General features: G+C 38.7%; 2 protein-coding genes across 3 annotated transcripts in view; one reads left to right on the forward strand and one right to left on the reverse strand.

The window, feature by feature from the left end:
- Positions 1-20,522: 20,522 nt before the first annotated feature.
- PRRC1 (proline rich coiled-coil 1) lies at positions 20,523-47,647 on the reverse strand. 2 transcript variants are annotated; one of them, XM_006081071.3, is made up of 9 exons: positions 47,507-47,647; positions 41,574-41,735; positions 40,756-41,145; positions 38,183-38,343; positions 35,349-35,451; positions 32,021-32,184; positions 29,653-29,756; positions 28,108-28,210; positions 20,523-23,504 (listed from the first exon to the last, which is right to left on the reverse strand). In XM_006081071.3, exons 2-9 carry the CDS (start codon positions 41,713-41,715, stop codon positions 23,295-23,297), a joined length of 1,377 nt encoding a protein of 458 aa, XP_006081133.1. In that variant the 5' UTR covers positions 41,716-41,735; positions 47,507-47,647; the 3' UTR covers positions 20,523-23,294. The 2 variants fall into 2 exon arrangements, with proteins under 2 accessions (XP_006081133.1, XP_023619794.1); XM_023764026.1 differs by having other exon boundaries at positions 41,574-41,738; positions 47,509-47,635.
- A 2,080-nt stretch (positions 47,648-49,727) lies between these two features.
- BBS5 (Bardet-Biedl syndrome 5) overlaps positions 49,728-72,089 on the forward strand; it is a 39,960-nt gene continuing 17,598 nt past the window's right edge. Inside the window, 2 exon segments of the mRNA XM_023754759.1 lie at positions 49,728-49,886; positions 50,831-50,926. Of these exon segments, the coding sequence (XP_023610527.1) occupies positions 49,728-49,886; positions 50,831-50,926 (255 nt within the window).

The raw sequence follows: 72,089 nt of genomic DNA on the forward strand, positions 1-72,089 counted from the left end.
ATGTTGCAGAAGAGACTTAAGAATCTAATTAGTTATGTTTGTTAGAAACGTTGGGAATTTTATTCCACCCGCTGTTTTCTTGTGAAATAAAGTAGTGATAAGGATTAAAGTTAGGGGAAGACTTTTAAGCTATTACATCAGGTCCTAATATATGACAGAGTGTTGGGATTTATCCTGGACATACCAGCTCTGCAAAGGCAGAAGGAAACTCATCTTTATACTCTTTGGGGAAAAGACTGGATGAAACAGCCCAGTAACAGGAAGATAAAAGAGAATAATAGGTCATCTAAGAAGTGACAGACACAGTCAGCTGCCTCTGCACTGGGTGCTGGGGTGGGTTAGTTCATGTGAGCACTGTAAGAACTGTTTCTCGCCCTGGCCCGTGTTTCTCAGTGGTTAGAATGTCGGTCCAGCACCAAAGTCTTGGGTTTGATTCCCGGTCAAGGGCACAAACCTGGGTTGCAGGTTTGATCCCAGCCCCGTCAGGGCACATGGGAGGCAACCAATCTCTCCCTCTTCCCTTCTCCCCCCTCTCCCCCTTTCCCCTTCTCACCCTCTCCCCGTCTCCTTCTCTCCTTCTTTCCCTCCCTGTCTCTACCCCTTAACTCCCAACCCATCTCCCCCTTCCGCTCTCTTAAAAATTCATGGAAAAAATATCCTTGGGTGAGGATTAACAAAAAAAAGAACTGTTTCTCAGTTTGTTACATAGCATTGTGGGTCTCATGGGCACAAGCCTTGTTGGCTTTCAAAGCCATAGTTTGGGGAGCTCTTCTCTCATCATGGGTCTTAAAAGTTGGGGTGCCAGAAATGGGGTTCCAGTTTTTCATTTCTCAGGAAGAAGCTTGAGGTTGTAAATTCTCTCCCAATTTTGGGTCACGGCACAGGGGATGAGATTTAATGTGAGATTGTCTCAGCCTCTCCTACCAGCCTCAATGTGGGGTTTTGTGGGGTTTTCATTTGCCCATTTATAGGTGTCATTCAGCTAGCTTTTGCTTTGTCTCCCAGGGGAAATTGCTCCAATGTAGCTGTACTTTGGTGTGTCTCTGAGAGGTCAGTTCAGGATCTATGTCAACATCTTTTTTTTTTTTTTAGTTTTATTTTATTGTTTAAAGCAGTGGTTCTCAACCTTCCTAATGCCGCAACCTTTAATACAGTTCCTCATTTTGTGGTGACCCCCAACCATAAAATTACTTTCGTTGCTACTTCATAACTGTAATTTTGCTAGTGTTATGAATCGTAATATAAATATCTGATATGCTATATGTGTTTTCCAATGGTCGCAACCCACAGGTTGAGAACCACTGGTTTAAAGTATTACAGATAGTAGTACATATGTCTCCCTTTTCCCCCATTGACCTCCCCCCAGCCACCCCCACCCCCTGGCACATGCCCTCACCCCCCCCCCTAGTGTCTGTGTCCATTGGTTATGCTTATATGCATGCATACAAGTCCTTTGGTTGATCTCTTACCCCCACCTCCCACCCCGCCCCTGCCTTCCCACTGAAGTTTGACAGTCTGAACTAGAACATTTTTTTCAATTATAGTTGACATATAATATTGTATTAGTTTCAGGTATCCAACATACTGATTAGACATTGATATAACTCATGAAGTGATCACCCAGATAAGCCTAGCACCACTGGTACCATGCATAGTTATTACAGTATTACTGGCTATATTCCCTCTGTGGTGTTTTACATCCCTATGACTGTTTTTATAACTGGAAATTTGTACTTCTTAATTCCTTCAACTTTTTTCCCAGCCCCCAATGCCCCTCCCATATGGAAGCCATCAGTTTGTTCTTTTTATCAATGAGTGTGTTTGTTTTGCTTGTTTTTTTATTTTTCAGATTCCACGTATAAGTGAAATCATATGGTATTTATCTTTCTCTGTCTGACTTTTTTCATTTAGCATAATACCCTCTAGGTTCATCTATGTTGTTGCAAATGTCAAGATTTCATTCTTTTATATGGCTAATATTTCATTGGATATATGTACCACTCCTTTATCCATTCATCTAGTGAGGGACACTTAGGTTGCTTCCATATATTGGCTATTGCAAATAATGCTGCAGTGACCATAGGGATGCATATATCTTATGGAATTCGTGTTTTGGATTTCTGCGGATAAAAACTCAGAAGTGGAATTTCTAGATATATGGTAGTTATATTTTTAATTTTGGGGGAAACCATACTTACTGTTTTCAATAGTGGCTGCACCAATAGTGCACAAGGGTTCCCTTTTCTTCACATCCTTGATAACACTTGTTTGTTGTTGACTTATTGATGGTAGTCATTTTGACAGATGTGAGGTAATATCTCATTGTGGTTTTAATTTACATTTCCCTGTTGATTACTGATGTTGAGCATCTTTTCATCTGCCTGTTGGTCACCTCTTTGGAAAATGTCTGTTCTCTGGCCATTTTTTAATTATATTATTTGGTTTTTTAGTGTTAAGTTGTATGAGTTTCTTTTTAAAAATCTTTTTGTATGAGTTTCTTATATATTTCTTATTTTAAACTCTTATCAAATGTATCACTGGTGAATATTTTCTCCCATTTAGTAAGTTGTTATTTCATTGGGTTGATAGTTTCCTTTGCTGTGCAGAAACTTTTTAGTTTGATGGAGTCCAATTTATAATGTTTCTTTTGCTTCCCTTGCTAGAGGAGACATCCAAAAAAAGTATTGCTAAGAGTGATATCAAAGTTTATTGCCTGTTTTCTTTTCTAGGATTTTTATAGTTTCAGGTATTACATTTAAATCTTTAACCCATTTTAAGTTTATTTTTCTATATAGTGTAAGAAAATGATCCAGTTTTATTCTTTTGCATGTCTGTCCAGTTTTTTTCAACACCATTTATTGAAGAGAATGTCTTTACCTCAATGTATATTCTTGCCTCCTTTGTCATAGATTAATTGACCATATAAGCATGGATCGCTTTTCTTTTCTTTTTTTCTTTTTCTGGGCTCTCTTTCTGTTCCATTGATCTATGTGTCTGTTTTTATGCCAGTACCTTGCTGTTTTGATTACTGTAACCTTATAGTATTGTTTGATATCAGGTAGCATAATGCCTCCATCTATATTGTTCTTTCTTAAGATGCCTTGGCTCTTCAGGGTCTTTTGCGGTTTCATATACTTTTTTTGGATTATTCATTCCAGTCTTGTGAAAATGCCATTGATATTTTGATAGGGATTGCATTTCATCTGTAGATTGTTTTGAGTACTATGGGCATTTGAATGATGTTAATTCTTCCTATCCAAGAGCATGGTATATCCTTCCATTTATTTGTACCTTCTTCAATTACTTTTTTCAGTGCCTTATAGTTTTCTGAGTATAGGTCATTTACCTACTTGGTTACATTTAATCCTAGGTAATTTATTATTTTTTGATGCAATTTAAAATTGGATTTTAAAAATTTTCTCTTTCTGATAGTTCATTACTGGTGTATGAAAATGCAACCAATTTCTGAATATTAATTTTGTATCTTGCTTTGCTGAATTCATTTATTAGGTCTAATTTTTTGGTGGAATCTTTAAGGTTCTCTGTATATATCATGTCATCAGCAAATCATGACAGTTTTATTTCTTCCTTTCCAATTCATATGCCTTTTATTTTCTTGTATGATTGATGTGGTTAGGACTTCCAATACTATGTTGATTAAGTGATGAAAGTGAACATCCTTGTCTTGTTCCTGACATTAAAGAAAAAGTTTTCAGCTTTTCACCATTGAATATGATATTAGCTGTGTGTTTGTCATATATGGTCTTTATTATGTTGAGGTATGTTACCTCTATCCCCACTTTGCTGAGAATTTTTATCATAAATGGATGCTAATATTGTCATATGCTTTTTCTGCATCCATTTATATGAGTACATGATTTTTATCCTTCATCTTGTTTGTGTTGTGCCACATTCATTGATTTGTGGATATTAACCAACCTTGTATCCAGGGAATAAATCTCACTTGATCATGGTGTATGATCTTTTTAATGTATTACTTGATTCAGTTTGCTAATATTTTATTGAGGATTTTTGCATATTCATCAAGGACATCGGCCTGTAATTTTCTTTTTTATAGTGTCTTTGTCTGGTTTTGGTATCAGGGTAATTCTTGTAAAGTGAGTGGGAGCTTTCCTCTTACATTTTTTCGGAATAGTTTGGGAAGGATAGATATTAATGAATTTTCTTTGAATATTTGGTAACATTCACCTGTGAAGCTGTCTGGTCCAGGGCTTGTTTGTTGGGAGTTGTTGTGTTTTTTTATTAATGACTCAATTTCAGTTATCAGTCTGTTCAGATTTTTTGTTGTTTTTTTCCTGATCCAGCCTTGTAAGATGGTATGTTTCCAGAAATATGTATTTCTTCCAGGTTGTCTAATTGGTTAGCATATAATTATTCACAATATTTTCTTATAATCCTGTTTATTTCTGTGCTGTCTGTTGTCACTTCTCCTTTTACATTTCTGATTTTATTTTGGGGGGCCTTATCTTTTTTTTCTTGGTTGGCTAAAGGTTTATCAGTTTTGTTTACCTTTTCAAAGAGCCAGCTCTTGATTTCATTTATCTTTTGTATTGTTTTTTTTAGACTCTATTTTATATATTTCCACTCTAACCTTTATTATTTTCTTCCTTCTACTCAGCTTGGACTTTTTTTTAGTTCATTTAGGTATAAGGTTGGACTGTTTGAGATTTTTCTTGTTACTTGGGGTAAGCTTACATTGCTACAAATTTTCCTCTTATTACTGTTTTGTCTGTGTCCTATAGATTGTAGATTATTCTATTTTCATTTGTTTCAAGGTATATTGATTTCTTCTTTGATCTCATTTTTAACCTACTAATTGTTTAGTAGCATATTATTTAGCTTCCATGTGTTTGTGTGTTTTTTAATTTTCTTCTAAGCGTAAACATCATCTTCCTACTTTTGCTTTTTACCCTTTTTACTAGCTTTGTTGATTAATCCACTATTTTTACTAAGTGTTTGCCTTTATCACTTAGCATTTTTTCTTTCCTATATTTTCTTATTTATATTTTGGATCTTTTCTACTTAAAGAAGTCCCTTTGACATTTCTTGTAATACTGGTTTAGTGGTGATAAACTTCTTTAGCTTTTTCTTGTCTAGGAACTCTTATCTTTCCTTTGAGTCTAAATGATAGTTTTGCTGGGTAGAGTAATCTTGGCTGTAGGTCTTTGCTTTTCATCACTTTGAATATTTCATGTCAATCTCTTCTGGCCTGCAAAGTTTCTGTTGAGAAATCAACTGACAGTCTTTTGGGAACTCCTTTGTACATAACTAACTGCTTTTCCCTTGTTACTTTTATTATTCTCTCCTTGTCTTTAACCTTTGGCAATTTAATTATGATGTGTCTGGGAGTGGGTCTCTTTGGGTTTTTCTTGTTTGGGACTGTCTGTGCTTCCTGAACTTGTATGCCTATTTCCTTTGCCAGATTAGGGAAGTTTTCAGTCTTTGTTTCTTCAAATTGATTTTCTATCCCTTGTTCTCTCTATTTTCCTTCTTGTGCCCCTATAAAGTGAATGTTGGCATGCTTGACAGTGTCCCAGATGTCCTTTAAACTATCCACATTTTAAAAATTCTTCTGTCTTTTTACTGTTCCAATTGGGTGTTTTCCCTACCTTGTCTTCCAAATCACTATCTGCTGTTGATTCCTCTATAACAGCGGTTCTCAACCTGTGGGTCGCGACCCCTTTGGCGGTCGAACGACCCTTTCACAGGGGTCGCCTAAAACCATCCTGCATATCAGATATTTACATTACAATTCATAACAGTAGCAACATTACAGTTATGAAGTAGCAACGAAAATAATTTTATGGTTGGGTCACAACATGAGAAACTGTATTTAAAGGGCCAGAAGGTTGAAAACCACTGCTCTATAATGTAGTCTTCATATCAGTTATTGCATTCTTTATTTCTGACTGGTTCATTTTATGGTTTCTTTTTTGCAGTTCATACTGAGTTCATTTATTCTTCCCCTAAGTTCATTGAGCATCCTTTAACCAGTGTTTTGAACACTCCATCTGGTAGATTGTTTGTCTCCATTTAGTTTAGTACTTCTCCTGGAGTTTTGTTCTGTTCTTTCATTTGAGAAATGTTTCATTGTCTCTTCATTATGGCTGCTTGTGTTTGTTTCTATGTACAGGGTGTCCCCCAAAAATGTATGTACAATTTGAATAATTATTTATTCCAATGAGTTAAACCTGAAAAGAAAGAAACATTGCAATTAATAATTATTCAAAGCATGTATACATTTTTGGGGGACACCCTATATTAGGTAGATCTGCTACATCTCCAAGTCTTGGCAGAGTGCTCTTATGTGGTAGGTACCCCGTGGGGCCAGTAGCAGTGTACCTGTTCACCTGATCCAAGTGCTCCAGGGGTGTCCCTTGTGGGGGTTGTATGTGCCCTCCTGTTGTAGTTAAGCTTTGATTTCAGGTGGCACATAAGTGGGTGAGGTTAACCCTCAGGATAATTGGCTGTAAGGGCTGGTTAGGACTATAGCTGACATGCTGTTATGCAGGGGCTAACCCATGGGATGGGAGGAGTCACTTTAACAAGGTTCTGGCGCCAGCCAAGTCCACCCTTTTGGGTGCTTTGTTTGGGGAACCGCTTGGGTGGTGCTCTGGTGTGACCTGAAGCAGGTGTTAGCATGGAGCCTCTGAGGCGGGGCTCTACTGCAGGCCAAGGTCAGCCAACACTTATGTCTGGCTCTGGGCCATCTCGTTGGAGCTACAAAGTGATCTATGGTTGGCTGCCACTCGTGCTGGGATTAGAGGTACGTGGGAGAGGCTACACTGTGAACCAAGGCCAGCTGCCAATCGTGCCCGGCTGGGGCCCCTTTAGTGGGCAGCATGATGTGAGCTGAGTCCAGCCATTACTTGTGCTGGACTTGTGGCCACTTAGTTGAAGCTACATTCCAAGCCAACACTGGCTGAAGCTTATGCCGAGTTTGGGGCCACCTGATGGGAGTTACAATGCAAGCTGAGACTGGTAGCCTCTCGTGCCAGGCTTGGGGCCACTTAGCAAGAGGTACAGGGCATGCTGAGGCCAGGTCAGGCCAGTTTAGGGTTTGTGCATTTTTGAGAGATTTTAGGAAAGTCCTCAGCATGGGCCAAGGCGAGCCACATGTATGGAAAAGCCGCTGGAAGTGGCTCAGGCTGTACGTATGAGCTGGGTCAGGTGGCGGCTCAGAGAATCATGAGGGGTGGGGGGCAAACAGTGTTAGCCAGGTTAATGCCCATACCTGCCAGCTGGTTTGGGGAATAAAGGGACAATAAAGGAAAAGTAGTGCCTGCCAGTGCTTTTGACCTTAGAGAGAGTTGCACTGACCCTTGCCCCTCCAGCCCTTGCCCTGAATGTAGTCAATTCAATCCCACCCTGTATCTCCCTGGTGCTTTTCAAGTGGCTGCCTCAATACTGGACCCAGAGCAAGTGAGGTTGTGCATGTCCCTGTGTGTGTAGTCCAGGGGTGGGCAAACTTTTTGACTCGAGGGCCACAATGGGTTCTTAAACTGGACCGGAGGGCCGGAAAAAAAGCATGGATGGAGTGTTTTTGTGAACTAATATAAATTCAAAGTAAACATCATTACATAAAAGGGTACGATCTTTTTTTTTTTTAGTTTGATTCATTTCAAATGGGCCGGATTCGGCCCGCGGGCTGTAGTTTGCCCACGGCTGGTGTAGTCCCTCAGGAGGAATGCTTGGGACTTCAGCATCCCTCTGTCTCAGACACAACTCCCACTGGTTTTCACAGCTAGAAGTTATGTGGACTCCCCCTCTCTCCTGGCGGGGTGGGGGGAGGACCTCCAGAGCTGTCCCTCCCAATTCTTACCACACTGGGTTGGGACCTGTCTGTAGGAATTCTGTTCAGCTAGCCTTCAGGTGATTCTTAATAATGATTGTTCTATGCAGCTGGCCGGTTAGCTCAGTTGGTTAGAGCGTGGTGCTAATAGCTAATGATTGTTCTATAATTTAGTTGTAATTCTGATGTGGTTGTGGGAGGAGGCAAGCAGAGCATTTACTCCACCATCTTCACCAGAAGTCTGGAACCCCATTTTTAAAAATTAAGGTACAGTTGTCTTGTTTTATTAATGTATTAAGAATGAAACATGTTTTTAAATTGTATTATGTTGTAGTTCGGGTTGTTACTGATTTTGTTAGATTTCAAAGTTACATAGGTTTTGAACAATCAGTTCTAACCCTATCTTTTTCTATAACTCTGTTATTTCCAGCACATAATTATACAGAAATCAAAGGTCTTCAGGACTAAGTATATATGTGGTGAATTGTAATAGGAATGCCTGTGTAATCAAAACCATCCTTGAAAAATCCCTTCAGAAGGACCCATAGAGGCGATTGACCTGTCTCCTAGTAAGTCCAAAACAATTCCAGCATTAGGACAGATAATCTTAAGTAGGTGGCTAGTTTAATGGGTTACACTTTATGAAAAATTCTCATATTTAAACATCAGAAGCAGAAACAGTGTGGATACATATTCAAAATTAATAGGCTCATAGGAATATGTATCACTTCATGTATTTCTCATGACAGTCTTATGCCTTTGGTATCACAACTTTTATTTTACTGATGAAGAAAGTGAGGCTCAAATATATGGGAAAAAATGCTTAAAATTACTCTGCTTTCAACTGGTGAGCCCAAGTTTCAAATTCAGAGTTTCTAACCGAGAGCTCTTCCATTCTTTAATAGCTAATTTCAGCTGTTTAATTCTCAGTAGTTCAATATTCAACTTTCAGTAGCTCCCTTTTAGAAGTTTAATAGCTGTCTTGGCCAGTATTGTCTTTATATTAATTTAAACTTCTTCCTACATCATTAAATAAGTGATTTACTATCCTTTTAAAATCAGGCTTACATTTGATATTTTTAATGAGAAGAAATGAGAAGAAATAAAATATCCATTAAACAATCGTGCTGTCTGATACAGAAAGAATTCGGCTTGAGTTCTTTTATTTAAAAAAATTCTTAATTTAAAATTTTTAAATGTGAGTGTTTATAATTGTACCAGGCACTGAGTACATATAGCAACTATGGTGCTAGTGTTCAAAGGGATTATGTTCTAGTGGTATAACATTTTTTAAAATATGTGAAACAGAAGTATTTTAACTTATTTTGCAGGGATACAATAAGAATTTGGAACTATTCATCTAGTAAGGCCTAACACACAGAAACCTTTTGGTTAGTAGTAGTAGTTATTAAATTGATAAATAAATAATACTAATTAAACAGAACCACCACGGGCAGGTGGATTTTGAAATAATGGGCATCATGGTCATGAAGTTTAATCTGTACTCTAAAGAGTGGCTGCCCCAGAGCAAATGCCACCATCACCATCTACAATCAGAGCTACTGAAAGTAGCTTTTTCTCCCCAACTGACAAGTGAAAACCATAGAGGTGTGCAGGCTGAGGAGGTATGACCCGACTGTAATCAAGACCTATTTGCTTTACAGTTCTACTTGTTCTGATACTTTATATTGTAAATGAAGTTACTTGGAATTTCACAGATTTCTACAAAGCTAGAAGCATAAAACAGACTGTTAAATCTCAGAGGGAAGGCAGGGGTGTTGGGTGGGTGGGAAGAGATTAACCAAAGAACTTGTATGCATGTAACCCACGGGCACAGACAATAGTGTGGTGAAGGTCTGGGGTGGGGGGCAGTTGTGGGCTAGAAAGGGTCAATGGGGGAAAAAATGAGACATCTGTAATACTTTAAACAATAAGGGTGTTTTTTATGTATATTTAAAGCAATCATGGCTGAAAACTTTCCCCACCTGGGGAAAGAAATGGAAATCCATGATACCCAAAGGACCCCAAATAGATTGATAATATGTCCCAGGTAGGAATATATCGGGACATATTACCATTAAACTGTGAAATGTTAAGGAATAAGAAATTTTGAAAGCAGCAAGAGAAAAGTTACAAGGGAATCTCCTGAGACTATCGATGTTTTCTACACAGAAATGTTTCAGGCCAGGATAGGATCAGATGATACATTCAAAATATTGAGAGAAAAACTCAACCAAGAATCTATACCCAGCAAAGCCGTTATTCAGAAATGAAGGACAGACTTTCCTGAACAAACAAACGCTGAGGGAGACCTGCCTTGTGAGAAATGCTAAAGAAGTTCTTTGAGTGAAAGTGAATGGATGCTAATTAACATTACAAAAACAAAGTCATCTGAAATTTACTGGTAATATTAAATATGTAGTAAAAATTAGATTCTGTAAATGGTAATGGTGGTGCATAATGCGCTCACAACTCTAGTTTATAAAATGGGAGCTTCCTGTCAAGGTAGTGGAATAGGTAGTTGCATCTTCCCACAACCACATCAAAATTACAACCAAATAACAGGACAACCATCATTCAGAATTACCTGAAATCTAACTGAAGTCCTATAACTAAGGAAAGAAAGTAGTCACATAGAGACTAATAGGAGGGACATGTAATGGGCTGGTTCCACTCCCATGTGTGGTGGTTAACATTGGGAGGGTTATCTCCGTTTCAGAAGACCCCCTGAGGAATGAGGGGTCCCAGTCCCAGGTCCCAAGTCCCCCCACACCCTCCAGACCTGGATTCCAGTGCTGGATAGAGAAGGCCCCATAACTTCTGGTTGTGAAAATCAGCAGGGATTGTGGCTGAGACAGGGGCCTGCTGGTGTCCCAGGCATTCCTTTTAAAAGACCCTTGCACAGACTAATTCAGATTCACTTGCTCTGAGTTTCAGTGCTGGGGCAGCAGCTGGAAAGGTGCCAGGGAGGAACTAAATTGTCTGGCATCAGAGTAAGCCCTGGAGGGGCAGCTTTCTCCCAGACTCAAGTACTGGCAGAGGCCATTGTTCCTTTGCTGAACCCTCCCCTCCCCTCCTCCCCCACCATAGAACTGGCATATGGCACCATATCTGAGTCTCCATTCACCAGGCAACTGTTCACACCGCCCTAGTGATTTCCTGAGACCTTGTCCCATCCAACTTGCAGGCCCACCCAAGCCATTTCCAGGGGCTTTTCAATACAAATGACCTGTCCTAAAATCTCTCAAAGGTTCACAAACCCTAAACAAGCAGCCTCTGGCCTCAGGGAGTCCTGTACCTCTTGCTAAGTGGCCCTAGGCACAGCACTAGTGGCAACCAGCTTCGGTTCACAGCTTGGCCTCCACAAGGAGCATCCATCTGCAGATTGCTTTGTAGCTCATCCTGGGGAGCCCCAAGAAGAGCAGTGGCTGATCTTGCCCTGTATCTCCCTGGAGTCTCCAGTCAGAGTCCTTGGAAACAATAGATGAACGGCTAAAATAGTTATGTACACACTCAAGCCAGTGAGTCACTAACATTTTTATATACGATCAGTGACATATTCATACTTAGCTTATTCATCAGAAGAATCTGGGTATATTTAAAAGTTTTGGTCTAAAGTAGTATAAACCAGAATGGTATTTACTTTTTATATTCAGAATCAATTTTATTCTGTAGGTATCCCTATGAAAAATTTTAATGCATTTTATTAATTTGACCCTTGTACTATTTCTTAAGAATTGAGTATGTCTAATTTAAGATATTTAATTTTGTTGGTAGAGCTAAGGACTAAAACTAGACTAATTATTACACTAAAATTCTGTTAAAATGGCTTAAAATTACTACCTCCTCTATTAAAATTATGACCTCCTCACTATCTTTGTTAATGTGTCCCATAGGACACAACATAGAAATTTTCTGATAACTGTTCTTCAAAGGAAATTGAGTTTGAATGCTGTCAGAAAACAGAGTAAATTTAAAGAAAAGTTTTACAATAATTTTTTTCTTTTTTTCATCTTAATTACATATTTTATATAAAAATATGAAAGATTTAAGTAATACTTGGGCAATTGGAAGAGGCAAGTATCATTAATGCCATAAACACTCACTCTAAATGGTTTTACAGCCACGTACTTACATGTGTCTAATGTTCAAGTCTAGTTGCCCGATAGAATGCACCCTGGTCTGCTAGAAATAGTGCCATGTTACCCAAGGCCAGTTGCACACAAAAATGCTGTGAGAAATGGCATGTTTTACCTGGCACTCGTTAGGTACTCTACTGCACCAATTAGACATGTAAAACTAACTCTGCCAGCTGTTTTTGAAATACCCAAGGACACCAATATGATTGCAGAAAATAGCTTACTGATGTATGTTACATGACTCCCAGGTATCCCTTAGCTTTAGAGCTGATTCCATACGCATATGGTTAGGCCAAGTTATCCTATATAATAAAAGCCTAATATGCTAAGTGTCCAGTCATCCCATTGGCCATTCAACCAATCAAAGCGTAATATGCTAAGGCCGCTCAACCGCTCGCTATGATGTGCACTGACCACCAGGGGACAGATGCTCCGATCGGTAGGTTAGCTTGCTGCTGGGGTCCAGCCGATCGAGACTGAGCAAGACAGGCCGGACACGCCCTGGAGCCCTCCTGCGGCCCCTCCCCGACTGGCTAACCTCCTGCATCCCTCCCTGGCCCCGATCCTGAACTGGTAGGGTCCCTAGGCCTGGCCTGTGCCCTCTCACAATCCGGGTTGAGGGACCCCCCACCCCCGAGTGCATGAATTTCGTGCACTGGGCCTCTAGTAGAATACATAATATTTACTATTTTACTTACTGCCTAAGATGTTTTGCAACTAATAGAGGTTGGAATTATCTGCAGGAGTTACATCCCAAGATCCCCAGTAGATGCCTGAAACCACAGAAAGGCCAAATCCTACATATACTGTTTTTCACTATACATACATACATACATACATACATACTGTTTCACTTAATGGAAGCATTTATTTCTTCTCTTTGGTGTAGCCAAATTGCCAGCATCACCACTTTTGTGTTTGGGGGCCATTAAGTAAAACAAGGGTTACTTGAACACAAGCACTGAGATAGTGTGACAGTCAATTTGATGACTGAGATGGCTATAAAGGGACTAGTGGCGGGGGGGGGGGGGGGGATAGTGTGGAGACACTGAACAAAGGAATAATTCATATCCCAGACGGGACAGGGCAGAACAGCATGGGATTTCATCACTTTACTCAGAATGACGTGCAATTCAAATCTTATGAATTGTTTACTTCTGGAATTTTCCATTTAATACTTTCAGACCACAGTTAACCTCTGGTAATTGAAACCATGGAAAGCAAAGCCGTGGATAAGGGGGAACTTCTGTACTCTACACTGCCCAGTACATTGCTATAAATATTTTCCTCTTTTTTTTTTTCCTGAATGCTGCAGAATCTGTAGGATTTGTGTACTTACTGTTGCAAACATTTTTTCTTGATTGTGAAGTTAGTCAATCTTTAACAAGGAAAAAATAAAGAATCTCTTCACTGTAATACGAAAATAGGATATCTGTTTATTTTGCCACATCATGTTAAAAATTGTTACTGACATATACATACAGAAAACTACACAAATGACAAACGAATTAACGAATCATCTCAACATGTAGATATCATACATTGCTCTGATCAACAAACAGGCCACCCACAAATCACCTGATAGGCCTCCTTGAAATCATAGTCCTTTACCTTCTCCCCAATGGTAGCCTAAATTCTAACACCATAAAGAGTTTTGTCTGTTGTTAAATTTTATGTAAATAGAACCATATAATATGTATTATTTAGTTCCTGACTTTTTTTTCAACATTATACTTGTGAAACTCACTTGTGTTATTTATAGCAATGTATGTTCATTTATCTTGCAGTTGACTGCATCTACCCCAATTTATTCACCTTTCTTCTGTCCCTGAACTATTGGGCTATTTCTCGTGGTTTGTTTTTTATTTGTTTTTACTTTAATTGAATAATGCAGCTGTGGACATTTTTTATAATTATCTTGGTACACATAGTATTTCGGTTGGAAAATATACATAGGAGTGGAAATGCTGGGTCATAATGTATGCATCTGTTCAACTCTAGTAGGTATTGCCAAAATGTGTTCCAAGTAATTGTACCAAGTTACCCCCTCCCCCATTGATATATATATATAGATAGATAGATAGTTTTTACTTCCTCTACACATCCTTGCAAATACTTGATATTAAGTCTTTTTAATTTTATTGTGGTTTTAATGTGCTTTTCTCTGATATTAAAGATAATAAAGTTGAGCAACTTTTCTTGTATTTGCCATTTGGATATCCTCCTTTGAGAGGTACGAAGTCTCCGGCCTATTTTTCCATTGATCTTTCTCTATTTCTTAACTGCTTTTTAGAAGTTCTTTATATTCCCTAGGCAGTCCAGGTTGCAGATATCTCCCACTTGTCTCTTCATTCCCTGAATGCTAGCTTTCAAAGAAGAAAAGTTTAAATTGTAACACAAGACAGATGCTTATCCCTCTCTTCCTTTAGGGTTAGTCAAGGACAATGTGTGTCCTTTTTTAAAATCTTTTCTTTACCCAAGTTCTTAAGGACAATCTATGTTGAAGTCTAAGTTTTTTAATTGTTTAAATTTCACATTTTACATTGATAATCCTGGAGTCATTTTATGTGTATGTATGAATGGTGTGAAATAAGGGTTAAAAACACCCCTCTCCCCCCGCATCCTTATCTCATTTATAAAAAGACCATCCTTAGATTCGTTGACTTTGGGGCACTTTAACTGGATTGACATCCTTCTACCACATGTACTTTCCTTTCTTTTTCTTTTAAAATTCTACATATATTTAAAATACCATTATACATTATTAATTTTATTTATAGCATCAATATTCATTTTCATTTACATATGACTTGTTCTTTTCTATTGTTCTCTATTTCTTTCTGTGTTTATGAGCTTCCTTCTGTGATTATTCTTCATCTTTACCTTGAAGAGACCCTTTTCTAATGTCCTTTTTTATTATGGATCTCCTGGTGACAAACATTCTTTTTTTAAAATGTCTTTATCTTCATTTTTGAAGAATGCTTTCCATGGATATAGAATTCTAGTTTGACATTTCTTTCAGCGCTTTTAAGATAACATACCAATATCCTCTGGCTTCTATTGTTTATATTGATAAGCCAATTGGCAGTCTTAATGCTTCTTTTAAGGCAAGTGAAAACCCTTTTTTCTCTAGCTACAATTCAGATTTTCTCTTTGCCTTTGGATATCAGAGTGGTAGTATGATATGCTTAGGATATGCGACCACCAAATTCTGTATCCCCTTTACTGTGGGACTGTAATTTTAAAAGTAAGCATTTTTTAATAAAAGAACTCAAGTCTAGCCCCATATGCCAAATTCCTTCTGTACCACACAGCATGATTGTTTAATGGATATTTTATTTCTTCTCGTTGAAAATATTTAAAAATATCAAATGTAAACCTGACTTTAGAAAGACATTTTTACTGTGTTCCATATGTCTCTTCTCCATTTCTGTTACTTTGACTCTGAACTTTAGATGTTTTCCTTCAATTATCTGCTCCTTCACTAATTCTTTCCTCACCTGTGCCTACTCTGCTACTAAACTCACCTATTGACTTGAAAATTCTAGAACTGAAAAATAGAATATCATTTAATTATTTTTGTAGTTTCCATTCTTTGCTAAAGTTCTCCATTTTGTCTTAATTTTTGGAAATATTGATTTATTTTAAAGATCATATTTGATAGTTCCATCTTTTGAGGTCCTGTGGACTAGTTTCTATTACCAGTTCTTTTTTCTTGGTTTCTGGGAAAAACTTCTTTTCCTATAATAGCTGGTTATTTTTTATTAAGGGCCAAACATCTATATATATAAAAGCCTAAGCAACAGTTATGATGGAACGACCAGAATGACCAGTTGCTATAATACACACTGACCACGAGGGGGCAGAGACGCTCAACACAGGTGCTTCCCCCAGCCCGCAGGCCCCGATGACCAATGGGGCCTGCCAACCAACCTCCCGGTCCCTCCCTCTGGCGGGAAGGCCCTGATCGCCCTATCAGGGCCGGGCCCCCGGGCTGGGATGGGGAACTGGGGGTGGGTGGCGGCAGATGCAGCCCCTTTCCCAGGGGGGCCGAGGGCTGGCTCCCTCCTTGGGGCTGATGGCCAACCTCCTGGGTCCCTCCCCTCATCCCTTCCCCCGGCCAGGCCCCAGGCTGGGACGGGGAACCGGGGGTGGGTGGCAGTGGATGCAGGCGGTGAGGGAAGGAGGATGGGGGGAGGCGGGGAACCTGATCAGCCCTGATCACCGGCCATGCCTAGGGACCCCACCCATACACGAATTTTGTGCACCAGGCCTATGCTTTAAATATACTTTCTGTCCCTTTCTCTCTTTCTTCTCCTCCTGGAATTTCCACAATGCAGGTATTGTTTCTTTTGATGGTGTCCTGTTGTTTCTATAGGCTTCTTTCTTTTCCTCTTTTTGGTCCTCTGACTGGAGAATTTCAAATGTCCTCTATTATAGGTTAGATTATTCTGCATTGTCAAGTCTGCTTTTGAAACTCGCTATTGAATTTTTCAATTCAGTCACTGCATTTTTCAACTCTAGGATTTATGTTTGGGTTTTTCTTTTTTGAGTTTCTGTTACATAGTTGAACTTGTTTTGTTCAACATTGTTTTCCTAATTCATTTAGTTGTCTATGTTCCTGTAGTTCACTAAAGGAAATTATTCTGAAATTTCGTCTTCCAGCTCATAGGTTTCCATTTCTTTAGGGTCAGTTATTCAAGCTCTATTAGTTTCCTTTGATGGTGTCATGTTACCTGATTTTTCGTGATTCTTAGTTCCTTACTTTGTTATGTGTGCATTCGAGTAATTTCTTCTTCTAGACTTTAGAAGTTTGCTTTGGCAGAGATAGTTCTTCACCAGGAAGCTCAGTTGAGGGTTTATGGGTGTGTCTACTGGTAACGCCCTTGGGGGTAGTAGAGAGTGTTATCAGAGTCTATTTATGAGAGAGCCCACTCCTTCAGCTCTAAGCCGAGTGGGGCAGAGATGCCACTGTCTGAAAACACTTAGGTAAGACTACTGGATTGATTCCCTGCCCAAGTGAGGTGGTAGGATGTGTTCCACCAGTTGCCTAGGTTATCTGGTCAGGCTTACTAGACATTCGGGACTGGCTTCTATACTCAGTAGTAGAAGGGGCTATAAATTAGCCTCCAAGCCCTGGTGGGGCAGTAGAATGGGGCCCAAAGCACGCACAGCTTGTTGACTGGGGACTTGATCAGGCAAGGGTATGCATTACATTCCCTGGACAGACAAGGCCATCAGTTTTGCTCTGCAAATGGGGAAAGCCACTGGCTATGCTCTCTGTTCAAGTTCTGTAAGTAGGGCTGTTGGATGGGCTTCACAGTTTCCCCTGTGCTCTGGTTAAGTTCCCTGGTTGGGTGGGCTGAAAACTGTATTCAGCAATGCGTGAGGTTACAAATTAGTTTCCCTGACCAGGCATTGAGAGAACCAACTCCAAAGCCAGAAAGACTCTGTTTATGGCCTGGACCCAAGCTGACCCATGTCTCGTTCCTGGATAAGCAGGCTTCCTGGCTTTGCTCTGCACTGTCAGCTCTGCGTGCTGGACTCTCTGCTCAAGTGTTGATGGGCTACTTAGCTTTCCAGGTGTCCCGCCAGGCTTTCTGGTTGGACAGGCCTGGAAGCTTCACTGCATGGGGAGTGGGGATATTCTCAGCTCCCCAGAGGGGAGGGCCAGCTCCAAGCAGCCTCCTCCCAGGTTTTCCCAATCAGACCAGACTTTATGGTGAGAAGTGAATTATCTCCCCTGACCGGGAGGAGGGGGATAACACTCCATACCCAGCACTGGCTTTGTTCTGTGCATAATCAACTGTGCATTCTGTACTCTGTTCAAGCATTGAACAGGTACTCTTGCCTGCTTTTCTGTTCAGATGGAGCCAGGAGTTACACTCAGCAGTGAGCTGGACTATGACTCAGCTCCCTGCCTAGATGAGAGCAGGTTAGGCTATTCATCTGGGGATCCAATTCAGGCATATCTGCACCCTGCCAAGTTCCCTGGTCAGACTGTGCCACCAGCTTGGTTTTGCAGATGAGCAAAGACACTGGTTTGGATAACTACTTAGGGGCTGCGGGTAGGAACTCAGGATGCCAAGATCCGAATGCTGGTGGTTGTAAGTCCATCCCCACTCCTCTGTTACAGGTTCCCAGTGGTTAAGTTCTGCAGGATTTCTCTGCAATCTCCAGGGAAGCGAAACTGAAATGGGGGGGCTTCTAAGTGACCCCCAACTCTGAGAGAGCTGGGATGGCCACCCTGGAGCTCTTTCCCACTGTAGGAAACTGGTAGGTCCAGGGGGGTCACTTCTTGGGCATAGTACTATTTCTGGGCCTGGGGAAGGGCAATGTGGGTCCAACATACAGTCCTTCCTCTTAGCCTTGAAAAATCAAGTCTGCCTTGGTTTTTGATGCAGGAAGGTGCTTCAGCCTCACCCCCATGTTGTAGGATTCTCTCAGTGGTGTCTTGTAATTGAATAGTTGTTAGCTCTTCCTGTGAGGGGGAGCAAAGTCAGGAACAACCTGTCACCATCTTGGTGACATCATTCTCTTTAAAATATTGCCAAAACCGGTTTGGCTCGGTGGATAGAGCGTCGGCCTGCGGACTGAAAGGTCCCAGGTTCGATTCCGGTCAAGGGCATGTACCTGGGTTGCGGGCACATCCCCAGTGGGAGATGTGCAGGAGGCAGCTGATCGATGTTTCTCTCTCATCGATGTTTCTGACTCTCTATCTCTCTCCCTTCCTCTCTGTAAAAAATCAATAAAATATATTTAAAAAAATAAAAATAAAAAAAAAAAATAAAATATCTTAGGACATGCAGAATGAGTCAGGAAGCATAAGAGTGGTTCTCAAAATATTTTAAAAGGTATTATTTTAAAAGTACCTTGCTTGAAGAGTAGTTTAACAATTAGAACATTTCTGGCTTTAATCCTAAAAATTATACTCAAAGGTAAACCTAGTTAGTTTATGGTTTCCCAAATTTGGGAGAATATTCAAATATCTCAGATATATTCTCATATTATTAGCAAAGTCAAAAACACCACTTTTAAAAACAAAAAAATAGGGGATAAAAATAAGTTTTCCTTAAAGAATCCTTTATACTAAAAGGCTAATATGCAAATCGACCTAACAGTGGAACGACCGGTCGCTATGACATGCACTGACCACCAGGGGGCAGACACTCAATGCAGGAGCTGCCTCCTGGTGGTCAGTGTGCTCCCATGGGGGGAGCGCTGCTCAGCCAGAAGCCAGGTGAGTGCAGCAGCAGTGGCAGGAGCCTATCCCGCCTCAGCGGCAGCACTAAGGATGTCTGACATGGGGAGCAGGCTTAAGCCATCAGTTGGATATCCCCTGAGGGCTCCCGGACTGCTAGAGGGCACAGGCTGGGTGGGCTGAGGGACCTCCCCCCAGAGTGCATGATTTTCGTGCACCAGGCCTCTAGTATATTATAAAATTAAAAGTATACTAGAGCTAAGTCTTCCTGCTATTATGTGATTAAGTTGAATTCAACAGTCATAAGATTAACTATGCACCCATAACTTCCTAAAGCAAATACTTAGGATGTTTTAGAAGAGAATGGTTTAGAGTAGCGATTTTCAACCCTTTTCATCTCACATATATACTACTACATTACTAAAATTCTGTGGCACACCAAAAAATGTTGCATTTTGGCTGATCTGGCTACAAAAATAGGTATAATTTTGATTGTTGTGTGGCTATTGTCATTCTTTTATTTGACAATCCACGGGAAAAGGTCAGTGCCCCTGAATAGTCAGGTATTGCAAGTTTTTAAAATTCTTGTGCCAAATGACTGGTATAGAGTAAATCACACACCACTGGACTTATATCTCTATAATTCAGTTTTTGTGATGATACTAGATAAGAAACTTAATGTTTCAGTTATCTAACCTATAAAAATAAGTTCCTACTCCAATGAGTAACCAACAAAGGAACTTGTAAGTTTCCTTTCCTTTCTTACTGCTTTAAATTCTTGATAATTTAAAAGACCTCCTTCATATGGCCTTGCCAATTTTGTCTTTCCAAAACTTTTTTCTTCTCTAGTTAATACTGAAAAAAGATGTAAATATAAAAGGGCCTTTCCTGGGCCTTCAACTGGTGTTTTTCTAGTCTATTGACAGCAATATTGTTTTGTTGGCAAACAAACAAAACCCCCAAATCAATATTTCAGTGTCTTTTACAATACCCCTTCCTGTGCCAAATCAAAACAATAATCTCTCCTCCTGGGATTACTAGGCTCCAAATGACGAATACAGTAACAACTAAAACTTTTTTTTTCCTTTAAAGATGACACCTATGAAGGTCAAGGATAAATTAAATGCAGGTCTCTTCATGAACACAGGCCTATTAACTCTATCTCCAGTGCATCTTCTCCCCTAAATATTCTGAGTTTTAGGAACGTAAAGTTAGCAACTCTGATCTATCTGAATGTTGAAAGATGGTGCTTGAAGTTGCTCTTCTATAGGAATTCTTGGTAGCCAGTTGCCAGTTTAGACAAAAAAGGGAATATGGGCCCTTCTAATATTAATATGCATAAGCATTTTAAAAAATCACTGTACACTTCTGGGAAGTAAGTAGAGGTATTATTTATTTGTCATATTTACATACTTACAAAATTGATATTACCCAATACATCATCCTGCATAGTACCTTAAAAACCATATTCTGGGAGTAAAAATCTAAGTTTCTTAATAATTTACACATAACTCAACATCTTCTAGAACAGCGGTTTTCAACCTGTGGGTCGCGACCATCGGAAAACACATATAGTATATCAGATATTTACATTACGATTCATAACAGTAGCAAAATTACAGTTATGAAGTAGCAACGAAAATAATCTTATGGTTAGGGGTCACAACATGAGGAACTGTATTAAAGGGTTGTGGCATTAGGAAGGTTGAGAACCGCTGTTCTAGAACATAGAAAGTTTGGCTTCACAGAACATAAATTCCTGTTAAGAATTTTTTCTAGCCAAGGAATAAAATAAATCCAACAACATATTAAAGTAATTTAGCTGACCCTGAGTATGTCACTAATTTGCATAATTTTTAATAGATGTACATAATACATGTTCATCTGTACTCTTATCTACTACCATTTTGTATATATTCATTCATCTTAATTTCTTCATTACTCCTTGAGAGAAAGAGGAACAAAGAGTAGGGAAGTAATAATGATAAGAGATCAGAAGAGAAAACCACTAGTATTGCCTAAAGCTTTCCAACTCCATAAGTCTGTGGCACAGTTCTAGGTCCAGGGTTGCTGGACAAACTTAGTAACAGGAAGATCTTGAATTGAATAATCTGAGTACCTCTGACAACTGAGGTTGATGTTAAATTACTCTTCCTGCATTTTTACCTGTTCTTTCACACTAATTAAAACGAAGACATGTATAAGCTTATAAAATTCAGTAAGTAGTTACTGGAGCACTTCAGGGAAAATAAATAAATCACAAACTCGACCAAAATAATAGCAGTAAAGGACTGTGTGGAAGACAAGTTTTCTTTCCTAAGCAGCTTGAGGGAGGAAAAAAGCCAACAGCTCCCAGTCCAACTCTAAGAAATGCTAGTGTGGGAGTTGTAAGGAGATGAGCAGAAAGAGAAAAGAACAGAGGGAAGTTGGATGATGGGTAAAAGGACCATGGTCTTAAATCGATGGTGAGCACCAAAACACCAAGACCAGCAGTCTGCCTTGCTAACGCTGCTGTGGTGTGAGAGAGATAAATGAGTTACTTTTAGGATCTGTAAAATTTCCCAGTAATAGGAGGGAAGTAGCAAAAGTATTTTAATTAGGAATACTTTCCTTCATCCATAATCATAATTAGTCATCAGGCCATGCCATGATAAAATACTATTAGAAAAGGGAGCTTTTGAAAATAAAGGACAAATACAAATGGTAAAGAAAGGCTTCTCTTATTCATGAAAGATGGAGAAAACAAAGAGGAAAAAAGTATTCTGTCCCTATTATGCCACAGCTGGTTTCATCTCTTTTCTCTCATTACATTGAATGACAGCTTGAATTTCACTGAATACTTATTCATTCAGCCCCAGGTAAAAAACTGCAAAAATACAAAGCAAACCTTATGTGTAATGACAGTGCAGGATAAGAGCTTTAACACCCTTTATAAGATTGTGCTAATTCTTTTATCTCTAAAAACTGCATAGAAGAGTAAATAAATTACATTTATATAAGAAACTATCTCAAGTGTTATTTAAACTTGCATATATAAAGTTTAAAAGTGTAAGACAAACTATTTAATTTTGATTTATATAAAACACAAAAATGGTAAATATATTTGGGAGAAAAAGAAACTTTCACTAAATACCAACATAATGGACTAAATAAACCAGATTGCATATAAAAGTTTCTTTGAAAAGTTCCATTAAAAGTAAAGGCAGAATGCAGCAAGTTGGAAAAGTAGTGTTTAAGGCAAACTTAGAAGTAACCTTAATTAAATAAGAAGCATACAATCCCATTAACAACAAAGTAATTCCCTCCCAAAATTTCTCCATTACAATGGAAAAATATGAATGGAATCAGAAATAATGGCTGTTGTCAGAATTTACTAGGAAATACTGAATAGCAGTATTAAGAAAATAACTCAAATGCTTCTGATTTAAAAAATACTTGAATCATTTGCCATTTAGTTGTCACATAACAATCAAAAAGTAAAATGTATTACCCTAATGATCAGAGTATAAATCTGTAAGATGCCAGAAGTTATTTAAAAAGAAAAATATAGAATTATTCACACTATGTGTGTACATGATAACCAAAGAGAAAATGATCCATTCTGTTGTTTTGGCCCATGTTAAAACTATGCAAACAAAATGTGCACCATCTCTCTACAGGTAGGTGTTTTAGGGTAAATTGTTGAGCAGACACTCAGTATCAGACCTGAGATCATGTGCACACACAAAAAAACCTTCAAAGAATGACAGAGATTAATCTTGAATTAAAAGAAACAATGCTTTTAAAGAATATTCAATGAGTATGTCATTAACTATGTTATGAAAAACAAAATAATCAAGTACATATCAAGTTACATTTCTTAACACATGAATTTGTACTCTAAATCTGGTATCAAATTGTCCTATAAAAATACTTATATATTTGAGAACTATAGTACAGGTAATTAAATGATCATAAAAAGGATCTGTTTCCTTTCATTTGCTGACATGACACCATGGCTTTTTAAAGGGAAAGAAAAACTGCAGCCTATAGGAAAATTACCAAAACTGCTGGATCACTGACGCTATCCAATTTCAGAAAGTAAATGTCTTCTTCACCACCAAGCTCCAGGTGGGTATGTCTCAGGATCTAGGTAGGTCTCTCACACGGTCCTGGGGGGCAGGCGCTGTTTATACATGCCCGCTATTGCTTTGGCTGCACTGTAGATCATCTGTCGACGTGACATGCCAGTGAAAGCCAGGTGCCAATCAGTCCGGCTGACATTTGCTAAACTCTTTTCCAGGACTTCGCCCACTGTCACCAAAAGGCCTGACCACCTCAGGTTGTAGTCCTGGGGAGTTAGACTTTGAGCCTATAGAAAAATGAAATTTATATTATTTATAATACATTTAAAAAATCACTGGAAATAGCTGTGACATTTCAAAGTCTCTCAGGTTGCTCTTAATACTGATGACAGACCCTGAGAAACAGCTAATGCTGCCAACTGTATGAAGTTCCAAAGCTATGAAAGAATCAACACGATATTGCACACAGCTAATTTGTTTAAAATATAATCAAGGTCTTAAGTCTAATGACTATATCTAACAGCTCAGTGTCAGAGGGCCTAAGCTCTACTTCTACATTCGGTGTCACTTCAGGTTCATAACAAAATTAGTACTAAAATAGAAATATTGTATCTCTTTACAGTTATGACATTCCTACCAGAAAGAAGGAAATTGCATGCACATTAGGCTTTAATCCATTCAGAAAAGGATAGTTCGATTAACTTGTAGAGTACCCCCAGAAACTTTATTTTCATGTGAATAAGTTAATACCTATAAAATAATATGCAGTCCAGGATAGCATCATTACATCATTCAAACTCCAACAGTGAGGAAGCACAGAATTAAACTCTTAGGACAGATAAAAAAGGAACAGGGAGAGCTGAATAGCAGGAATAAAAGGAAGGCACATGCTTTGGTATCTTAGTTTTGAAGCTCATGACAAAAAAATAAAAAATAAACAATGACAATAGAAAAAAGGCAAAGTAAAAAGCAAATGACACTCTTTCAGTATCACTCTTCAGAGTTAACCACATAACAGCTTGTTGCGTTTTGTTTTCTATTAATATATATAATGTTAAAGTATACATGTGTGCATATGTAAACATATGGATCATACTAGATGCAGCTTATTTTTACTTGGCAATATGTCCTAAGTTTTGATATTAGTTTATACAGTTTTGATGCTTTGTTCTTTGAGCATTATATCTGTTTTTTTCCAATATGTTTTCCTAAAATAAAATAAAAATGATCCTTCTGCAATGGTCAGACATTTGGCACAGGGGTCAGCAAACTTTTTCTGAAAAGGGCCAGAGAGTAAGCAGTCTAAGCTTTGTGGGCAGGATGGTTTCTACTGTAACTAGTCAGTTCTACTGAAGTACGAAAGCAGCCATAAACAACATGTAAATAAATGGGCAGGAGTGTGTTCCAATAAAATTTTACAAAAACAGGCAGGCATGCCAGATTTGGCTGCAGGCTACTTTTTTTGCTGACCCCTGAGGCACCCTTATAATGACAAAGTTTCTAATATTTATCATTATTACAGAGCCTTCTGTCACAATAGTGAATAAAATAGTCATGGCGTGAAAAGGTTTCCAAGACTCCCCTGACGAGTGCTATAATTAGATTGAAATAATATAAATGCAAAGGTTGATAGAATTATGAAAGCTCAATGTTTAAGCAGGTATATGTAAATAAGTTGTGTCCCTCTACCTGGATGCCTTATGGGAACAGATATTATGTCTGCTAGAGAACACTTTCCTTACCTAGTATTATAAAACCAAACCCTGTTGATAAAGTCCTAACAGAGACTACAGTTAGAAGCATAAGAGTTGACGGAATTACCATGCCAGTTTGTAGTAGAATTGGTATATTTGAATGGGCTTTACATGAAATCGTTGTTTCCTTTACCTGACTACTTTGGGGATGGACACTGCATTTCACTGGGGAATGTTTCGTCTACCTAGTATTGTAAAACAGAGGCATGTACATCTGCCCTTCAAGCAGTTAATTAGACATGCTATATGGGAATGAGGACAACTGCCTCAGCCCACACAGTATAGGATAGAAGCTGGAGTGATGGTAGGGGCAAAAATCTCTTTGCCATAACCCAAGGGGCTTATGGCAAAAACCTGTGAGTGCCTCCCAGCAATGACTACTTGGACTTTGGATCAGAGAATTTCCAATTGCGGGGCATTTGCTACCTTGTTATTAGACATTCTTAATTGAAGCTACACTTATGACTGAAGGACATACACTGATGCTGCTGAAGAAATGCCCTAATGGGATGGCAGTGACCGGAACAATGAGCTTTCATAGTTCTATTTCCATACGATGTTATGGAAGTGGTTTACACAGGATCATGCTGCCGAGGGAATGCAAGGAGGAGATGCAAGCAGGGAGTCTCTTTGCTTGTGGGACCAATTCTGGAGACACCTGAGGAGCTGCTGGAACCAACTGCTGCATGGACAGTGCCCTCTGAACAGCTCTCAGGTGAAAGACTCCTTGGTTTACAAATGGCAGTTCCAAGGTGAATGAACAACATCCCATTTGGAAGGCCACCACTCTGACTTAAAGTGAAAACAAATCAGCAGGGTGGGCTGAAGTGTATGCTGTTTTCCTAACAGTGATGGAAAAACTGAACAGTGGTAAAATCCCCTATGTCTCAGTTTTTACTGATTTACAGGCGGTGGCCTGGCCCTATGGTCAGGCAGGAGGGCAATGGGAACCTAGCCTGTTAAAAGGATGCCCATATGGGCTGAGGGAAATACACTTTCTAGACTCGGATTGCTGCCTGCTCTCTGGACCAGCACAGTGGCCAAACCTAATGTCCTTTCCAAAGGTAGAAAAGTTTGGGTATAAATGGAGAGAAGGAAAAATAGTTGCTATGGGTAAGAGAATGAATAAATGGTTTATGTAATGAGGGAAATCGAATATTACATTAACAACTCAAAAGGCTCAATGCAAGAGATGATACTGTCTCTTAGCTTCATTATACATGCATGCCTTGTTTTATTTCACTTCACTTCCTGCTTTACAGATATTGTTTTTTACAAATTTAAGGTCTGTGGCAATCCTGCATCAAGCAAGCCTATCAGCACCATTTTTCCAACAGGCTCAGATAATGGTGAGCACTTTTAAATTAAGGTATGTGCACTGTTTTTTATAGACATACTGATATTATTGCACTTATTAGACTACAGTAAACATTACTTTTATATGCATCAGAAAACATTGTGGTGGTCTGACCACATCATTACATCATTCAAACTCCAACAGTAAGGAAGCACAGAATTAAACTCTTAAGACAGATAAAAAAAGGAACAGGGAGAGCTGAATAGGTGTTGTCCATTCACCTTGGAACTGCCATTTGTAAACCAAGGAGTCTTTCACCTGCACTATCTATGAGTCATGCTTGTACCAGGTGCCTGAAAGGGTGAAGCCCTATATTGCTGACATCGCCTTTGCTTTGGGAACCTGAACAGATCAAATAGGAACCTGCAAACCTGAGTGGCCCCACCCTGGGAGACATTTTCATATATGAAAGACTAGACATTATTAATAACTGAATGGGAGCTTAATGTGCCTGTATCTTTTATGACTGTTTCACTATAAGGGATCTGTGTTTCAAGACCACAGTGGTAGACTCTAATAAGAAATACAGTTAGTCTTCATCCCAATTTTTGGCAGAGCTCCCAAAACTCTTGTAATTTCCTAAGTGTGAAGAGCTATAAAGATGTTTTAGGTTAATGAGATGACTTTGGAAAGCTTCATTGAGGTGATTAAGGTTGAATCATATGAAACTGCCAATATTTGACTTTTTTAGACAGCAATTCCATATGGTTCAACCTAATTACTAGATCGACCATTCTGTCCAATTTTTCTAATTTATTGGTATAACAATATGCATAATATTTGCTTACAATCTTGTAATCACCTTCATATTAGAGTTTAATGTTAACATCTACAAAAATGGTTTCTTGTACTTCTGAAAATAAATTATGGTTTAAATAAAAGGTTCAATAACTTCAAAATTCCAAGCATCAATTCTTAGTCTCCATCTAAGCTGTAAACCTATTAAGACAGCCACAAGTTGCTTCCAGGGATTCTATGCACACATCTGCCCAATTTATATGTGAGTACACACATGTATTTTCTTGGGAGAGAATCCAATAAAGTTTTGAGATGACAATGTGCATGAGTACAAATGTCATAAAAAAAAAGTCAACAAAAATGCCATTTAAGAGTACAAAGATTCCAATGTAAATAAGCACTTATATTCCATTTTGTTCAAGAAAAAAAATAACAAAAATATAGAAAATCAAAATCATTACACATTTATGCCTCAGTATAGAAACAATGTGAATAGGTAAAGACATATGCCTTACAATAAGGTTCCTACTTACCACCAAAGAGGAAGATCAAGACAAAGGTATTAGGGAAAATAAAGGAAAGGTGAACATAAAACCAGAAGAGGTAAATCTCTTTTCATCTTAGGGTGAGGAAAATAGTGATTAACTATATTACCTTTTTTTTTTTTTTTTAATATTTTTATTGATTTTTTACAGAGAGGAAGGGAGAGGGATAGAGAGCTAGAAACATCAATGAGAGAGAAACATCGATCAGCTGCCTCCTGCACACCCCCTCCTGGGGATGTGCCCGCAACCAAGGTACATGCCCTTGACCGGAATCGAACCTGGGACCCTTCAGTCTCTTTTCATCTTAGGGTGAGGAAAATAGTGATTAACTATATTACCTTTTTAAAGACAGTTGGAAAACAAAAGTAAGGAGGTACTAAAACATAGAAGGAAAAAAAGCTAGGAGGCTATTTCCAACAAAAAATCTGCCCACAATTTTATTTTGAAACAATATTGAAAGCTTCCCTGGAGCATAATGAAAATGGAAAAAACTAACCTGTTGTACGAATTCCAAAGGCACTGGTGTAGCTTGTGTAAATGTTTCTAGATGAATGGCATGGACAGGATCTTCAACTATCAAACAGCCAATATCAAACCATCTGCAACAGAATATGAGTTTCAAGTTATGTGCTAAATAAAAGGTATAAGTAATATCATTTTGATAAAATATTATCAATTTTCAAGAAAACAATCCATAAAAACAATATATAATATTCCCGTTGGCTTAATTCCAAGAGGAGGAATAATAATAAAATAATTGAAAATTACTTATCATGGAAAGTTCTTGTGTATTCACTGTGGTGCTAGTGAATACACGTTAGAAGAACTCCAAGGTCGTCTTTGTTCTCTAAAATACTATCATGCTCCTAAACATGTCCACCCAGATATCCCTTTCAACTCAATAAATCTAAAACTACAATACCTATCATACCCACCAAACCTCTTCTATTTCTTTCACTATTAGTGCTGTTGGCTGAGGAAACTTTCAGTTCTCCTCCCCCTCTTCTTCCTACTAATCTTTCAACTTCACCTCACTCCCTGCATCAGGGAGAAAGAAAAATGGCAATCTCTACTGATCAAGTTCAAATAGTTTGTCATGCATAATATTTTTAATATGTCACTTGAAAAAATATGGAAAATTTTTTCTATATAGCCAACTGGAAAACTTATTAGTAAATTAAAAAATAAGCTCAGAGGGAATAACAAATCCTTTCCTCATTCCTGATAAATCCTTCACAATGAAAACTTTTTCCATTTAAAAGATACTTGTAAGTTGACTTAAGTGAAGTCAACTGTACCACCACCAGCATTTTAATTAACCAGAATCAAAACCACAAGATGCCCTATCATCACTAATCATCCAGAAAATGCAAACCCAACCCATATGTAATATCACCTCACACCTGTTGAAATGGCTATTATCAAAAAGGTGGAACACTTACAAACTGTTGGTAGGAATGTAAATTGGTACAGCCACTATGGAAAACAGTATGGAGGTGTCCCAAAAAATGAAAAATAATATCATATGATCCAGCAATCTATTTCAGAATATTTATAAAACACTAAAAGATATATGTACCCCTATGTTCACTGCGATATTATTTAAAAGAGCCCAGGTATGGAAGCAATGTAAGTGTCCACTGAAGGATGAATGGATAAAGAAAATGTGTACACAGACACTGGAATATAATTCAGCCATAAAAAAGGACATCTTGCCATTTATGACAAGGCGCATGGACATTGAGAGCACTATGCTCAGGGAACTAAGAGAAAGACAAATATTGTATGATTTGACATATATGGAATCTAAAAACAAATTTAAAACACAGAACACGACATACAACGAGCAGATTGGTGCTTGCCAGAGGCTGGGTGAAGGGGATCAAAAGGTAGAAACTTCAAGTTATAAAATAAGTCATGAGAATATAATGTACAACGTGGTGACTACAATGAATAATACGGTATTGTATATTTGAAAGCTACTAAGAAAGATCTTAAGAGTTCTCATTACAAGAAAAAAAAAAAAAAACAAGCCTCTTACTTGTCAGGAAGCAATTCTGCAATAAAGTTTTCTACTGACACAGCAATCTGTTTCTCATGGATCACTCCAGTTCGACGCAAGGTATCTATCCGTTCCTGGGCACCCTGAATAACAGGGTAGGTTAGAAACCATTTCAAATTATTCATTACTAAATATACTAATTTATGATTATACAAGCAATACATGCATACATTTATACAAACACACATCTACTCATTCACACAATGCAGAAGACAAAAGATGAAAAAGTACAATCGTGTTCCTCTCAGTACTCGGTTTGGAGTATGCCTTCCAAATTATTCCAATTTGCGTTATTGTTTTGGTTGCTACTGTAAAATGAATTATATATTCTATGTTCTAAATGGTTATTACTAATTTAAGAAAACTGTGTTTTTTAATGTTAACCTGGCAAGGAGCCCTCCTACTGAATAAAAATTTTTTATCCCAGATTTTTAGTTGATTCTCTCAAATTTTCTAAGTAGGAAATCATATCAATAGTAAATGTTTATTCTTCTGATTCTCTTTAAATATAACTTTAAGGTGACAGTTTTAAGTTTTATTCAGGAATATTATCACCATTAATGAAACAAAACTGAGGGGCTACAAACACTATGCAGATAAATCAAGATCATGAATTAAATAATCTTTTTACAGAAAACTAAAAACTGGACTAATGAAAACAAGGTTGCTGTTTACTATTTTTATCTGAATCACTTCATAAACAGTGATCATGAGTAATGTGTTCAAAAAGCAAGATGAAAAGTTATTTCTAAATAAAATTAGCCATAGTTAAATACCTATTTTTATTTTAGACAGCAGAGCTTAATAGTGAATGAGATTAAGGGATCAATTCCTATTCAAGTGAAAACTGAGAAAGCTAAGATACTTCTAGAGACAACTGAATTTATTTCAGAGATAACTGAAATAAAGAACAGAAAGTGAAAACTAGATGAGAATGAGTAAAGATATTAACTTATAAAGATGAAGGATGAAAGAAGATATTTACAATTAAATCAAGACTGTGTATTTTTGCTTACTCTTAACTCTTACATCTCTAGTATATAGCACAGTGTCTAATCTAATAGGCCTGTAGTAAGAACTTAACTAGAGGAAAAGCTGAACAAAAGAGCTTCTGAAGGCCTGTATCGCTAATGTTCAGAATCTAAATAATTTTTGGGAAAAAAATGTAATGAATAAGATAAACTTAGTTCTTTATACTGGATATTATAAATTTACCTAATTCACTCCTCCCAAGAGGTAATTATGGCTGAATTTTAATTATAAAGTTGAAATAAATGTTAATTCAGTAAAAACTATTAATGGATTAGGGGTATGTTTAGAGACTCACCCCTAACTCTTTGAAGGTGATATCTCAGCTATGCACTATAACAAAATATTCCTAGGTTTTAGGCTTCCAGGGAACAGAAACTGTTCATTTGTTAGTATCCTATAGCAATGGACTTTATACTTCGTAAGGGTCATAAAATATTTCACTGAAATTAATTAGCACCTATTAGAGATATAGAAATGAGCTAGGTAGACAAGTCTAATTCTTTTTTTGTTTGTTTACGGAATCCAGAAGAGAAAATGAAGAGGGGGTTATATTCACCTCTCTTATCCTCTGACCACATTAATTAAATGTGGCATCTTTTGGAGTCACAATTATAGAAATTTTAATATCATTCCCTACCAATATCCTGAGAATGGAATTTTACCTTTATTTTCTAAAAGTATAGGGGATCAAAAATTAGGTGGTATAGAGGCCACATTGAATTATCTCAGTACTAAAGTAAGATACCCAAAGACCCTAGAGCTTACCCTGTACTCTAAGGACTTATACTAAGAGTCATGAATTTAGTGCTGTTAACTATAAGAGTTTAATGTTAATGAATAAAATATATACATTAAGGTGTATTTAAACATAGCAGACATAAAACAAAGTTATTTATTAATTGGTTGGCAAAAATGCTGTAATTAGAGGCTCCTAACCCTGAAGAAATACATACTCAGAAGTGTAAAGTATTATTAATAGTGATAGTAATAAAAAGCTTATGGGATTTGAGGGTTATTATCTCTTTAGTAATTGATTTGAATGTTAAAACTGGGTTAAGAATATCTCTTTTAGGACTCATTTTCTTTTTGTGCTCTCTGCATGTTTACTCACTCCCCCAATTAAAAACCCACCTTAGGTTTCTTTAAAAGTCCACTATATCTTCATAACACTACAGAGTTGTCCAATTAAAACCAAGCTGATCATTTCATTATGTAAAAACCGCTTAGCTCCATACAGACCACAGGATTATTACCAGAATTATGAAGAGATTACTGCCAGTTTCTATACCCAGAAGGTCTTCCTTCTATTACTTACTTTTAATCCAGCTGCATAGCCCACTGGTTGTGGGGCAATATTGGACTGAACAGCTTCCCCCATAACCACAGCTAAGCCAAAGACCTCCTGGAAGGCATCTCGGACAGCAGCAACTTTTACTTCTTTATTTGAGGTCACTACAATATCCAGTTCACCTCCAGATTCTACAAACAACAGCAGAAAATTTCATTCCAAATTAAAATAATCAAATTCTCATAATTACTACCATAAGTTGACATTTCATTTGCATAATTATTACTAAGCTCACAGAACAATGCAAGATAGGCATTTTATTCCAACAAAAGCTTAGCCCAGAACTACCAAATTTTCCTTAGTTTTAAAAATGAGAACTAATGCATTATCTAAGGGAATCTATTTGCAAGCAGAAGATGGCACATACCTTCTAATGGTTCTGATTATCATATCTGCCACAAATACGGCACCACACTGTTCTGTATTCTATGAACTATTGTTCCAGAACATATTAGCTCTCCCTGATGACAGCGTGATATAGTCAAACAGCTAGGGAGATGCTGCACACCATATTTCTTTCTTGGAAATTTATAAGGTACATTAGCATAAAGATTCTGAGAAATCCAACAATTAAAAATCATGACTATAACCCAGTACTTCCATGCTTAATCTGTTCATGGAACACTTTTTTAGCATCTAATAATAGCTCCTGTTCCATAGATATCTATTTGAGAAATGATGTTAGGGCCACTATGAAAACAGATTTTCTATTATACTGCTCTACTAATTTAGCCAAGTTTCATTTTCTGATTAAATTTTAGATAGACACATTTATTGCATTTTAAAGGCTGTAAATCAAAATGGTTTTTCTACTGTTAATTACTAGAGACATATCTATTATACACAAAATTCTAACACCACATGGATGCCACAGTTGCCAATCCTTCAGCAATCATAGGAATTAAATATCTGACTTGTGAAATACAAGTCACATATTTGGGACACTATTTACAGAAAATGACTATACTGATGTAACCTGTCAAAGACTTGCACAGAAGTTCTGCACTAAACAAGGACTACCATGAAATATGCTTTTTATCTAGAAAATAGTTTAAAATATGGGAGATGAAGTTTTATTATACATCCCCATCACTGAAAAAAAACATATACCACAAATAAATGTTTATAAATTATACATCTATTACTGACCTAATACCAATAATGCAAGTATATATTTAAAAAAATGAAATGCCAACTTTTATAAAACCTGAAATTTAAAAAGGCTAAAAGCAATATGAATTTTAATATTGCAATTATTTTAAAAACCTGTGTACTATTTAGAGTAATTTAATCAAATGTGCCTAATTACTTTTAAGATCTTGATCTAACATTTCGTGATACACTGAATTCAAAGGCCTGGTTCTAAGCACAGCATACTTTGCTACTTGGCATTAGGCTATCTCTGGTAAGAGAGATTTCTCAAGAAAGCCATCTGTATTGTAAAATATTTTGCCCCAGAAACGATGCTATGGTTTTCCTAATAAATATCTTCTGGAACAGTTGAAAATATTTTCTAAGTATCTGAGTTTTTTATTATGGATCCCCCCCTTTTTTTTTAATAGGAGAGAAGAGGAAACATACTTTTTTCTTGTTTTTTTCTTCCATATGAGACTTCTCTTGACTCTAGCTGAGTACTACTCCACTAAGCTTTCACTTAGCGTGGCCTTTCATAGCAAAGGAAGAACTAATTAAAAGACTGTAGAAAGTTAAACTGTGTTAAAATATATTAGAGCATTTCTAATAGCTCTTGTGCCTTTATGATGCATTTAAAACTTTTAAGTCAAATGATTTCTAGAATATCTGAGTAAAAATATCGTTTCACTTTGTTTTATTAGATAAGAATGGTCTTGCTTTTGCTGTCAAGACAGTGTCTGCTTTTCCACACTCAGTATTACTTTTTAAAGCTGATTAAGATTATATGTTACGTTATCTGATAATATAAACTTCACTTTGTATCTCTTCCTCCACCCTTGGGTTTTTTGGTTTTTTTTTTACTTTTTCTTGATGTCATGTAGACTACTGGCTTGAGAAATGGTCTTGGATTATAGTCCCAACTATCATTTTCTAGCGTCATTATTTTGTGGAAGTCACTGAATTTGTTTTATAGAAAAGTACCTATCACCTCACAGGGCTTGCTCTAAGAATATATAAAATAATGGCTTTCACAGTCTAATAAAAGAGCAAGAGCTCCAAAAATACTTTCTCTCATTCAAAATAGGAGCTTGTGGAGATTATCATGGTATGTTCATTGTCAAACTTGATTATTATGAATACATAAAATCAATATGCATGATAGGGCCTGATTTCTAAGTCCTTTAGCAGGTATAAACTCCAAAAATAATTAAGCTGATTTAATTCCTGATTCAAGGGAAGCAAAGTGGTTAGTTGTCAAAAATTGAATATGGGTTTAATCTAGTTCCACCAAGCTGTATGACCTAGGATAACTTAAATCTCTCTGAACCCGGTTCCTCATCTAAAACTTGAGGAAAATAATACCTACATTGCAGAGCTCTTGGTACAATCAGTGCCTGGCAGAGCAAGCATTTAACAAATGGTACTTATCATTGTTAGATCTTCTCCTTTGACATTTACTACATAGTAAACTACCAACTTAGTCAAGACTCATTAAAACTATTGACTTTTTATTGCCATTAAAAACCTATATTCAGATACCTGGTACACAGCTTTGGCTTGTAAATTACCTTAAACAGAATTACTAATAATTGGTCACTGATATTGCTAAACGATTATATTTTTTCACATACTGGATATGTACATTAAAAATTAAAGGGCAGACTGCATGTCTATGTCAACTGTCTGGAGGATTCTTGGTAATGAAGATTCAAAAATGGATAAAACAGCTTTCACAACAAGTAATTACAGTAATTTACAGTATTATTAATAGATTAGCTTTATTACTGAGTTAAATATACTTATTTAAAATAGATAACTGCAGAAATGTCAAAACCAAATATAAACAAAGCATCACTTCAAATATCAACAGTGAATAAAGTAAAAGTCATATAAAGCAAGTGACTAGCCACATTTACACTTAAATTCAGTAAGTATGCATACTAGTAATTCATAGTTTTTACTCCTCCAAAGTTTATTCTGAGGATTTTTCAAAATGCATTTAATGGTGATTAAGAAAACCAAGACTAAGATTTGACAATCAATATAAGACTATTAAGAGGATTTCTACCAAATGTAAGACCTGTGGATTTCTAATTAATGGCTAATATTAGCACATACTTTTAAAATACATGGCAGATGCTAGTCTATCTTAGGTACATACTGATATATGGAGCCATGCCAGGGTCCAGCGTTGTAATCATGCTTTCTACAGAATGTTTTGTTTTATCAAGCACAGATTTCACCATAGGATTCCCAGCTACACCCTGCATAAAACAAATTAACATATAAATACCCATTCTAAGCAAAGAAAACGATGATCACCCGATAATGAAATTAATTATTTTTTAGGTTTCCAATGCATCACAGAACTGTACTTTTGTAAAATATAAGAAAAACAAGTTTATAACAATGTTAAATTGCTATTAAATTTCAAAATGCTTACTCTCAATTTCTCTTCTTATCTATCATAGACCCACAACAAACTGCAGACCACATTTTTAGTAGCACTGGTCTGGGACGTATATATATTGTATCTACATATGTATGCATGCATATATATTTACCTAATTTCTATGTATGTGTTATTTCACTTATTTATCTAAAAGACTAGGCAAAACTTGTCCATCAAGGTCCCAAATAAAGACTGTAATCAGATGTCTCCATAGACCCATACTTTGTTCCCTAATAAAAAAATAAAAATAGTGAAAACATTCTTATCTATTCCCCAAAGCAGCTACCTGTTACCTTAATATAAAATATTCTGCTATGTTTTACCAGAGTTTCTTCTTTGTCCTAATTCCTGTTTCTTATTTTGTTCATACCCAAATTTTCACTTTTAAGCCAGGCCTCTGTATTGTGTGTTTTTTTCCAATTAGAATTAACATTCAATATTACATTAGTTTCAGGTCTACAGCATAGTGAACAGATCTTTATATAACTTACAAAGTGATCCCTCGATAGGCTTTGCACCCATCTGATTCTTAAAACCACATATTAGAAATAAGGAGCCAGGTCTGAGTACCTCTCTCCTGTGCTACACTTCTCCCATGGTAAAAGATTCTTGAGAGCAATGACTCAAGATGGCATCTGGCTAACAACCATGATTCCACCTCATCCAACCTACCATTAAGCTGAGGTGATTCAGAAAAAACAATGAGTTCGTTAACACTGACATTTAAGACTGTCAACCAACCTTATGCTGAACATCAGAAGTTTTTCATAAAACCTGGAGAGCAAAACTGGGTATTCAACTGATAACTGACATAATGACATGCTTTTCACAAGAAAAGAGATAGTCCTTATATAAAGAAAGCCTTTAAAAAGCAGAGAGAGATATGAAAAAAAACAGCTTAGAAAAACGCCATCTTCATCAAACATGAAAAATGCAGTAAGTCAGTCAACCACATACTAATACCTAAAAGTGTTTACTATACAACTAAACTGCAGCCAAGCCACCAGCAGAATATTGGTGGGGGATTGTGGGGGGTACTCATGGAGCGATTCCAAATTTCACCAACAAAAATGGAAAAAATAGTAAAGAAAATTTTTAAAGAACAGAGAAATCAGCAAACTTATACAACCAAATACTGATGTATCTTTATGGATGCAGAGACCTGAAACTGACCTCGCTTACTCGTCAACGAACACTCCGCCGTCCCCACCTCAGCACAGAGTAGGCTTTCAATGAATATTAATAGTTACAAAAACTAAAACAGTGTAGAACTATTGCAAGGACAGGCAGAGCAGTGGAAAAGAATGCAGAGCCCAGAAGCTGATACTAACCAACAATTCAGTAACTGAGGTGACATATCAAATCTCTGAGATATTATGTTGGAATAGTCGATTAAGTGGTTGAAAGAAAATTAAAATTGACTTCTACCTCATATAATAAAGTAGGTATAGCTACATTAAATTGGCAAGTATAAAAAAATAATTAAGAAACCAAAGAAAAACATTTATCATATATTAATAGTGGAAAAAGTCATTTTTATCATGAAAAAAATTGAAAAGAAAGAAGACTGATAGAAATGACTCCTGAAAATTTAGAAACTTTTGTGACAAAAAGCATATTCTTACTACAATATCAGATCTTATGAATTCAAAACCGAGCAAAGAACATAGAGATTTCACAAAAGAAAACTAAATTGCAAATAAATCTGAAAAAAAGTTCAAATTCAGTACAAAGAAATGCAAATTAAAACAAGGTATTTTTTTGCCTTTCAAATTAGAAAATATTGTACTTCAAGATAATTAATCACTGCTAGCAAAGTGAAAAATGCTTTAACAGTCTATTTTGGAATAACCTTCTTGGACAGCATTATGTATCAGTAATTTTTTTAAAAAATTTTGTTTTATTGCTTAAAATATTACAAAGAGTGGTACATATGTCTCTTTTTTCCCCCTCCTTGACCTTCCCCCGGCCTCCCCTACCCCTCAGTGTCTTGTGTCCATTGGTTATGCTTATATGCATGCATACAAGTTCTTTGGTTGATCTCTTACCCCTGTATCAGTAATTTTTAAAGTGTTCACTTGCACATACATTGGGAATTAATCCTGATGAAACAGATGAACACAAAGATCTGCATATAAGAGCACTCATCATAGTTTTATTGATGAGAATTACAATTAGAAAATGCCAAATCACATTAGCAAAATAAAATATGGGAAATACATGCAATGGCATATAGGGCAAAGCAGCCAGAAAGAAAAAATTTCTGAAGATATGCTCTGGCTAGGAAGATATTCCTGATATACCGTAGGTAAAGACAAACAAAAGACATCTCCACATGCACTACCCCAATTTGATTTTTATTTAAAAAGCGATTAACATCCACATAGATATGCACAAACAAAAGACTGAAACTATAGAAAACTGGTAAAGAGAATAAAAATCATTTTTCCCCTTACACCATTTTGTATTTTCAAAATTCTCTCTAATGAATGCCTATTAGTTTCATAAAAGTTAAGCACGGTTTTTAAAGTAAATAAGCTCACCTTGATAAAACCCCAGAGTCCACTCGCAGATGCTTCATCCTGATCTCTAACAATTCTAGGATCTTCTTGTTCCTCTGGAAAAGTAATGGCTGACGTGGTTTCAGTTCCCGGGGCCAGAGGTGTCAAACTGGCTTGCTGAGTAATGGGGGCTGGCAAAATACCTAGTTAATGGCAAAAATGTTTAATATATGTAATTTATTCCATAAACGATTTCCTATAAAAAGAAGATACAATATATGAGATGAGCAATTTAAAACAGCTTAAATAATGTATCTGTATACCCAGGCATTTCAAGATTGAGTTAGGAACTCAAAGAATCACCTAAAACTATTTTATAAAATACATATGAAACAAAATTCCAAAAAATAAATTTCTTTTTTTCATATGCTTACACCAATTGTCCGAGAAATGTACAAATAAAATAAGCAAAAAGTACTTCAGCCCTAACCGGTTTGGCTCAGTGGATAGAGCGTCGGCCTGCGGACTGAAAGGTCCCAGGTTCGATTCCGGTCAAGGGATTGAGTTATGAACTCAAAGAATCACCTAAAACTATTTTATAAAATACAAATGAAACAAAATTCCAAAAAATAAATTTTTTTTCATAGGCTTACACCAATTGTCCTGAAAATGTACAAATAAAATAACAAGCAAAAAGTACTTCACGCTCTGGACAGTGTTGCTCAGTGGTTAGAGTGCCAGCCCGTGCACAGAAGGGTCACAGGTTGGATTCCTGGTCAAAGGCACATACCTGGGTTTCAGGTTCACTCACCACTCTCGGTTAGGGGCATATGGGAAGGCAACCAGCTGATGTGTGTCTCTCACATCCATGTTTCTCTCTCTCACTTTCTTCCCCTCCCTCCCTTCCACTCTCTATGAAAAGCAATGGAAAAAATATCCTCAGGTGAGGTTTAACAAGAAAAAAAAAGTACTTCACATTTACTCTATTTAGCACTTGGATGTGGTCAGCTATAGTTCTAATCTGTTTAGTGCATAATAATCACTGGTGTAAGCACCCAAGCCCATCACATAAAAGCATATAACAATTAGTACACATACTCTCTATTCCAGTGATGGCGAACCTTTTGAGCTCAGCGTGTCAGCATTTTGAAAAACCCTAACTTAACTCTGGTGCCATGTCACATACAGAAATTTTTTGATATTTGCAACCACAGCAAAACAAAGATTTATACTTTTGATATTTATTTTATATATTTAAATGCCATTTAACAAAGAAAAATCAACCAAAAAAATGAGTTCGTGTGTCACCTCTGATATGCGTGTCATAGGTTCACCATCACTGCTCTATACCCTACTTAAACTCAAAAAGAAAATTCACATACACATAAACATGGGTATAATACTTTTACTCTACAAAAAAATTTATTTGTAAAGGTTGATATGCAAAGTTGGATAATAAAAATTACAGCAAAGTTGTTTCCTTTCCAAAAATAAGAAATGATAGGCAGAAAATAACAAGGATGAAGTTTTAATATTGGTTTCTAACAACCATTCCAGAGAGGCCAATAGAAGGTATAGCTGACCTAGAAAAGGAAATGACCCAATACCACCAATTTACAGCCCACAGAAGCTTTTATTTGGTTTTAAATTTTTACCAGGCTAAATAAAACTACTCCCTGGACTATTCAGTCCTGATAATTTTTTAAGTAAAGTTTTAAAAAATTCTCAAATTTCACCTTGATGTTTCTCAATAAGTGCACAAAATATTAGGGCAAAATTTTGGAATTTTGTCTGACAGTCCATATACTAATGATGTACTACTAAGTTTTACAACACATAAAAATCATATACTAAGTTACATCAGCTTTATTTTAATAATTTAAATAGCAAAAACATGAGAAGAGGAAACTCTGAAAGTCCAAGAAATGAGTTTAAAACATTAATGCAGAGAAACTGGAACCCTTATACATGGCTGGTAAGAGAGTTGCTTTGGAAAACAGTCTGGTGATTTTTAAAGTCAGCAATTCCATGCCTACGTACATATCCAAGATAAATGAAAATATGTCCACACAAAAACCTGTACACAAATGTTCATAGAAGAGGTATTCATAATAGCCAAAAAAGTAGAAACAACCACCAATGAATTAAATAAACAAAATATGGCATATCCATTCAATGGCATATTACCCAGCCATAAAAAGGAATGAAGTATTGACATATGCTACATGGATGAACCTTGAAAATATGCCAAGTGAAAAAGCCAGTTACAAAAGGCTGCATATAATAAGATTCCATTTACATAAAATGTCCAAAATAGGCAAATTCAGAGACAGAAAGTAGATTAGTGGTTGCCCAGGGCTCTGAGGATTTGGGAGGAAGTAGGGAGTGACTTCGAATAGTTACGCAGTTTCTTTTTGGAGTGATTAAAAGGTTCTAACATTGTGGTCACAGTTGCATAATTCTGTAAATACATTAACTAATGAATTACACCCTTTAAATGTGAGAATTATATGGTATGCAAATTATATATTATTATTTGAAAAACAAAACATTATTTGAAAAACAAAACATTAGCTATAACCACTTATTTCAAAGTATGAGTAAGAGAGAATTACCCGTTACTGGAGGTGCAGAAAATGATGGCATCAGGGGTGTCTGGGGAGCTCTTCCTGCATGTCCCCTTGTAATGTCATACGCTGATCCGACAGAAAATCCTGATGTAGGAGGACCCAGAGGGGGCGCAGATGGAAGAGTACTTGGGGCAGAAGTTGAAGTTGGGAAGGGGGATAAAGGAGGATTACTAAAGGCAGCAGCAGTTGGTGGAGACACAGGAGGTGGTATAGTAGTAACAAGTGGTGGAGCAGAAGGAACTGGTGAAGGAGGCACAAAAGGCAATGATGCTGAAGGCCTCACAGGAGGAAGGGATGGCTGAGGGGTAGAGGATGCGTGTGGTGGCAGGGACTGCACAGAAGATACATTTGGAGAAGAAAAAGAACTGGTTGCAGCTAGGAAAAGGGGAAGAAGAAAAAAAAGACAAAATTGGAAACACTTTCACTTAGTTTTCATGACTTTCTTCTTGCAAAATGTTTAAATATAACAGACCACATCCCATGATTTAAAAAATGTATACTTTAAAATATACAACAAATATGACTTCCAACTCCCAAAAAAACTTATTAAAATAAGTTTTAATATATGCATTTTTTAAATTGACACAGAAAAGAGAAGTCTCTTCACTATCCTTAAAACACACTATATGCGGGGACCCTTTTCCCCTCCCTATGTGGGAGTCCATTCTGTGGAACTCTTGCCCTCTCCCCACGTGGGAGTCTGTACTTATTCTTGAATAAAACTCCATCTTTGCTATACCAAAAAAAACCAAAAAAACAAAAAACAAACAAAAAAACACTATATGCTAGACAACTCCATGTACCTAAAGGAACGGGGGTGGAACACATCGCAGCAGAAGCAGCAGTAGCAGCAGCAGCAGCAGCAGCAGCAGCAGCCAGTCCTGCTGCAGAATTTGGTGGAGGAGTTCCAGGTGGTGTTGTCTCTATTCCACTCTCTTCCATCATTTTTCTTCAATTATGATATACTGTAAAATTATAAAAATGTAATAAGTATTACACAGTAGTCAAAGCATATTTTTAAAGGTTGTATAGTCAGAGAATAATTTTAAAGAATAATCTTTCGGATGGGTGTTTCAGGCTTCTTAGGATATATTCCTAAAAGTGGGATCACTGGGTCAAACAGCAATTCCATTTCTAATTTTTTGAGGAAACTCCACACTGTTTTCCCCTAGTTGTACTAGTCTGCATTCCCACCAACAGTGTACTAGGGTTCCCTGTTCTCCACATCCTTGCCAGCACGTGTTGTTTGTTGATTTATCTGTAATACTTTCAACAACAAAGATAATAAAAAATAATAAAGAAATATACCAAAAACAAAAGAATAATCATTAAGAGACAGATGTCTTTATGTTTACAATGCCACTTATTTCCAGATGAAGGGTCTGTCAAAATTCCTAAAAAAAAAACCAGTCTGGAATAATGTTAAATAGGCAATCTGTGACATACTTATTACTGGGAAATAATTTAATGTTAACTATATGATTAATCATTATGATTTTATGTTAACTATAATTACTCATCCAATAATTTCAAACAGTAAATTACTAATTTACTTTCTGTCACACGCATGCATTTTATTTTATTTATTTTAAATATATTTTTTATTGATTTCAGAGAGGGAGAGGGAAACGGAGAGAGAAACATCAATGATGGGAGAGAATCATTGATCAGCTGCCTCCTGCACACCCCACACTGGGGATAGAGCTGGCAACCCAGGCATGTGCCCTTGGCCGACATCGAACCCGGGACCCTTCAGTCTGCAGGCTGACACTCTATCCCAGCCGTGGGCAAACTACGGCCCGCGGCCCGGCCCATTTGAAATGAGTAACACTAAAAAAAAAAAGACCGTACCCTTTTATGTAATGATGTTTACTTTGAATTTATATTAGTTCACACAAACACTCCATCCATGCTTTTGTTCCGGCCCTCCGGAACCCATTGTGGCCCTCGAGTCAAAAAGTTTGCCCACCCCTGCTCTATCCACTGAGTCAAACCAGCTAGGGCGATGCATTTTAGATTTATATCTGGGTTCCAGTCACTATTACATTTAAAATAAAAATCAGTATTTTTGAAACACTTCTTCTCCTCTCCCAATAAAGCATTGTATGTGGGCTCCTCCCGTTAACACTAAAAAATAATAATAAAATATGCTCAATTCTCGGTTTTCCTCACATTAATGGCTAAATGATATGTCAGAGTTTTAGAAAAGTTAACTATAGCAAAAATGCCACTAGATACCAGAATCCTAACAGATGATAATGATGACAAAATATGGAAAAATTCCTTTATAAATTACAAAATTTCAAGCCTGTCTCCAGCATAAATTCAAAACTTCTAAATACACCAAATTTGTTTTTTATGTTTTTACTCATTTATCCTTCAGTGAAGGTTGACTACTTGCAAAGCACTATACTGGCGCCTCTGGAAAAACAATGGATGCAAAAACAGGATACTGACAGTCCAGGAGATAATCAACGAGTAATACCAATGTACAAAGAATTGTAGCCTGAGGTATGTGCTCTGGGTGTGAGACAGTTTTGTATGACAGGAATGATTTTGACCTGAAGGTCAGGAAAGGGTCCCCCAAGGTTCTGAAGAATGTGCAGAATTTAATTAAGACAAAAAAAGTGAATGTATAGGAAGTATAAAGGCCCTGACAAGGTAGAGGAAACAAGACACATTAAGAAATCCCATGTGGCACAAAACAGAAAAGAATGAGGACTGGAGACATAGGCTCAGGCCTATTATAAGGCTCAGGCCGTGTTGAGCCTTATAAGCCAGGTTAAGGAATTGGGTTGTTTTTCTTAATATTTTAAAGAATTAATTAGTAAGTGTTTCATTTTGTTAAAAATGTTTTTTTTAATTGATTTTTAGAGGGAGAGGGATAGATAAAAACATCGATGAGAGAGGAACATCCATTGATCAGCTGTGTCCTGCATCCTCCCTACTGGGGATTGAGCCCGCAATCCCGGCATGTGTCCTGACTGGGAATCAAACTGTGATCTCCTCGCTGAGCCACACCAGCTGGGCAGGAATTTTTTTTAAGGACAGAAAATCACTATAGGGCATTTAAGCTGGATGTGACATTGTTGTCTTTTGTTTTAACATTCTGAAGAAATTTTAAATTCACAAGAAGATGCAAAAATAGAACAGAGCTCATGAGTACCCTTAACCCAGCTCCTCCCATAATAGCATCCTATATAATAAAAGGCTAATATGCAAATCAACCAAATGGCGGAATGACCGAACGCTATGACGCACACTGACCACCAGGGGGCAGAAGCTTAACACAGGAGCTTCCCCCTGGTAGTCAGTGAGCTCCCACAAGGGGAGTGCCACTCAGCCAGAAGCCCTGATCTGGGCTCACAACTAGCAAGCACAGTGGCAGTGGCGGGAGCCTCTCCCACCTCCGCGGCAGCACTAAGGATGTCCAACATCCCCCTAGGGATCCTCGACTGCGAGAGGGCACAGGCCGGGCTGAGAGACCCCTGCCCCGAGTGCACGAATTTCGTGCACTGGACCTCTAGTCTTATATAATCTAGTACAGGGGTGGGCAAACTTTTTGACTCGAGGGCCACAATGGGTTCTTAAACTGGACCGGAGGGCCGGAACAAAAGCATGGATGGAGTGTTTGTGTGAACTAATATAAATTCAAAGTAAACATCATTACATAAGAGGGTACGGTCTTTTTTTTTTTTTTTAGTTTTATTCATTTCAAACGGGCCGTAGTTTGCCCACGACTGATCTAGTACAATGATAAAACCTACGAAATTAGCGTTGGTACAATACTAGTAATCAAACCATAGACCTTATTTGGATTTCACCTGTTTTTATATTTGTGCGCGTGTGTGAGTATAGTTATATGAAGTTGCCTCATAACCACCATCACAATCAGGATACAGAACTATCCTGACACCCCTGGGAAACCCCTTGGTCACATCCTGTCACATGCTTCCACCAACCATAAGTCCTGGCAAAAATTTTTCTCTAACGTTTTCTCATTTTGTGAATGTTACATCAATAGAATCGCATGCAGCATATAACCTTTAGAGATTGGCTTTTTTTCACTCAGCATAATGCCCTTGAAGCCCATCAAGTGGCTGGGTGTATCAATAGTTCTTTTTTTACTGCTGAATAGTGCTCCATTTTATAGATGTACTAGTTTTATCCATTTATCTCCTGAAAAACATTTAGACTGATTCCAGCGTTTGACAATTCATATTTGTGCTGAGAAGATTCTTTTGATGACAGTATGCAAACTGGGCCACAGGACAGTCAGAGTAAATGCAGAGAGACCATTAAGAAGGATACAGAAGTAGTTCAAGTAGGAAGTAATAACACCCTAGACACCTAGGGAGGTGGGGAAGAAGGTGCCTCTGACACTTTGGCTGTCAGAACTAGAAAGGTACTACTGGAATCTGGTAGATAAAGGCTGGGGTACTGCTAAAAATCCTACCACACACAGGGCAGCCCCCGCAAGAAAAAATTACTTGGCCCCAAATAGCAATGCCAAGGTTGAAAAACTTTGGCCTATACTGAAGTGGTGATAGTGGAGCTAGAGAAGAGTGGATTTAAGGAATGTTTAGGTGGTGATAGACTGGATATGGGTCAATGACTGGTGAGACACTTGACTTGCACAACTGGACAGAGATGGGTATCATTCACGTAGGGAACAATGGAAGAGGTATTTGCTTGATATCTTTCCGGGGTTAGGGTTGTGTAGTGTTTATATTGGGCATGCTGAATTTAAGTCCCTCGAAACACCCAAGGAAAGACAATGACTTGGTTTGTAGCTTAGAAACCGCCAGCGTGGGTTCCTTTATTTTACCCAGTCTCCAAAGTCATGTTCTGAGATGACTAAGAGAATACCAAGTGAAAAGAGAATACGATCCAACCAGTCATTGAAGAAGAGCCAGGCAGAAGACAAGTGTACAGAGAAGAACAAGAGATGACCAGAAAGATAGGAAGAAAACCAGGAAGACTGTGGTGTCCAACAGCCAGTGTGTTCCAAGGTAGAAACAGGCAACAGTATTAAAATCTGCAGAAACAAAGAGGATGGCATCTAAAACTTCAATGGATTTGTTAAACTGGAGATGATGTAGTGAGAGCTATTTCCATGGAAGGAATGGGGTAGATGTCCATCTGAATTTGGACTGAGGAGTGGAAGGCAAATATGCATGATCTCTTCCCAAAGCTATCTCTTCTTCATCTTCCCATTTTTCTATTAGTCATTCATGTCCTACTACAGACACTACTGAATCCTTACAATGGCTAGTGGAAGTCATCCCCAACATTAACAAATGTGTTGGCAAAAGAACTTGCCGAATGAATGCAATCCGTAGTATGGAATAATTAGTCCATTTATTTCAGCCTTTAAAAAGCTTTACTCTTTGAGAATCGGCTTAATGAGAATATTGGGTAAATTTTGTATACATAAATGTAATACCTTCTACTACTAAAGAAAAGCTATCGTGGTAAAATAACAGTGAAGCCCTAACCGATTTTGCTCAGTGGATAGAGCATCAGCCTGCAGACTTAAGGGTCGCAGGTTCGATTCCAGTCAAGGGCATGTACCTTGGTTGCAGGCACATCCCCAGTAGGGAGTGTGCAGGAGGCAGCTGATCGATGTTTCTCTCTCATCGATGTTTCTAACTCTCTATCCCTCTCCCTTCCTCTCTGTAAAAAATCAATAAAATATGTTTTTAAAAAAATAACAGTGAAGTGTCAGAGTGGTTAAAGGTTTTAGTGCTCAAGCCTGGGCACAAAAAGGAATATTTATGTATCAACGTTAAAGTGGATGGCTACTTATAAGGATACAAAAAAAAAAATCAATGGAATAATGGAGCTTTGATAACCGTAAAAGCAATTACTGTTGATGTATTACAGGTGCAAAAGCTGATCTCTATTACCAACGAGTTGAGCGCCTGAGCAGGGTCTGGGTTTTCCGTCTTTGCACTCTCAGCTCTGATCCCCAAATAAACTTCCATCAATGTTCACTGAACTAAACAGTGGCTGACATTAGGAAGCCTGGAATGCCCAAATGTGCCATTTCACAGAAGTGTACATGGCGTCTCTGAAGACTACTTTGAATGACAAAAACTCTCTTGGATATAAACTCTGCCAATTTGGGATACCGGCTCCCCTGCAACGTTGCCTGCAGGAGTCCCGGGAACTAAAAAAGAGCAGAGTACAAAAGCCCCCTGGAGCGTAAGGCGCTGACCCGGGAACCTACGGGAAAATAAGCTACTTCCTTCCCACTGCCGGTCCGGTGTGTTGACCCAGCCAAGGCGGGAGCGGCCGAAATCCTGCTAATCGGAGGCAGCGGCCTCCCCACAGGCTCTGCCACGTCTCCAGGCCCCGCAGGGCTGGGCTAAGGTCAGCGGGTGCCCGCCGGTGTCTCCCCAGGCGCCCGAGCGCAGGAAGGTGGAGCCCCAAGGCCAGGGGCGCCGGCCTCGGCACCTGGACGAGGGCGAAGCGCCGGAACGAGACCCCCGAGACGCACCCACGGCAGCACCGCAGCTCGCGGCGATGCGCACCGGCGCCCGGACTGCACCCGGCGGGCTCCACAGCCCGCGCCGGGGAGGAAAGGCCGCGGGGCTCCGGGAAGACCCCCGCCTCCCAGGGGGCCAGCAGCCCGCCCACCTCGCAGGGGCAGGGACAGCAACGCCCGCCGGCGCCCTCCCCCGGGGCTGCCGCCGCCCGCATGCACCCGCTTTGTTCCCAGGCTGACGCTCACCTGGGGGCCCGAGGAGTGTCTGCGTGGCAGCCGGAAAGTGGGGGACAGGGAGCTCAGGGAGTGAGACTACGGTTCGCAGGAGACCAGGAGGAGGCACAGAGGAGTCGCACCGCGCGTCCCCGCCTCCAAGATGGCCCCTGCGGCTGCCACGTCGGCACGCCGCCCGGCCCCGCCCCCGGCCCCAGCCCCGCCCCCGGCCCGCGCCCGGCCCCGCCCCCTCCCACTCGCCGGGAACCCCGCCCCGTCCCACTCGCCGGGAACCCGCCCCTGGCCCGCGTTAAACCTGTCGGAGGACCTGGGTCCGAAGGTCCTTCCTGCCAGGGCTTGGCGCTGCCTTACTCCAGAGCCTTCTCCAGTGGAACTGTCCTCCTATCCCCTGCGCAACCCAACCCTTACCACCAGGAGTGTCCTGTGCCGGGGCCCCCACAGGGATGGGGATGAGCCAGCCAAGGTCATGGAGCTCTGTCCCCACCTCCAGGAAGGGTCGAAACAGGGAACTTATCCCATGTATTTTCAAAGATTCCCAGATAACAGCAGTTGCGTCAGGAGAGAGTGGGGTGGGGACAGGTAGCAGCTACTGTACTGATTTTTCCTCCCATGTACATGCATTACTTTTTTTTTTTAAATGAAAACTAAAGACAAAGATTATCAACAGAAGTCCAAAATCAAGAGTCAGGAGGGCCAATCTGAAAGCTCTAGACCCAGCGGTTCTCAACCTGTGGGTGGCGACCCTTTCACAGGGGTCGCCTAAGACCATCCTGCATATCAGATATTTACATTACGATTCATAACAGTAGCAACATTACAGTTATGAAGTAGCAACGAAAATAATTTTATGGTTGGGGGTCACAACATGAGGAACTGTATTTAAAGGGCCAGAAGGTTGAGAACCACTGTGAGAGAATGCTTTCTTGCCAATCCTTTTTTAACCTCATAAATTCCACTTAAAACAGTACCAGAAACAGTCGATACTCAATGTAGCACATTAAATAAATTGATGACTGGAGTACAGTGGAGAAAATAAGGAATTGGAAGTCAGAAGTCCTGGTTGGGTCTGGGACCACCCTACTGCCAGTTGTGCCGTTTTGTGCCTTGCACAGGTCACTCAGTCTCTATACACCGATTTGTAAAATGGGAATAATATTATCTGCCATTTCTCAGGCAGTTATGAATCAAATAAAATAAGGCATGTGAAAGCACTTTTTAAATTACCGAGTGTTAAACACGTGGAAAATTGTTTCTGTGGTTCCCAAATTCCATCAGGAATCCATTCATAGATTTAACATTAATTTATCTCTTGAACTTGACAGTTTTAAGCATTCTGAAATACTTCACAGAAAAGTTAATACTATTTAACTATGCCCTGTCTTCAGATCTCACTTTGCAACTACCATGGATTGTTCCCTTGGTGGTGACGCTTATCCATGCACTGAGAATGTGTGTAGGTGGCTATCTAGGTTACTCTCCAGAAAGTGCTGTTTGGGGTGGTGCTGAAAATATTACCATCTCCATCCTCTTTGGTTAACACCCTTAATAACGAAAAGGTCTATTGGTTTCTTCATTCAACAAATATTTATTAGTGGCTGCAGTATGCTGAGCATTGGGTACCAGAAATGCAGCAATGAACAAGACAGACAAGGTCCTGACACTTAAGGAGATTTTGTTAGTGGCAAGAAAGGAATATTGGGGACTAACTATGGTTGTGGGAAATATTGATCATGGTCTGTTAACCATGACGGCCTTGTGTTGGTTAAAGAAAGGACATTCTGACCTGGCTGGGAGTTGTACGCCCTCGGAACCTGGGAGTCAACCGTGGAGTGCAGTCCATTCTCATGGAAAGATTAACACCCTTGTTGCCCAAACAATGGAGTCCCACCGCAGCCCCCTACTTCCCAATGCCTATAGTCCAATTTCCCTGTGTAATCTTTGTTCTACCCTATATAAGAAGCTGGTTTATGGGGGGCGGCAGAGCAGATTTTTGTGGATGACCTGCCGCTCTCCCATACTGCCGGCAGTATTGGAATAAACAGTCCTTTCCTGAATCTCCAAGTATGGTTTGTCACTTCCCACCGACCGACCTGATTTCTGCCATAACAGTTTCATTCTCATGAGAGAGAAGGAGGGGCTAAGAACAGGAAAATAAGCAAAGCAAATACTGTTTGTGATGAGCACTTTGAAGATGGTGTGATATACAGTAATGGGGTAAGCCACTTTGTATAAGATGAATGTGAATGGCTTCTCTGAGGAAGTGGGAGTTGAGCAGGCCTGCAAAGAAGCCGGCCTGCGGTTATTTGGACAGAAAGAACAGAACACAAAAAGCCCTGAGGGAGAGCGCTTGACACATTTGCAGAACAGTGAGGAAACTGGGAGTGAGAAAATGGTGAGAAATGAGGTCAGAGAGAGAGCACAGCCAGATAAGATCCAGCCTTATGGGCCATGACAAGGTCTTTGGGTTATATACTGAGAGAAATGAAAAGTAGGTGGAAGGATTTAAGCAGAGGACTGACAAGATTTGACTTCTTTTTCAAATCACACTCTCACTGCAGTATGACTTGAAGAGGTGCGAGGATTAAAGCATGATGGCCAGCAATGAGATGATGGAGGCTTGGAGTAGCTGCCGGGGCAGGAGGAGGGGGTGCATGGTCTGGGACATATTTTGAAAGTTGAGCTGATGATTTACTTTACTGAGCTGATACCCCATTACTGTATTAGTTTCTTAACACTGCCTAAAAGAATACCATAACTCTATGGCTAAAAAAAAAACAACGGAAATGTATTCTCACAGATTTAGGGGCCAGAAGTCCAAAATCAAGAGTCAGGAGGGCCGATCTGAAGGCTCTAGAGAGAATCCTTTCTTGCCAATTCTAGTTTCTGGTAGATCCTTGGCTTGTGCCTCTATAACTCTAACTGTTGCCTCTGTCTTCACCTGACCCTCACCCCTGTGTCTTGTGTCTTACATCTCCCTCTGCCTTTCTCTCATAAGAATACCTGTCATTGCATTTAGGGCCAACCCTAAATCCAAGTGATCTCATCAAGATCCTGGAGGAGCTAAACCCCATTTCCAAATAAGGTCACATTCACAAGTTCCAGGTGGATATATCTTTTGGGGGAGGGGGCACGGACTATTCTACCCACCAAATGGGGCATGAGAGACCAGAATCAACCAAATAAAATGATGGTTTTTTGAAGTTGTTAACCTTGAATTCCATTTATAATATTTTGTTTTATTCACCACTTCTCAAAATTTCAAAAGAATTTTATGTGGCAGGTATTATTATTATTATTCCAATATTAGAAATCATTTTTTCTAACATTATTCCAAAGGAAATTAAGGCTCTGAAAATTCTGTGTAAACCTAGAGTGGGAACTCAGAATCCTTTAGCTGTACCCCGACTTCTCGCCTGCTTTTGGAGTTGCAAGGTAAGAAAATGTGTTAGATGGAAGGCAATAAAGGGCATCAATGGAAAAATTAAATTTTGAACAAAGAACAAAGAATGCTTTTTTTTTTTAGTTGTTGCTAACAGAACTCATCACATTTTTCCTTACAGGAAGCTTCTGATACATAATAGAGTTCATTTTTGAGCTATAATGAGAGAGACAGTATGATAGTGGGATTTTGCTGTTACTGCACACAGGCAAACTATTTCCCACTTGAGTGGAGGGGTTTTTCTAGCTCATTTCAGAGTTAATAGATTTATTCTTAAATATTCCTAAATAATCCATAAGCTTTCTAATATTCATGTTAATAGTGAAGCATGTATTTTCAGGTGGAGAAGAGCAGGACTGAGATTTTGAGCATCTGCAGTGTAACCAGGAGTAGGGGCAAAGCTGAATCTGGTTTGAGAGATGACGGCTCTGCTAAAAGAACAGTCAGTGAGTTCTACAACCATAAGGGACACTCCAGCAGATGTGTGTAGCCAAGTAGAAATCAGGGCCCATCCCTACACCCAACCCACACAATGAGGTTATTTTAAGTTCGTTTAGCAACTAGGAGGGGGGCGGAGGGTTGTCCCAAATATTACATGGGACATACTTGTATTAAAGAATTGCTCATTGTTTATCTGGGGCCAGTGTGGCTCAGTAGAATTCAAATTTAGGAGCCAACAAGCTGTGACTTCATCTGAGAGGCAATGTAGTAAGGATTAGGACATAGATATTGGTACCAGACAACCTGCATTTGAATTATGGCTCTAGCACCTGCTACCCTTGGGCATGTCATTTAAACTCATTGTGTCTTGATTTCTTCACTTATAAAATGAGAACTTCTACTCCTAGGTACCTCGTGTTTTTTACTTGAGGATTAAATGACTTAATATATGGGAAATGCTTGCAGCAATGCCCAACATAGTATTCTTCATGTAGGTGTTAGCTCTTATTCTTTGACTTTTGAGTTATCTTAATATTCATCTGGCCATGACTGGTATAAACCAAAAAGACTTTTATTTAGGTGAGTCCAAGTTGTAATTTCTGAATCAAGGTTTTATTTGCTTGTTTGTTTTCAATTAAAGAAAATTTACTTTAATTATAAATAGATGACTCTACCTCCTAATCTGTACAGGACACTTCCAATTTAGGGCTGTTGACCCAGCATAATTATTATTTTTTAAAAAATATATGTTTATTGATTTCAGAGAGGAAGGGAGAGGAAGAAAGAGATAGAAACATCAATGATGAGAGAGAGTCACTGATTGGCTAACTCCTGTACACCCCACACTGGGGATCGAGCCTGCAACCGGAGTATGTGCCCTGACCAGGAATTGAACTGTGATCTCCTGGTTCATAGGTCAATGCTCAATCACTGAGCCATGCCTGCCAGGCCCAGCATAATTATTAAAAGTACCCACCTTTTATTCTCAAAAGTGTTCCAGTTTGGACAATAAAATCTTAAGTTACAGAGACATTAAGAACTTCTTTTTGCACTTGTGAGTTATAGTGTGAAAATGTTAACCCCTGCCTCTAGCCTGCACACACATAATAGTTATTACCAGAGTCCATTTCAATTTGCTTTAAAGACTAACATCTTTCTAAAATATTTATTTATGAAAACATTCGATGGCTCCTCATTGCCTACATGGTAAAATCTTGAAAAAACTCAACTTACCCTTACTTTCTAGAAGACTCTTCTCCTCTTCCTGCATCTTCCTCCACACCCCCCAGGCACCAGCTGCAAGGCTGAAACCATGTGCCTGTGCTCCTCTCAGTCCTTTCCCTTTCTGCTAGTAGGTACTCCTCCTTTTTCAAGGACCAGATCAAAGCTTTCTTCCATCTTAAAACCTTTCCCATTGCAGGTTTGTTGGTTGTACATATCTATACTCCCTATTTATTTATCCTATATAATAAAGAGCTAATATGCTAATTAGAGTAAACAGCAGAATGACCATCCGGACGACTTTCCAGATGAAGCGGGGGCTGTGAGGGCCGAGTCCCTTGCATGAATTTCATGCATTGGGCCTCTAGTATAACAATGAAAGCATATGAAGCCAGGGCTGTAAGGGCCCAGCCCCTTGCACAAATTTCGTGCATCAGGCCTCTAGTTTGTTTATAAGTTTCTTGATAATATTTTGGTTTTTAAAATATGTTTTTATTGATTTTTAGATAGAAAAGAAGGGAGAGCTTTGAGAGAGACAGAAACATGGTTTATCTCCTACACACCCACTACTGGGGATTGAGCCTGAAACTCAGGCATGTGCCCTGACCAGGAATCAAACCTTGGACTTCTTGGTCCATGGGATGATGTTCAATCCACTGAGCCACACCAGCCAAGCAATACTTTGTTTTTTGAATCCCATGACATTCAAATTCTTAAATATCTTGATTATTTTTAAATTGACTTGAATTTCTAAGAAGACTCATGTGTAGTACAGACATTGCAAAAAGTCCTCATAATCAGCCTTTTCCCTGCTACAGATGGTTTTACTAAAAATAAAAATAACCTGTAGAAGACAGAACAAATACGTTTCTTTTGGAAATTTTGAAATTTTACTTTGAATAAGGAATCATGCAACTAAAATTAGTTGTGCAGCCAAGGAAATACTGTTAATACGCAATAACATATTATAAAGGATTCTAAATTTTTCTAGACTTTTGTGTTTTTACAAAGTTAAAAGTTTGCATAACTTCAACCAATAGCCTCCCAATGCATCAGAACTCCTAAATATTTATACCTGTCAAAGTGTTCCTCAAGTTTTTGAATTCACAGAATTTCCCTATGAATTTTACATCATAGTTTAGAAAAGGAAACAACACAATTATTTTTACATGCACCTCTATGTTTAAGTAATGTTCAAAGTTGTATTCATTCTATGTCGGGGGCCTCCCTTCTCCGCATCCAGCACGGAGAGAGAGAGACCTGAACCGGTTCTATTAAGTTGGAGGCGCTTTTGGGATTAGAGAAAAATGAAAAGACAGACACAAAAATAGAATAAAAGCTTGGGCCAGGTGTGGCATCTGCCCTCTGATGGAGGGACAGATACAGAGAGCCAGCACCGCAAGTAGACTTATTAAATACTTGAATAACAGGAAGTTACATCACATTTGGGTGGGCCTTGAGTTCCTGGCAACATCATGAGATCCATCCCCTTAACACTGGGTGGGAAGGTCAAACTGAGTGGCGTCCTGGTCTATTGACCAGGTCCGCCCCCAGGGCATGGCCTGAGTTTCAGCCAACATATTTAAAGATGCCCGAGTGTTTTGCCAGCGGCCCTCAACACATTCTTTTGGCAATTCAGCATTTCTCTAAGGCTCAGAAGTAAAATGTTGGGAAGACAGCCTAAGAGATGAATGGGTCCAATTCACATAATCACATGTCAGCCTAATTGCATGTAAATAGCCATCTGGTGTCCTCCCACTTGTCTCATAGAACTACTTCTGCGCAGGTCAATAGGGTAAGGTGGGCAACACACCAGATTAGAAATCTAGTACTACTGCCGCTAATTAACAATGCCACCCTGGGATCACTGTATTGGAGCTTCCTTTTCCTCCCCTGACAACTGAAGAAGAGCTAAGTGATTTCTGTAGTGGATGTTAATCATGGTTAGCTCCCTCACAAGACAAGAAAAGAAGCTGATAAGTAGTTATCAACATAGGTGAAAAGTCCTAGGTGAAATGTTAGAAAATGGAATTGAGGAGTTGATGATGATGACGATAATATTCACGGTGATTAAGTAGGTTTCCTGCCCCCCCCCCCCAATTTCAGAAAAATTTGCTCATGATTTAATGTTTCAAATTTGATAATACCAATCAATAGATAAGGGAAACAGCATCTGTTAAAGTTCAAATCTTATTTCTGAAAACTCTTGGTAAATTAGAAATAGAGGGAATCTTTAACCCGATAAAGGACATCTATGAAATAACATAGCAAATATAACACTTAATTGTGAGATATTAGAGGCATTTCATGTAAACTTATAACAATGTAAAAAGATAAAAGTTTTACATAGAACGAAGAAGCAAGACTATTCTTATTTGCAGTAAACATTCTTGTATATATGTCCCACACATAATCCTTGCATCTCTTTCCCAGGCTTCTAGTAATCTCCCCCCAGTCCATGACTTTACACATCTATCCTAGTGATTTCCACATTTATATGTCCTACCATACTTCTCTCCTAAGCTCCACAGCCATTCAATAGCTTTACTTTGGTGTCTGATCAGGGGGCTAATTAAAACTCTTGATGTTTCAAAAACACACACAAAACAATGTGCTCTACTTTCACTGTTTCCATTAAGTAAAAGGCAGCTTTGCTTTTCCGGTTGCTCAGGTAAAAAACACCTTGGATCAAAGTTGACATCAACAGTGATGAGTCATGTTGACAGAATCTGCCCTTGAGATGATGTGATGAAGATGGCACTTGACCTCTGTGGTCTTCCTCAGATGTAATCATGGAAATGGAGCAATCTACAGCATATCTGACCAGTATTCCTCAAAGTTGTCCAAACGAAGATCTGAGAAACTGTCTCAGCCAATGGGAGCTGAAGGTGACCTGACAACTAGTCATGGGGTGTGGAAATAAAGACCGCCCACATGAGAATGAGGAAAGGCTCTTTAGTCAGGGCCTGCAAGGGAGTCAGCCACCATCACTGCATTTGGCAGAGACTCCAAGGCTGGCAGAGGAGTGGAAAGCTTTCTAGTGGGAAATGAAGAGGTTTCAGGTTGCCTGATTAGAGGCTGTGGGCAGGGCTTACTAGAAGTGGGTGCTCTATGTGATTGCTTGGGGGTGCATATTTGGCTTTCTCCAGTTGGACCTAAATTGGAAAGGGGTGGGGGGAGCAGCATATGAAAACTGTCAGCTATTAATTAAGTCCTGGCTTTTGGGGGCTGATTGCTACAGAGGTTGCTGTTTGGGTTCCAAGGCAGGTTGCTATATATTATGGGTCAGAGTTCTGAATTAAAATATGGGCTTTAGTTAATAATTATATAGCAATATTGGTTTATTAACTGTAGGAAATGTACCATTGTGAATATAAGATGTTACTAAGAGAGGCAACTGGGTATGAGTATGAGGACTCTACTATCTTCTTGAGTTTTCTGTGAATAAAAAACTTCTAAAAAATAAAGTTCATTTAAAAAAACAACAACAACCTGTGAGATGTCCTCGGCTCCTTACTTTCTCTGACCCTCCACCTCCAATCCTTTAGCAAATCCTTAGTATTTGACCCCACCCTCCCTGCTCTACTGTTATCATCTTGGCCCTGACTTTATCATCTCTCACTTGGAAGTCTTCACTAGCTTCCTAAGGGCCCACTAGCTTCCTAAGGACCCACCTGCTTGCGCTCCTGCCTCTAACATACTTTCTCACAGAGCTTTCCCGTGGCCTAAGGTGCACAGGACCCTCCCCCTGGGACCCTCTGCCCTTATTTCCCTCCCCCCCCCCTTCCTCCCTCCACCACGCTGGCCTCCAGGCTGTTTCTCAGGTGCACCCCGCCCACTCGCACTTTGGACCCTTTGTACTTGCTCCCTCTTCCTGAACACTGATTTGCTTCCTCGTGTCACTTCACTCCCAGAAAGTCCTTCCCTAAACACCCTGCTTTATGTTTCTTTTTAAAAATATTTTTTAAATGTTTCTTCATAACACTTAGCACTTCTGAACATTACCATATATCTATTTGTTTACTGTTCATCGCACACTGTGCATATAAATGTCCATGAGCTCAAGGACAACTGTTTTGTTCACCACTGCATCCCCAGTATTAGTTCCAAGTACTTAGTAGGCACTCAATCAACATTTAAGTGAATGAATAAGTAAACGACTGGATTGGGGGTCAGCATGCTAATGCTGCAGAGTGCTCTTATCATTCTTTTCAAACAGCTCATAATTTCAATTCCATCAAATCAAAAATATTTTTTGCAGAGACAATTCGGTTCTTCATTCCCTTTCTATTCATCAAATGTATTTTACTTAGTGAGTCCATTTGACTGGGCCTCAGAAATGCGATCTGAAATGGAAGTTAAGATTCCTTACATAGTTTGCATAGGCATATGCATTGCCTGTGGCTTAATTTTCTACAGGTGACAACACCTGTAAACATTTTGAGATATTCACCCAACCAATGTTTATTGACCGACGCACTGTGCTAGAAGCCATGGACCAGAAATAACACAAATGAATTCCCGCCCTAACAAACGATCGCAGTCGAGAGGAAAGCTATTGCACCCAAAGCACAAAAATCCAAGAAAGAAAATTTGGGGTCTTTTGACAAGTTCACACAACATGATAGGGGAGAACACAAACCATGCGTCATAACCACACAGAGCTGTGTGGAAAACACGTTTCCTTTTCATGCAGCTATTGGGGTGGGAGGAACTGCCACTGGCAACCAGGGAATGGATCTGTGAGTGGATCTGTTCACGCACCATTGCTTTTATGGAGCAGGCTGTCCCCTTCTGAGACTCACCTCCCCTGAATCCATGATGCTGAACTAACCTCTTCTCCTACTCCTTCCTGACCACTTCTGTCTGACAGAATTTACTTTTTTTTAGTTTTCCTGTCTCCTTATTTGAGCATTGCCCATTTCACATGGAGATCATGCCCTGGAGTCATTTAACAAGGGTTTAACTACTGTCAGATTTTATTCCTGCTGTCCCCAGACACACTATGAGAGCCAACACTGGGACTCATCTCACATTCCTCCTATTCACAAAGACAGGAACTAGCTTGTAGCCGACAAATCTTCACCTTCTGGCCCGCAAGAGTCACTGCGTATCACCCACCATTGCCCCCACTGCCGCCATCTTTCTGCATGCCCCCTCCGCCCGCTACATTAGATGGAAAGGGTTTAAACACTTGGCATATTGTTTTTAAAGACTGCCAATGCCACTGTACCTTCCCTACTTATAGACAAGAGAAAGAATCTACCCTTAGACCCTCAGTTCTGTATGACTCGCTCTAATCCTTCTCCAAAGCTTGAGTTCCAGTTTCTAACAACCTAGAAAGCTCACCATCTTCTCAATTTCAATCAGGTAAGAGATAAAACCATCACCTTTCCATAAAACTAGTTTCATATGTTGCCTTTTCAATTTCATTATCACTTTTATCCAGTAATCAGAAAAAGTATTTGACAGCTCTCCCTCCCTCGCCATCCATATTCATCAAGACCCCAAATTTGCTACGCTGTCTATTGCCTTGTGGACCATGGTAAAGCTCCGCGGAAAAGCACCTTAGAGGCAGGAGTGGAAGCAGGTGGGCCCTCAGGAAGGATTCCAAGTGAGAGGTGAGGAAATCCAGCCAAGGTGGTAGCAGCCACACAGAGGAGCTGTGGCCCATGGAGTCAGCAGTTTCCTCTTTTCAGAGCCTGGAGTCTATAAGCACAGCCCGCTCTTGCTTAGCAAACATACATTCAGACTTTTATTTCAGATGCTATACTTTTCAAAAGTTTGATTTTATGTTTTTTTCAAAGGTAATATGTGGACTTGTACACAACTCAAAGGTACAGAAAAGTGTGTAGTGACAACTTCTCTCATAAGCCTGTCCCCCTTCTCAGAGACAACTACGGCTCTGCATCTCACAAGTATATATACAGGTTCTTTTCGTGTGTTTTTTGCACAACTGGAAATACACCAGATATACTATATTATAGCTTAGTGCTTGGTGCATGTGTAAAATACTGCATGCATGCAACACACACACACACACACACACACACACACACACACACACACACACACTGGAGCACTATATTTATGCCACTGCATTTAAAAAGACCTACATGTGCTTCCACTGAATGCACTGGATTGCCAATAATTTCTTTAACTTTTACTAATTCCTGAACATTTAGTTCATTCCAACCTTTTGTTAATACCCACAGCAATGCTATATTGATTTTACTTAGATGCCATTTTACACACGAACAAGCATATCTGTAGACTAAAGTAGAGTTACTTGATCAAATGGGATGTCTTTGGAATTTTAATAGATAATGCAAAATTGCTCTCAATGAGGATGTATCAATTTATACTCTCAGTAGTGACATATAAGGCCTGCTTCTCTATTTCCTTTCCAAATACAGTTTCTTACCAAATATTTGAATCTTTGTTGACTTACAGGTAGAAAATATATCTTTGCATTTATGTTATGAAGATTGAGCATTTTATGTAAAAGCCATAAACCTACTTAGTGTGAGTCCATATGTTTGTATTTGTTTGGATGTGATCTCTATCTTAAATTACATTATTGATTTTTAAACAGTCTATATGAAGTCTTTATACAATAAAAAATGAGAACCTGGCTGGGTGTGACTCAGTGGTTGAGTGTCAACCCAGGAACCAGGTCACTGGTTTGATTCCAAGTCAGGGCATATGCCTGAGCTGCAGTTCGATCCCCAGTGGGGGGAATGTAAAAGGCAGATGATTCTCTCTCATCATTGATGTTTCTATATCTCTCTCTCTCCCTCCCTCTCTAAAATCAATAAGAATATATTTTAAAAAAATAAATGACACCTATATGTGTAGTACATATTGCAAATACTTTGCCTTCTTTGTAATTTTGATTTTGATTTTGTGTATGTGTGTGTATGTGTGATTTGCCATGCAGAGAGGCAAATTTATTAGATCTTTATAATCATTTGTTCAATATTAAAATAGAACTCAGCTGGCATTTTTATTGAGGTCCTATTATATAAATAGATTGTATTAGAGAACTGACATGTTTATTATGCAATATCTTTTTATCCAAAACTTTTTATGTGCCCTTATGGCATTTAATTATTTGAAAATATAGACCTTAAATATTTATTCATAAGTTTTTCTTAGGTATTTTATTTTTTCTTGCCATTGTCAATAGTCTTTTCTTCTATTGCATTTTATTGTTTATATATAGGAAGATTATTTCACTGTATTAATTTTATAACCAGTCTCCTTACTGAATTGGCTTGTTGCCAATAGCAAATGAATTGATTTGCTTTTTTTTTACCCATCCTTTACAATATTTACACTTATTTATTTTTATAATATAAATTTCTTAACTTGAGTAAGGTTTTATTTGTGTCCTAAAATATGGCCAGTTAACTCCAATGTTTTATGGGTACATTAAATGATTGTCAAGTTATGCAAAGCAAATATACCTATTACTTACATTATTTATGTATTCCACTGACAAATATTTCTTATTTACTTGCTATGCCATGAACTGAGATATAGAATTAAAATATTCTGTAACTAATGTATCTTATTTTCCCTTGTGTTTCCTGTAATTTTTGCTTTAATTATGTAGATACAAGGTTATTTGATTCATAGGTATCCATAATGATGAGATCATCAGAGTGGATTATACCCTTTATCATTTACTTCACATTTGTCTGACACACATTTACTCATCCTTTAATTTTTATGAGTTATTTTATCTTAGATGTATCTCTTGAATTTGAAAATATAATTAAATTTTGCTTTGTGATTCACTTTGAGATGATTTTTTTCTTCCACTGAGGCATTATCAACTTACTTTACTTATATGACATGTATTTTTAGTTTTCATCTAATGTATTTCATATTATGTTTTCTGTTACATTGATTTTTTTATTTTCTATAATCTTTCATTACATTATCTATAATGTTTTGTGTGTGTGTGCATTGTCTGGTAATCTAGAGAGTTTATGTTTTTATTCTAATGATTAACCTTATAATTGTTACTTTATGAAATATATTTGATCCTCTATATAGCATCTATTGACTCCCTACAGTGATAATGATGAAAGTAGTATATGCTCATGGCTTTTCCTAACTGCTACCAATTCATTGTAGCTGATTATATATTTTTGGTAGTATCTACCTTTATATGTTTAAATCAAACACCTGTGTTACTTGATTTATTGGCTCAATATGGTTCCCAAGAGCCTTCCTCATCTTCCAGTCTGTATCTCCAAACTGAAACCCTTACATCTAAGCTAAGAGGCAAAATCAGCATCTAGAACAAGCCAGAAACCAAGTTCTTGCAGCAGACAATCTGAGGAAAACAAATGCAAAAATTAGCGGCTGCGGGAAATTCTGAGATCTTGTAGTTTCAGAAGTCTGGGGAAAGAAGAACAAGGAGGCATTGTGGGAAAGCAGTGCTTTCCAATTAAATTTGGAGAAGCAAAGTACAATAGACTTTTATTTTGAGAATAGTCATTAAAATGGAGTGCTCTGTGGAGTTTGTAAAGTGGTCCAGTGGAGGGGGTTCAGTGCAGCAAAGTTCATGTCTGAACGTGGGGTTTTTGCCTCCTACGATCCAAAAAAGAGAGGTTGCTTCTTGCTGCAAAGCTCAGTATTGTACTTGAAGATGAAGAGGTAATGTGGCTTTGCTTCTTTGCAATGCCAAAGGTTGGTCTCCTTGTTAGATCATTGCTTGCATCTTCCACTCTACTTTTGATTTGCAATTCCCTAAGGACATATGATGGTAAACATCTTTTTATATGCTTATTTTCTATCTGTATATCTTTGGTGATATGTCTGTTCCAATCTTTGTGCAAATTTTTAATCAGATTGTTTTCTCATTCTTGAATTTAGGAGTTACATTTTGAAGATGTCATTTGTGTCTTTCAAAGAATTGTTCCATTCATCTGGGTTATCAAGATTGTGGGCATATAATTGTTTCTAATATTCCTTTATCATCCTTTTAATATTTATGAGGTTGTGGTGATGGTCTATTTTATTTCTGATATTAGTAATTTGTGTCTCTCTCTGTAATTCTTAGTTGGCCTTGGTAGAAGTTTATAATTTTATTGATCTTCTCAAAGAACCAGCTTTTGGTTTCATTGACTTCTGTTCTGATTTTTATTATGTTCATTTAGTTAAAAATATTTTAAATTATCTCAAGATTTCTTTGGCCCATGTGTTACATAGAAGTGTGTTGAATAATCTCAAGCATTGGGGATTTTCCAGCTTTCTTTTTGCTATTGATTTCTATTTTCATTTCACTGTGATCTGAGAGTATACTTTTTATGATTTGTATTCCTTTAAATTTGTTGCGTTTCATGGTCCACAATGTGGTCTATCTTGGTAAATGTTCCAGATGAACTTGAGAAAAAAATGTGTATTCTGCTGTTGTTGAAGTATTCTGTAAATGTCCATTAGATTTAGTTGATTGATGGTGCTGTTCAGTTCAACTAGGTTTTTATTGAAAAATTAAACTCATTTGTTAATAAAATGTATGCAAGTAAATAAACAATCTAAAAGAATTTAGAAACATAAGTGTTGTTTAATAATAAGTATTCGTCAATATATACACATTGAGAAGACATTCTCCTCTTGTCATAAGTAGGTTTGTTACATTTTCATCTGGTGCTGTCTAAATTCTAAGAATCTAATCTAATAAAAGACAAACATGCAAATTGACCATACCTTCGCTATGCCTTAAGCCATGCCCACCAGCCAATCAGAGTGACTATATGCAAATTAACCCAACCAAGATGGCAGCCAGCAGCCACAGAGCTGGAGCAAGTAGGAGGCTTGGTTGCTCCAGTGATGGAGGAAGCCAAGCTTCCCAGCCAGCTCTGAGCTCCACTGAAGGCAAAAAAGTTTCAATTATAGAAAGTAAATAAACCCCAGATACCTGCTTTCAGCCGGCTGTGGCCACAGAACTGGAGGGAGCAGGAAGCCAAGCTTCCCGCCTGCCACAGGGCTCTGAGCTCCACTGAAGGCAACAAAGTTTCAATTATATAAGGTAAATAAATCCCAGAATAAATAAAAAAAAGAAAAGAAAGGAGCAGCTGGGAGCTTCCATCGCTGGGGGGCTTGGCCAGCCTGAAAACAGCCCTCAGTCCCTCACCCAGACTGGCAAGGCACCCCAGTAGGGATCCCCCCGACCCTAAAGGGTGTGTGGCCAGCCTGAAAACAGCCATCAGCCCCTCACCAGGCTGGCCAGGCACCCCAGTGGGGACCCCCACCCTGAAGGGGGTGTGACCAGCCTGCAAACACCCATCAGCCCCTCACCCAGGCTGGCCAGGCACCCCAGTGGGACCCCCACCCTGATCTGGGACACCCTTCAGGCAAACCAGCTGGCCCCCACCCATGCACCAGGCCTCTATCCTATATAATAAAAGGGTAATATGCAAATTGACCCTAACAGCAGAAAGACTGGGAATGACTGGTCACTATGACCAGTCACTGACCACCAGGGGGCAGACGCTCAATGCAGGAGCTGCCCTCTGGTGGTCAGGGCGCTCTCACATGGGAGGAGCTCTGCTCAGCCACAAGCCAGGCTGATGGCTGCCAGTACAGTGGTGGTGGTGGGAGCCTCTTCTGCCTCCTCAGCAGCACTAAGGATGTCCAACTGCAGTTTAGGCCTGCTCCCTGCTGGCAAGTGGACATCCCCCAAGGGCTCCCGGACTGCCAGAGGGATGTCTGATTGCCAGCTTAGGCCCAATCCCCCAGGGAGCAGGCCTAAGCCAGCAGGTGGTCATCCCCCGAGGGTCCCAGACTGCAAGAGGGCACAGGCCAGGCTGAGGGACCCCCCCAACTGAGTGCACAAATTTTTGTGCACCAGGCCTCTAGTTAAACCATAAAACTCATAGAATAAAATACAGGCAGTAAACACTTTGATATCACTCTTAGCATTTTTGTTGGATATATCTTCTCAACCAAGGGAACAAAAAACAACAACCAACAAATGAAATTACATCAAACTAAATAGTTTTTGCATAACAAAGAAAACCATCAACAAAACAAAGAGACCAGCTACTAATGAGAGAAGATATTCACCAAAGATACATAAGGAACTCATACAACTTAGCACACACAAAAAACAATTCAATAAAAAATGGGCAGAAGGCCCTGCTCATGTGGCTCAGTGGTTGAGCATAAACCCATGAACCAGGAGATCATGGTTTGATTCCTGTTCAGGGCACATGCCTGCGTTGCAGGCTTGATCCCCAGTGGGAGCATGCAGGAGGTAGCCAATCAATGATTCTCTCTCATTGATGTTTCTATCTTTCTCTACCTGTCCCCTCCTCTCTGAAATCAATAAAAACATATTTTAAAAATAAAGTAAAAATGGGCAGAGAATCTAAATAGACATTTCTCCAAAAAGTATATACAGATGGCCAATCCTATATAATAAAAGCCCAGCAACTGAATGGCAGAACGACCAGAACTGTGGGAAGCCACCGCTTGCCAATACTGTCAGTACACCAAGGAACACGGAAGGCCGATGGACCTTGGGCGTTAGCAGGGCTGATGCTAAGCACTGAGTGTTGAGATAGTGGTGGCTCAAGGCAATTCCCTAACCTGACAATCCCTTTACCATTTACCAAACTTTACCTTTGATATGCCTGTATGCATTGCTAAAGGGCAAATGTGTATTCAAGTAAATAAAAAGTGGTTCAGCCAGAGGTCAGTGTGCTCTTCATGAAAGAGACACCCCCGGCCCCCAATGTCTTCTAAATTCATATTTCTTGTATAGCATTTTCATTTGTGCGTCGGCCCCTCCTTCAGATCCTGAACCCCGTAGTGAAGGTAGTGGCACAGAACGATCAGTCAACCAATGCAGGGGCTGCCCCCTGGTGGTCAGTGCACTCCCCCAGTTGAGCACTGCTCGGCTGACGGGGATGAACCGCTGCTACCGCAGTGGAAGCAGCCGCTCAGAGGGTGGGTCCACAGCCGCTGACAGGGATGTAAGGGAGATGAGCAGTGCTCCCATGGCGGGCCCATCCCTTCAGGCCATGCCCCACACCAGTGCATGAATCCCATGCACCGGGCCTCTAGTAGACATATAAAGAGATACTCATTATCACTAATCATCAGGGAAAAGCTAATCAAAACCACAATGAGATATTGCCTCACACCTGTCAGAATGGCTATCATTAGTAAATCAACAAATGTTGGCAAGGATATGGAGAAAAGGGAACCCTTGTGCACTGTTGGTGGGTAAATTGGTGTAGTCACTATGGAAAACAGTATTGAAGTTTCTCAAAAAATTAGAAATATTACTACCATATAGCCCAGCAATTTCACTTCTGGGTATTTATTTGAAGAAATCCAAAATTCAAATTTTAAAAGATATACGTACTCCTATGTTAATGCAGTATTATTTACAGCAGCCAAGATATGGAAGTGTCCATTGATAGATGAGTGAATAAAGAAAACGTGGTACATATATGCAGTGGAATATTAGCCATAAAAAAAATGTTACCATTTACAACAGCATGGATGGACCTAGAGGGTATTATGTTAAGTGAAATAAGTTAGACAGAGAAAGACAATTACCAAATGATTTCACTTACATGTGGAATTTAAAAAACAAAATATACACAACTGAAACACATAGATACAGGGAACAAACTGATGGTTGTCAGAGGGGTGTGGGTGGAGGATGGGTAAAAAGGCAAACAGATTAAGAAATACAAATTGCCAGTTTTAAAAATAGCCACGGGGATGTGAAGTACAGTTTAGGGAATATTCAATCTTCATGGTGTCATATGGCCAATGGGTACTAGATTATTGGGGTGATCACTTTGTAAGCTATTTAAATGTCTAATCAATATGTTGTACACCTGAGCCCTAGTGGTTTGCCTCAGTGGATAGAGCGTTGGCCTGAAGACTGAAGGGTCCCGGGTTCAATTCTGTCAAGGGTACATATCTTGGTTGCATGCACGAGGCAACTGATCCATGTGTCTCTCTCACATCGATGTTCCTCTCTATCTCTCCCCCTCCCTCCACTCTCTCTAAAAAAACAATGGAAAAAATATTATCGGGTAAGGATTAACAAAAAAAAATGTTATACACCTGAAACTAACATAATATTGTATGACCACTGTAACTGAAAAACATTTTTTAATTACATAAAAATAAATTCTAAGAATGTAATAACTTAATCTCTTGGTTTGAAAGTATCTTTGTTTCATTTTGGCAAATACCCACTAGGGGGCGAGCAAATACCCTTATCAGTAAGTAAGTGAAAAGAATAGGCTATTACCACGGCAACATTCAGGAATACGTCAGCTCTTTATCACTATCAATGCTCCACTTAAAGTAAAACAGCAATCTGAATAATTTCGAGAATTTTTAACATATTTGTGTGAGATTTATTACCTAACTGAAGTTGTCTTATTGTTTCTGGGAATTCTCTCTTTGGGCCAATAGAGGGAGCTCAAGGCTTAAATTTTTTTCTCTTTCTGTTTTCAGAACTTGATTGTATTGCTTTAAGACCTTGAATTTACCTTGATTTTGTTTTTTTTTAAGATCAACTGAAATGCAGGAAATTTGCCTGCATATATCTACCTGGTTAAAGAAAAGAAATTTCTTTTAAGGCATTTTTATTGTTAATAATAGTAAAATATTATATCAACAAATAGTACTTAAGAGAATAATTTGTTTTCCTTTTAGCTATACAAAGGATAAGAAATTACTCTAGAGATCCTCAAACACTAAAATTTAAAAATAATGAATTGTTTTTCTAAAAATGTACAAATAGTATACACGATCTAATACAATAAAAATATCTATAAGCAACATCCTATTAACATTTAGTAAAGGTTAACATTTTTACTCTAAACAGGTAATTTTTTTCCTAGTATAAAGATTTAAATTTTATGGAAGACAGTATGGAGTTTCCTCAAAAAGTTAAAAATGGAACTCCCATTTGACCCAGTGATCCCACTTCTAGGAATATATCCCAAGAAACCAGAAACACCAATCAGAAAGGATATATACATCTCTATGTTCATAGCAGCACAATTTACCATAGCAAAGATCTGGAAACAGCCTAAGTGCCCATCAGCAGATGAATGGATTAGAAAACTGTGGTACATCTACACAATGGAATACTATGCTGCTGTAAAAAAGAAGGAATTCTTACCATTTGCAACAGCATGGATGGAACTGGAGAGCATTATGCTAAGTGAAATAAGCCAGTCAATGAAAAAAAAATACCACATGATCTCACTCATTTATGGATAATAAAGACCATTACAAACTGATGAACAAAAATAGATACAGAGGCAGAGCAGCATGGAACAGACTATCAAACTACAGCGGGAAGGCCGGGGAGGGTTGGGGGGCAGAAGGGGGGTGGGTAAGAGATCAACCGAAGGACTTGTATGCATGCATATAAGCATAACCAATGGACATAAGACACTGGGGGATAGGGGAGGCCGGGGGAATGTCAAGAAGGGGGAAAAAAGGAGACATATATAATACTCTTTGTAATACTTTAAGCAATAAAACAAAATTTAAAAAATAAAATAAAATAAACTGTAAAAAATATTTAAATTACCCTTTAAATTAGATTTTAGATGCACACATTTTGATACATAGGGATTTTCTTTGTAATTGTGTTTAATTATTTTCTTTTAATAAAATATTTTTAAAAAAATATATTTGTATTGATTTTAGAGAGGAAGGGAAAGGGAGAAAGAGATAGAAACATCAGTGATGAAAAAGAATCATTGCTCTGCTGCCTACTGCACGCCCAACAATGGGGATAGAGCCTGCAACCCAGGCATGTGCCCTGACCAGGAATCGAACCATGACCTCCTGGATGATAGGTCAATGCTCAACCACTGAGCCATGCAGCTGGGCTGTAATTATTTTTTAATTTCATTATTAATCATTGACCCATGACTCACTTAGAACTGTGTTTTAAATTTTCCAATACATGAAGATTTTATTTTTTGTTAATTTCTAAGTTTATTGCAAGATAAAATTTAAAAGAACATGGTCTGTATCATGTCAATTCTTCAATATGTGTGGAGACTTGCATTGTGTCTTTTTCCTTTTATGGGTTTAAATTGTACGTGTCGGGTGGTGTCGGTGTATGAGAAACAAGATGTGAAATGTGATTTTTTGTTGTCTCGGTGTTTCAGCAGAAGTCGCATGGCTTGTCACTGTGCACCTTTGCTAGCATTCTAGAGAATGAGAGACGGGTTTTACAACCCTATGTCCTCACTCACTTCAAGGTTGTATGAGATCAGCCTAGGGAATTGGTTATGTGATGATGAAGAGGTCAGGAAGGAAATGTTTCTTTAGAGAGAGAGTTGGAGAACAATGGTGTTTCTCCTCTCCATCCAGATGTGGTGCTAATGCTGTTCTTATTTTAATCAAGGAGCACATTTCAAAAGAACCAATTAGAGAGCTAGACAGTGCGCCCTAGAATTCAGGGGCACAATACTTGGTACCTGACGCATGACTACATATTCTAAAGGTAAAATCCTGCCTAAAAGCGGTCTCCCAGAAGTGGGCTGCGCTTTCAGAGTCCGTTAGGGCAAATGTGGATGCATAGTTTTCTCAAGATTGTATGCATGATTGGGAGGGAGACGCCCCCAAGAGCATGACTTAGGAGGGTTGGGGGACTTCAACAGAAAGGTAGATGTTAGAAGCTAGTGGCCAAGCTGGGAATATAAAATTCCAATAATAACGGGGTCTCTAAAAAGTTCACAGAGTGTCTCTTTAAAGACAGAGCCAGAATTTGGTGTGGCATACAAAGCAAAGCTTCATAACAATGCGCCACATATATAACTCCTAATTTACCTCCTAAAATTCAACACATATATTGGACTGGAATAGGTTTCTATTACCTAAAAGCGGCTGGAAGAGCTGAACTTGTCAAGATTACACTCAGGAGCAAAGTCCTTAGAAGTTGAAAGATTTGCTAGTTTCTCCTTGCACTTTACAACAGCCAGTTGGACAGTTAACACATCATATATAAAGATGCAAAACTAGATCTTTATCCATACCTATGCCTATATCTGTATATTATACATACACTCACATACACATTAGTCCAAGATTGTCAATTACATTTTAAGTACTATTTTGTTCTCTTGAGCTGGTCAGCTTCATCAAAAAAGAGGCTCTGTGGCTGCTATCTGGGCGTATCAGCCTGGCTTTCAGCATTCCAAGAGCCCAGAGGCAGAGGCTGAGACGTGAGCGGGTAGAACTTAACTCCCTCCTTGTGGTTTAGCACCTCGCCTCTGCTCTCAGTCATGTCCAGCATCCATCTCACTAGAACTCTTGGTCAGTTTCATCAGAGAATAAACTTTCTATTTTTTGGTGTGATGAGAGAAAAAAAGAAAGAGAAACTAAAAAAAAAAAAATCCCATTTACCATTGCAACAAAAACTTAAGATACCTTGGAATAAATTTAACCAAGGGGGTAAATGACCTGTACTAGGAAAACTATAGGATGTTGAAAAAAGAAACAGAGGAAGATACAAACAAGTGGTAGAATATACCATGTTCATGGATTGGTAGAATTAGCATAATTAAAATGTCCATACTGCCCAAAACAATCTATAGATTCAACACAATCCCTATTAAAATACCAATGGCATATTTTACAGATCTAGAGCAAATATTCCAAAAATTTATATGGAACCAAAAAAGACCCTGAATAGTCTCAGCAATCTTGAGAAAGAAGGACAAAAGTGGAGGGAGCCCAATACCAGATATCAAACTATACTACAAAGCCATTGTAATCCAAACAGCCTGGAACTGGCATAAGAACAGGCATATAGCTCAATGGAACAGAACAGAGACCCCAGAAATTGATCCACAACATTATGGTCAATTAATATTTGACAAAGGAGGCAAGAACATACAATGGAGTAAAGACAGTCTCTTCAATAAATGGTGCTGGGAAAATTGTACAGGTACGTGCAAAAAAAAAAAAAAAAGAAAGAAAAAAGAAACTAGATCAGCAACTTACACTAAACATAAGAATAAACTCAAAATGGATAAAAGAGTTAAATGTAAGTTGTGAAACCATAAAAGTCCTAGAAGAAAACATAGGCAGCAAAATCTCAAACATCTCATGTAGCACAATTTTCACCAATACATCTCCTAGGGCAAGAGAAACAAAGGAGAAAAAATAAACAAATGGGACTACATCAAACGAAAAACCTGCCCAGCAAAAGAAGACACCATCAAAATGAAAGGAACCCAATGTAGAGAAGAACATATCTGCCAGATGGTTTGTTACTGGCTCGCTCACTAAAGGCTCTTGCACTACATTCTTCTCTGCTCCAAGATAGTCTCTAGTTCACACATTTCATGTTGCCATTTTTTAAAACACATGCTGTCTGCTGTCATCCTCCTTACTGTTTGTTGTTGTTAATCCTCACCTGAGAATATTTTTTCCATTGGTGTTTAGAGAGAGTGGAAGAGAAAGAAGGAAGGAGGGAGGGAGGGGGAGGGAGGGAGAGAGAGAGAAAGGAGGGAGGGAAATATGGATATGAGAGAGACACATCAATTGGTTGCCTCCCTTGGGTGCCGGGCCAATGCTCTAACCACTGAACCACCAACCCGGACCACTCTACTGTTCTATTTTTCCTTGTGAGCTTATTTTTTCTTATTCATTTACTGCTAATTTAATTGGATTTGGGCAATAAGGGGTGATAAACACATGTGTCCAATCTGGCATGTTTATAAGAAATACTACCCTTTACTTTTTATGCCTACTTGACTTAAAAAAGGGTACATTTATTCAAATATACCTCCCCTTTTTTGAATAATAGAAAGCCCATAGAATGATTTAACTCTATGTAGTCTCCCATCTTCCATGTTATTATAACCTAGTATCTTGGGTTGTTAAAAAATAATCATTTTGTAGTTGTTCTATATTTAATTCTCATTTTAAAATATGTTTATCACAATTGATTCTAGGATCAGTTCCTTTATTTTGGGCTCAGTGCTCTTATTTCTGAACTACATTAGCAAGGGTCTATGAGTCAACTGTTGTGTTCCTCATTTTTTAAAAATTAAAATGCTTTCTTTTTGCCCCCACTGTAATTTTCATAATAACTGCTAATGTTTTTAATACAATTTATTTATATTTATTTATTTGAGAAAGAGAGAAATATTAACTTGTTGTTCCACTTACTTATGTATTCGTTGGTTAATTCTTGTACGTGCCCTGACCAGGGTTGAACCCCACAAGCTTGGCATATCGGGAGGATGCTCTAACCAACTGAGCTGCCCGGCCAGGGCTGCCCTCACTGTTAGATGAATATAGTGTATATCATAGGTGTGCATTCTGGATCATTTTTCTCAGATCTATACTTCAGATCTTGTTCTGCATTTGTTTGGGTGCCTTGAGAAGCAGCTATCAAGATGAGGTTAGATTGCAAGAGATTTATTGAGGACAATGATGGTGAAGAAAAAAGGGAGGAAGCTAGAGGAGGTGGGAGTCTGAAGTAGGTCTGACTCCTGCGGAGGAGGGCAGGGTGGAAGGAGTGTTGGGTAGGCAGTGTCTTGAACTGTCTAAGAAAGTTCCAGCACAGCCAATGGAAAGCCTTGGGAGAGAGTCAATCATTGGAAGAGTTCTGAGTATCACAGGACTGGGTCTGCCTTAGAACACTCAGCCTTGGCTGGACCGGGCTGTTGGAAGCATGGCCTAAGCATGAACATGGGTAGATTCAGAGCAAAGCACCTAGGCCCATCCATCAATTTTAGTCCTCACAGCAGATCTAAGGGGCACAGTTTCATGGCTGAAAACGATTCCTTATTCTATCATGTGGAATCTGCTGTTTAACCCTGACAGTTTCAATGACTACATAGAAATATCATTTTATTCTTTCTCTGATCTGCTTGTTCGTTTGTATTGTCTTGATTTTCCTCATGGATTTGGCCCCTTCTTTTATGCCTCTATTTAATACTAAAGGCCTGGTGCATGAAATTCGTGCATGGGTAGCGTCCCTAGGCCTGGCCGGCAATCAGGGCCGATCTGCAGGGCGACCTGGGGGCCCCCGCTGGCACCCATCTTGGCTGGCCTGAGGCCTGCGGGCTGGGGGCAGCTCCTGCATTGAGCATCTGCCCCCTAGTGGTCAGTGCGTGTCATAGTGACCAGTCGTTCTGCCATTTGGTCAATTTGCATATTAGGCTTTTATTATATAGGATAAGCATGATTGTTTTTGTTTTCGCATTCAGATTGCTTTATTATCTGGCATTCTTGGAGGTGTTACTCCTCTGTTCACTGTGTTTGCTGATTGTCACCCACAGTGTATCATTTCCTTTTATGTTTTATAATTTTGTTGTGAGCTCATCTTTAGTAGAAATTATTTTATCTTGATAATCCTATGTGGCCTGGCTTGTGGAAGTGCCACTCCAGAATAGTGTTGATTTTTATACTATCTGGTACCCTAGGGCTATCACTAGCCTCTGAGTGATTTTTATGGCAAAT

The sequence above is a fragment of the Myotis lucifugus genome, unplaced genomic scaffold (genome assembly GCF_000147115.1).
Source record: "Myotis lucifugus unplaced genomic scaffold, Myoluc2.0 scaffold_0, whole genome shotgun sequence".
Taxonomy (NCBI): Eukaryota; Metazoa; Chordata; class Mammalia; order Chiroptera; family Vespertilionidae; genus Myotis; species Myotis lucifugus.

Excerpts from the sequence above, each read along its gene's own strand:
- PRRC1 (XM_006081071.3), bottom strand. The coding sequence starts at position 41,715 with ATGATGGAAGAGAGTGGAATAGAGACAACACCACCTGGAACTCCTCCA. Across the intron at positions 41,146-41,573 it reads TTCCACCCCCGTTCCTTTAG|CTGCAACCAGTTCTTTTTCT; the intron begins GTACATGGAGTT and ends CCCTTTTCCTAG. Across the intron at positions 35,452-38,182 it reads GACTCTGGGGTTTTATCAAG|GGTGTAGCTGGGAATCCTAT; the intron begins GTGAGCTTATTT and ends TGTTTTATGCAG.